Raw genomic sequence first — 57,816 nt, forward strand, 5'->3', positions numbered from 1 at the left:
CGATTTTGCCATATAGACCCATCTATTTAAAAAAAAAAAAAAAAAAACTTTATCATTAAATACAATCCCAATGTTGGCATTTTAGCTGGATACAAGTAATGTAAAACAGACACGCGTGGAAATTAGATGCATTGCTCCCGCAACGGAGTCGTTTTGAAAATTTTGAAAACGTGATTGCATTTAAATTCATATTGTTCCCAAAGGATACGTTACCTTCTTCCACAACTAGTGTAAGATATCGTTTTAAAACAACTCTAAACCACTGTTGTTCCTTTTTTGGGTACCGTTGGTGAGTCTCTCCGCATTCTCGTTCAAACTTAAGGCAATTAAAAACTTTCAAATATGGCTGCCTTTTTGTGCAGACGGCACTAGTCTACAAATTTGCAAACACTTTTCAATTTCGCGCATGCTCAAAAGGCGATTTTTTTCGCATCATTTTAATTGACAGGTAATATACATATCACGAAATGATCGTCAGTCTGTAGGCGATTCAACATCGTAAAATGTTAATTTTAAGTAATTCAGTCAGAAACCCCGATACCGTATAACAATTTAGAAGATCGGGTGATCATGAATGAAAAAAGGAAAAGTAAAATTACAACTGAATATTTCTTGTAATATTTTCATTTAATCGCCAGTTTTAGAAATGCAAGCAAGATGAAACAGAGGTCAAATGCATCATTAATACAAGTTTTTATTTTGTCTAGATCCCAGCTTCATAATGTAAGGAAAATGTCTTCCCTTATTTTACCATAGGAAAGCAATATTTGTTTTTTATGGTGAAAATTGTTAAGGAACTTTCCTACAGCTTCTCTGCGCCTCTGAAATCATATTTGGCAAAATAGAAAGAGCTGAAGTGAACGGAAATTACGAAGTTTTTGTTGTTGTTTTGTTTTTAAGGCAGCCCGTTCAAAGAAAAGAAAACAACAAATATCTCAAAACCGTCGCACCATAGTTTTCGTTGTTAATTTCAATTTACTGAAAAACGGAACTTAAGTGTCAATACTGAGAAAAACTGAAGTGCTTTATTTTTAGAAAGGGTGGTAAATTACGAGATTATAAAATGTTTGTGGACTAGAAACTGTGAGCGATTTCAATTAGTTTAGTGTTTTATTGAAATTTAAAGGTAATTCTTAACAGGGTTAAAAAACAACACATTTTTCCAGTAGCAAATGTATGTAAATAAAACCGCTATCTTTTAGATATATAATCTACGTTGCCAGAATTTTAAATTACGGATGTGAAGTGTGAGACTTTCATAAAAAAAACCACCAGGTATAGTGAAAATACATTTAGGTAAGCTTTTGTAAGAGATTATTAAGAGTTTAAAAAAAAAAAAAAAAAAAAGAGTTTAAAAAAAAAAAAAAAAAAAACAGAAAATAAACCCAAATAACAAAAACAACCAAACAAAAAACAAACACGAAAATCAGATGATTTATCAGAAACTAAGAAGATTTCCTGTGACTATCATGAGGAAAATAAGGATTTTAAAACAGATAACGGTTGACCACGAGCAACAATAAACGCAGTTAGTGACACACAAATGATGAAAAAGACATGAAAGAACGAAATTAATCATTTGCGCGCAAAGGCAACTTCGCTCATGAGTAGACAAATCCATCAACGTGTCTCATTGGTCACATACGTGTATACTTATATAAACTATCAACGGACCCTGTGTGATGTAGACGGAGATCTCAACACGAGGGTAAGACTGCAGATTGCTAAACTTTCTGTCTAAATACCAAGTGGTGATTGACAACCTCCCTATCTTACATTACTGACAATTTAAAAGACAAATCTAGCATTATTGCTATTTGACAAATTCATCAGCGTGACTCATTCGTTGTAGACAAATCCATCAATCTGACTCGATAATTGGTAAGAGAATCTATCAGTGAGACTAATTGGTTATAGATAATTCCATCAATATGACTCGATCATCGGTTAGACAAATCCATCGGTGCGACTAATTGGTTATAGATAATTCCATCAATATGACTCGATCATCGGTTAGACAAATCCATCGGTGCGACTAATTGGTTATAGATAATTCCATCAATAAGACTCGATCATCGGTTAGACAAATCCATCGGTGCGACTAATTGGTTATAGATAATTCCATCAATATGACTCGATCATCGGTTAGACAAATTCATCGGTGCGACTAATTGGTTATAGATAATTCCATCAATCTGACTCGATCATCGGTTAGACCAATTCATCGGTGAGACTAATTGGTTATAGATAATTCCATCAATTGTATATAACTCGATAATTGGTTAGAAAATCTATCAGTGTGACTTATTGGCAATAGACAAATCCATCAATCTGACTCGATAATTTGGAAAGGGAATCCATCAGTGTGACTAATTGGTTATAAACTAATCCATTAACCTGACTCGATCATTAATTTGACAAATTCATCAGTGTGACTCATTGGTTAAAACAAATCCATCAATCTGACTCGATAATTGGTAAGAGAATCCATGCGTGTGACTAATTGGTTATAGACTAATTCATCAATCTGACTCCATCATTAGTTAGACAAATTCATCAGCATGACTCATGATTATAAAGAATTCTATCAGCGTGACTAATTGGTTATTGGCAAATCCATCAATCTGACTCGATTATTGTTTGACAAATTAATCAGTGCGACCCTTTGTTCATTGGTTATAGACAAATCCATCCACCTGACTCGATCAGTGGTTAGACAATTTGATCAGGCGTGGCTCATTAGTCACAGACGAATCCGTCAACGTGATAAATCACAGGTACTTGTGGACATGAATATGATGTTTTTAATAAAAATATTACATTATAGACGAGTTAATTATTGTATTACAATCGAATGCTTAATTTGTAAAAAATATCGTTCCTTGGCCTTATAAATTATATAAGGCCAAGGAACGATATTTTTTAATTTATAAGGTCAAGGAGAGACATATAATATATGTCTCTGGGTCAAGGAACGATATTTTTTTTTATTACAAATTAAGCATGCGATTGTAATACAATAATTTACTCATCTATAACTTAAATTTTTTATTAGCAACATCATATTCTTGACCATAAGGTCCTGAGAGATAAATCCACCAACATGACTCATTGGTTATAGACAAATCCATCAAACTAACTGGTTATAGACCAATCCGCCAAGTTCGTGATTCGGTCATTGGTTACAGACAAATCAACAATGTGAAATAACCGTTACGGTTTGTCACTCGCAGGAATACATGTTAGTTTTTGCAGCTCATGCTATTATATTTAGTTTTTATCCAAAGTTGTCGTCGAAGTATGATAGACCATTTCTTGATACAATACCCACCTGCATTCCACTATTGCGACAAAATGTTGTGGTGAATAATATGGATTTACTTAGTGATGACGATCACTTTACAAAGTAACCGAAATGACACTAGTGCGCGGTTGCGCTTTTTATCATTATTCACTGTGGTGTTGTACGAGTAGCTTCCCCTTGTTTGATTTTCAAGATGGCAGCTTTCAGGAAGGTAAGTAAACTGATGCAGACAATTTTGCAATGTACATACTTATTTATCTATTTATAGTTTATGGGAACATTGCATGCACTCAGTTAGTAGCATATAGGCTGATTAGGTGGGGAACAACCGACATAGAAATGTATGTACATAGACTAAATACCAACTATCGTAATATTAATTTTGATTTGACCAACTGAGTGTTGTAAACGTGAAAAAAAATAATAACCAATACTAGTACTAGTCTAGATCTATATGTTCAGCTGATGTTAACTCATGATTAGTGTTAGATATCCACCAATATTCATGCTAGACCAGGCTGGTACCGGGCACTCACATTCATATCCAAGCAATGTTTATATCCAGGTTACTTGTGTTTGTGAACGATCTATGTTTTCTGGTATTGGTTTATCAGACTCAGTAGGGCCTATGGCACACCCCAGAAAAAAGGCCTAGCTGTCAATGTACATGTCGAATCATTCAAAAGTACACACTTATGACTGTTTATTATTAGTTACTTATTCAGTATTGCTTATTTTTTTCACCAAGTTTTAATTGAATAAAAGGGAACACATCATTCTTTTAAGTTTTAAGTTCCGTGATATTATGAGTTAAGTTAACCTAGATTACATCCATATTTGACTTCACAGCTTTTGCACAGTGAGAAGAAGCTTAAGGTATGGCTATAAACATACAATACAAACTAACAGACCTGTTGTTTCAAATCTAAAATGACTAACACACCATAGCTCTTTCCATTGTGTGGTGTGTAGCTATCGGTTGGTTCCATTCACAAAAATGAAGAAGGTTTGTGTGCGCTTTCACAGTTATTAGCTCACCTGCCCGAAGGGCAAGTGAGCTTATGCCGTGGCGCGGCGTCCGTCGTCCGTCCGTCCGGCCGTCCGGCCGTCCGTCCGGCGTCAACTTTCCATTCAAGCAACTTCTTCTCAATAACCAAAAGGCCTAGAGACCTAATATTGGGCCTGTAGCATGCTGGGGTGAAGGGCTACCAAGTTTGTTCAAATGAATGACCTTGACCTTCATTCAAGGTCACAGGAGTCAAAAAGGCTAAAATCTTCAAACGACTTCTTCTCAACAACCAACAGTCCCAGGGAGTTGATATTGGGTCTGTAGCATGCTGGGGTAAAGGGCTACCAAGTTTGTTCAAATGAATGACCTTGACTTTCATTCAAGGTCACAGGAGTCAAAAAGGCTAAAAAAAAATTAGACGACTTCTTCTAAATAGCCAAAAGACCCAGGGACTTGATATTGGGTCTGTAGCATGCTGGGGTGAAGGGCTCCCAAGTTTGTTCAAATGAATGACCTTGACTTTCATTCAAGGTCACAGGAGTCAAAAAGGCTAAAATCTTTAAACGACTTCTTCTCAATAACCAAGAGTCCCAGGGACTTGATATTGGGTCTGTAGCATGCTGGGGTGAAGGGCTACCAAGTTTGTTCAAATGAATGACCTTGACCTTCATTCAAGGTCACAGGAGTCAAAAAGGCTAAAATCTTCAAACGACTTCTTCTCAATAACCAACAGTCCCAGGGAGTTGATATTGGGTCTGTAGCATGCTCGGGTGAAGGGCTACCAAGTTTGTTCAAATGAATGACCTTGACTTTCATTCAAGGTCACAGGGGTCAAAAAGGCTAAAATCTTTAAACGACTTCTTCTCAATAACCAAGAGTCCCAGGGAGTTGATATTGGGTCTGTAGCATGCTGGGGTGAAGGGCTACCAAGTTTGTTCAAATGAATGACCTTGACCGTCATTCAAGGTCACAGGAGTCATAAAGGCTAAAATGTTTAAACGACTTCTTCTCAATAACCAAGAGTCCCAGAGGCCTAACATTTGGCCTGTAGCATGCTGGGGTGAAGGGCTCCCAAGTTTGTTCAAATGAATGACCTTGACTTTCATTCAAGGTCACAGGAGTCAAAAAGGCTAAAATCTTTAAACGACTTCTTCTCAATAACCAAGAGTCCCAGAGGCCTAATATTTGGCCTGTAGTATGCTGGGGTGAAGGGCTACCAAGTTTGTTCAAATGAATGACCTTGACTTTCATTCAAGGTCACAGGGGTCAAAAAGGCTAAAATCTTTAAACGACTTCTTCTCAATAACCAAGAGTCCCATGGAGTTGATATTGGGTCTGTAGCATGCTGGGGTGAAGGGCTACCAAGTTTGTTCAAATGAATGACCTTGACCTTCATTCAAGGTCACAGGAGTCAAAAAGGCTAAAATCTTTAAACGACTTCTTCTCAATAACCAAGAGTCCCAGAGGCCTAATATTTGGCCTGTAGCATGCTGGGGTGAAGGGCTTCCAAGTTTGTTCAAATGAATGACCTTGACTTTCATTCAAGGTCACAGGAGTCAAAAAGGCTAAAATCTTTAAACGACTTCTTCTCAATAACCAAGAGTCCCAGAGGCCTAATATTTGGCCTGTAGCATGCTGGGGTGAAGGGCTCCCAAGTTTGTTCAAATGAATGACCTTGACTTTCATTCAAGGTCACAGGAGTCAAAAAGGCTAAAATCTTTAAACGACTTCTTCTCAATAACCAAGAGTCCCAGGGAGTTGATATTGGGTCTGTAGCATGCTGGGGTGAAGGGCTACCAAGTTTGTTCAAATGAATGCCCTTGACTTTCATTCAAGGTCACAGGATTCAAAAAGGCTAAAATCTTTAAACGACTTCTTCTCAATAACCAAGAGTCCCAGGGAGTTGATATTGGGTCTGTAGCATGCTCGGGTGAAGGGCTACCAAGTTTGTTCAAATGAATGACCTTGACTTTTATTCAAGGTCACAGGGGTCAAAAAGGCTAAAATCTTTAAACGACTTCTTCTCAATAACCAAGAGTCCCAGGGAGTTGATATTGGGTCTGTAGCATGCTGGGGTGAAGGGCTCCCAAGTTTGTTCAAATGAATGACCTTGACTTTCATTCAAGGTCACAGGAGTCAAAAAGGCTAAAATCTTTTAAACGACTTCTTCTCAATAACCAAGAGTCTCAGGGAGTTGATATTGGGTCTGTAGCATGCTGCGGTAAAGGGCTACCAATTTTGTTCAAATGAATGACCTTGACCTTCATTCAAGGTCACAGGGGTCAAAAAGGCTAAAATCTTTAAACAACTTCTTCTCAATAACCAAGAGTCCCAGGGAGTTGATATTGGGTCTGTAGCATGCTGGGGTGAAGGGCTACCAAGTTTGTTCAAATGAATGACCTTGACTTTCATTCAAGGTCACAGGAGTCAAAAAGGCTAAAATCTTTAAACGACTTCTTCTCAATAACCAAGAGTCCCAGAGACCTAATATTTGGCCTGTAACATGCTGGGGTGAAGGGCTACCAAGTTTGTTCAAATGAATGACCTTGACCTTCATTCAAGGTCACAGGGGTCAAAAAGGCTAAAATCTTTAAACGACTTCTTCTCAATAACCAAGAGTCCCAGGGAGTTGATATTGGGTCTGTAGCATGCTGGGGTAAAGGGCTACCAAGTTTGTTCAAATGAATGACCTTGACCTTCATTCAAGGTCACAGGGGTCAAAAAGGCTAAAATCTTTAAACAACTTCTTCTCAATAACCAAGAGTCCCAGGGAGTTGATATTGGGTCTGTAGCATGCTGGGGTGAAGGGCTACCAAGTTTGTTCAAATGAATGACCTTGACCTTCATTCAAGGTCACGTTGATCAAGTATGCTTAAATCTTTAAATGACTTTTAGTGAAAAGCCAAAGTGCAGAGAGACATTATATTGGTCCTGTAGCATGCTTTCAAATAACTGCAGGATCCATATATGAAAAGATCACTGCATTGCAGGTGAGCGATTTGGGCCCATTGGGCCCTTGTTTTACCAGGTATACAGGTACATGTAGATTCTATATCAGCTTCAAAGAGAAAAAAAGGCGGTTTTAAGATCATTATAACCTGAATATAAAAGATCTATGAGGTATAACATTTTAATCTTCTTACCATTAAAAAGATGTTCTATAACTTAGGCTCTATAATCATGATAAATACAAAAAAGAAAAACACAGAATGGATCATTGTGAAGTGATTCGTAAGTACAATACCATAGTTTGTCCCATTGTAATTAATGATAATTGATGGAAAGGTCCTTTACTAAATTCTTCACTCTGATGATTTGTTGTGATTTACATATACACAAGTGTAAGGACAAGAAGATTTTTTTTCTGTCGAGTGCTAGAAGTGAAAGTTATTGTAATCCAAACATTCCTTTTATCTAAAGCTTAATATGTACATTTCAGGACACCAGTAACACTGTGAGAATGTTTAACATTGTCAACAAAGGATTATCTTTAATAAAAAATGATACTAGTGAAGATAATTATAAGAAGCAGAAAATTAGAAAATGTAAAACCCCTGACCTGTCCCACTTGAGCACTACTAGATCTGTGTTCAAACACTGGTACTCAGGTAGAGGGCATAGTGTAGTTTAAAATTGTATTCAAAATACATATAATGTCCAATTAGTTTGTATTTGTCTACCATTTTTTCTCTAACAGCACTGAAATTTTCAGGAAATATGAAAATGCATTTGTTTTTTCAGCTCTATAGTTAAAAATAAAACATTGCATATACATGTCTGTGTGAGTGATAATAATATGAGTGTACCAAATTATAATGCATCATTGCCAACAAGATTCCAGATAATCTCTATAAAGTGAAAGTTACAAAAAAGAACCATTACACGCTGATCTGTTGTAATTAAATATCACATCTTTTTATGGATAATCACTTATTCATTTGATATAATAATACTACTAGCAAGCGTGAATATCACATGCATTTATGTACACTCATGTACATTGTAGCTAGCTATTGGTCTTGTAAAAAAGAACCTTACTATATATATATACTGTAAGAGAAATGTACTATCAGCAAACTACATAGGTCAAGGTCTACCTTATATGGCCTTTGACAATTAATTTTGCTATAAAGCAGGTCTATTTAAAAAAAAAAATCACTATTTTTCACATTTTGTCACATAGAAATTCCAAATGCAATATATTTGACCCTGGACCCAGTTGAAAAATTGTAGGAATATCCCTGCTTAATATATAACACATTACATGCATGTAGATGTTTCAGTTGACATATATACATTTGTAATTTTGAATGATTTATAATAAATGTATATTTTTTTCTTACATAAGGACTCGCATGATGATGAAGATGATTATTGGTCAGGGAAGAGCAGGAAGAAAATCAACATTTTTTCTGATGATGTAATTATATTAATTGAGTAATTGAATTATTGATATTGTGTATGTGGATAACAGGTTAGCAAAACCCACTCTCCAAATCATAATGAAGCAATATTCTGTTTTATGAATTATTTTCCTGCACTCATACACTTACTCTTTTGAAATATAATTTGTCTGTTGAGATTATGTGATTAAATCAAAGAGAGAGAGGAAGTATAAAAAAAAAAAAAAAAAAAAATGCCAGACTTAGATTACTTACACATGTTATTTAATATATATATTTCATCCGTATTTTTATGATACTTTTTAAGGTCAGTGTGGAACAAGCTGATCAAATGGCCAAGACCAAAGTTTTGTTGAAAGCAAATGACTTTGATGAGGAAACGGATACCATCAATTGGGATGGTTCTAACACAGCAGTAACAAGCACAACAAGTATGATACTTTATAGTGTGTAACACTATTTATAAGTGTTTTTTTTTTTTTTTTTTTGGATAAAAACACATTTTATTCATATACAATGTATATATATTACACATAATATATACAATACAATAGGTGTCCTCTCGCAGGAGGGCTTTCACTCATTCATTCATATTTTTCTACTTTGTTTTTTCAATCTTTCACTTGTCATCTATATACTGTACAATTCTTTTTCCTTACAATCATCATATTTTCATTTTTTTCTCATGATTTTTTCCCCCCAATATTTCGCTCGTCATTCATACATTCTTTCTCATCGTATTATGGATATTTTCATTTTTTTTTTTATATAAAATTAATAATATAGATCTATATTTAAATTTATATACACAAATGTAGATAACAATAATAATCCAGATTTATTTATTTCCGTAAAGAAGGAAATGGGTAGATTATTAGTCACTACCTCGGCGTGCCCTCGGAACTCCTTGGATGTACATGTGTTGTCACACAATGACATCCGAGGTGTTCCGATTGCTCGGCGTGATGTATAAGTGTTACATATGAGGGAGAAGAGAGCAACAGAGAGGGAATAGATTTTCAATACCCATACATACAAGTGACACTGAAATTGTTGAATTCTTAAACTGAAACCAGATTTTGTTTTATTAAATTTCAGCAATTCATTAACCTTGTTTTGTGAGATAAATTGATTTGTCTTTACAAATTTAATTCAAAGAAAATGTAACTAGATTTTAGGAACATATATTTCATGTGATATTTCATACCTATGTATATTGTATATATCTGTGCACGCACTGTTATTATGATTGATCCCCATTTATGTTTAATCACTTTATGAACAGCTACGTATAATTGTTCACTATTAAAAGTTGTATCCATTTTCCTACACATCCAAACTCTGCACATACATCGATATCAGGCAACTGCTCCTATACATGACTGGTCTATTTTGGTAGTCTGAATTATTCAAATTATCCATCTCCCCGAGCAGTATATCAAAGTGGATGGACAGTCAGAATAATTCAGACTTGCTTTATATAGTATATTGGATACACATCCCCTACTTCAAATTTTCACTTTTAAAATCAATATTATTACAATGATTGCCAATAAAAACCATAGTGCAAAATGTATTCCTACAATTTCGTATGTAAAATTGTAATATTCTCTAATCTATTACTCCTAATAGATATTTGGAGATATTTTGGTGATGTGTCTCCATTTTTAGCAGTAGTACATTGCAGTATTGTTGAAGGCAATGGTTGTCTGATATATACAACTCTTGCTTGCTGCATCCATCCATGGCTTATTTCTACTTGTATGCTAGATATCTTTTTTAATATCATACATATATACATGTATGTCATAACTTATTAAGAAACCACAATTTGATATAATAGTTTTAAAGCATGTACATATCAGATAGATATACATAGTCATATGTTATTTTATATTGTAAATGATTGTAGAAATGCTAGATAAGCAAAATTTGTTTTCACATTGGTGTAACGTTTGTTTTGAGATTTTCATGTTGTAATAAATAGAATGTTGATGTACGCATGTTGATTGTGACCTTTGACCTTCCTTTGCCTTCAATTGCCTTCAAAGAACAAAGCCCAACAAATCAAGCACCAGATATTACCTCCACAAAAAAGAGTTCCCATGCTACCCAGCTAGTTCCTCCACAGTCTCCCAATATGTCCAAACTGCGGACTCCGACCCATTCAAGGTCACGAAGTGTTACTTATGGTAAGTTGTAAACAAAAACAAGATCATTGTTCATCAATGGTTATTTGTAAAGTCGAAAAAGTAACAATCTTTTGTTTGTAAGTGTACCATGGCCAATTGTGATAGAAAGTATGACAAAATACCAATGATTGCCTCTAGTTACCTATAGTGAATGTGGAGGTTGAACACATTTCATGATATGAAGGTCAAGGGGTATACATAAGTAGATACTAATAATTATGAAAGTTAAAATCTCGAGTGAACAATAATGATTCTGAAAATTAAATCTAGAGTGAACAAAATACCTATTGGGAAAACCAGAGAGCTGATTCAGCTTAAGTTTATGATACAAGACACTTAAAATAAAAATAGTTTATCAAATAAAGATTTGATGTGATTTTACGTTTATGAGATTATGTTTAATACTGTTTTATCAATATAGGATTTGAGACAGGTTTATATTTTCCAGCTTAAGTTTTAAATATGATATATATGAAGCTGTTTGTATGTTGGGTTGGCGCCTTGCTAGCTAGTCTGCGGTCATTAAGCATTAGGATAATTTGAACATTCTTGACAATCGTATTGAGGCTGATATCGTAATGCTGTGTCCCATTACAGAGCCTTCATTAATCCATGCACTCACTGCAGGTGAAGGTAACACAATTATTGAACTTAAAAAAGAAAAGAAAACCACTACATGTTTTGTATATACAATTATACTAACTTGAGCATTGTTTCTGGCAAAACTGCATAATGACAGACTAACAACACTAAATACTATGGGTATAACCAAGTGATTTCTCAGTCAGATTTCTCATTTTATTTTCAAAATGTTTTAATCCAAAGTAAAGAGAATCATTTGTTTTAGCCTTGAATGCCTTTATTGATGATCCTAGATTATACACCCAAGATGGGCATTTGCCTGGTACTGACCATAGGCCGGTGTTTTTTCTTTGGATACCCTTGCTTTCCTCCACCTCCAAAACCTGGCATGTTCTTAAATGACCCTGGCTGTTAAGAGGATGTTAAGAAAATAAACCTAGATTATAATTATTGTCAGTTTTAAAAAGAAATGGCTTAAAAAATTGAAGATATGTCTTTAAATAAAATTTGTCTGGGAATAACAAAGTCTGTCTGAAAATCAGTATAAAACTTTTGTCAGTACATGTATATAATATTATGTAGTGCATGCATTCATGTATTTGTATCCAGAAGTATCTGTCATGGCTGATGGGATGTAGCATGATTGCATATTTAAGTACTGGCTTTCAGTGAGCCGGCCTGCATGTACACTTTGTATATGGTTTTCATGAAATGAGTAAACGTTACTTGGTTATTAGCTCACCTGCCCGAAGGGCAAGTGAGCTTATGCCATGGTGCGGCGTCCGTCGTCCGTCCGTCCGTCCGTCCGTCCGTCCGGCCGTCCGGCGTCAACTTTTTCATTTAAACAACTTCTTCTCAATAATCAAGAGGCCCAGGAACTTCATATTGGGCCTGTAGCATACTGGGGTGAAGGGCTTCCAAGTTTGTTCAAACAATTGACCTTGACCTTCATTCAAGGTCACATGGGTCAAATAGGCTATAATCTTCAAACGACTTCTTCTCAATAACCAAGAGGCCCAGGGACTTGATATTGGGCCTGTAGCATGCTGGGATGAAGGGCTACCAAGTTTGTTCAAATAAATGACGTTGACCTTCATTCAAGGTCACATGGGTGAAATAGGCTATAATCTTCAAACGACTTCTTCTCAATAACCAAGAGGCCCAGGGACTTGATATTGGGCCTGTAGCATGCTGTGATGAAGGGCTACCATGTTTTTTCAAATAAATGACGTTGACCTTCATTCAAGGTCACATGGGTCAAATAGGCTATAATCTTCAAACGACTTCTTCTAAATAACCAAGAGGCCCAGGGACTTGATATTGGGGCTGTAGCATGCTGGGATGAAGGGCTACTAAGTTTGTTAAAATAAATGACTGTGACCTTCATTCAAGGTCACATGGGTCAAATAGGCTATAATCTTCAAACAACTTCTTCTCAATAACCAAGAGGCCAAGGGACTTGATATTGAGCCTGTAGCTTGCTGGGGTGAAGGACTACCAAGTTTGTTCAAATAAATGACCTTGACATTCATTCAAGGTCATATGGGTCAAATAGGCTATAATCTTCAAACGACTTCTTCTCAATAACCAAGAGACCCAGGGACTTGATATTGGACCTGTAGCATGCTTGGGTGAAGGGCTACAAAGTTTGTTCAAATAAATGACCTTGACCTTCATTCAAGGTCACATGGGTCAAATAGGCTATAATCTTCAAACGACTTCTTCTCAATAACCAAGAGACCCAGGGACTTGATATTGGGCCTGTAGCATGCTGGGGTGAAGGGCAACAAAGTTTGTTCAAATAAATGACCTTGACCTTCATTCAAGGTCGAATGGGTCAAATAGGCTATACTCTTCAAACAACTTCTTCTCAATAACCAAGAGGCCAAGGGACTTGATATTGGGCCTGTAGCATGCTAGGGTAAAGGGCTACAAAGTTTGTTCAAATAAATGACGTTGACCTTCATTCAAGGTCACATTGGTCAAATAGGCTATAATCTTCAAATGTCTTCTTCTCAATAACCAAGAGGCCCAGGGAAATGATATTGGACCTGTAGCATGCTTGGGTGAAGGGCTACAAAGTTTGTTCAAATAAATGACCTTGACCTTCATTCAAGGTCACATTGGTCAAATAGGCTATACTCTTCAAACAACTTCTTCTCAATAACCAAGAGGCCAAGGGACTTGATATTGGGCCTGTAGCATGCTAGGATGAAGGGCTACAAAGTTTGTTCAAATAAATGACCTTGACCTTCATTCAAGGTCGAATGGGTCAAATAGGCTATATTCTTCAAACAACTTCTTCTCAATAACCAAGAGGCCAAGGGACTTGATATTGGGCCTGTAGCATGCTAGGGTAAAGGGCTACAAAGTTTGTTCAAATAAATGACGTTGACCTTCATTCAAGGTCACATTGGTCAAATAGGCTATACTCTTCAAACAACTTCTTCTCAATAACCAAGAGGCCAAGGGACTTGATATTGGGCCTGTAGCAGGCTAGGATGAAGGGCTACAAAGTTTGTTCAAATAAATGACCTAGACCTTCATTCAAGGTCACATGGGTCAAATGGGCTATATTCTTCAAACAACTTCTTCTCAATAACCAAGAGGCCCAGGGACTTGATATTGGGCCTGTAGCAGGCTAGGATGAAGGGCTACAAAGTTTGTTCAAATAAATGACCTAGACCTTCATTCAAGGTCACATGGGTCAAATGGGCTATATTCTTCAAACAACTTCTTCTCAATAACCAAGAGGCCCAGGGACTTGGTATTGGGTCTGTAGCATGCTTGGGTGAAGGGCTACCAAGTTTGTTCAAATAAATGACCTTGACCTTCATTCAAGGTCACATGGGTCAAATGGGCTATATTCTTCAAACAACTTCTTCTCAATAACCAAGAGGCCCAGGGACTTGGTATTGGGTCTGTAGCATGCTTGGGTGAAGGGCTACCAAGTTTGTTCAAATTAATGACCCTTGACCTACATTTAAGGTCACAGGGGTGAAATCGGCTTAAATCTGTAAACAATAATTTTGCGATAGCCAAGAGCCTCCTAGACCAGATATTAGGCCAATAAAATGCTGAAATGAAGGACTAGAAAATTTATTAATATGAATAAACCTAGCTTACTATGATAATCAGCATAGTATCTGTAGAAATGACCTCAATCAACTTCAAAGTTGCTGTAGAGCCAGGTGAGCGATACAGGCCCATTGGGCCTCTTGTTATAATGAATCTAGGAAATTCTTGTTTTTGAAAGAAAAACACTTGTTAAAACTTCTTTCATGATAGCAAACATTTTTTCTACACATTAAGAAATAGAATTTAAGTTGATTTTGATAAAATGTACCTTAAAAATCTACACAAATGGAGAAAACAGTGCAGGAACACATATTGTTTATAAACAACTATAATTAGACTATGTACTTTGACAAAAATCCCTCAACGTTGTAGTACAAGTCAATTTTATATCTATATATCAGAAGCTTGGTAATTGTATTTTACTTTTTTTTTGGCTTAAGATAATACTTCAGTAAATATATGTGTAGGAACATTAACATTGTTTATAACATTATCTGTCAATGTTGTATAAAAGCTTGCATCATGAAAATAATTTAATTTCAATGCAGTTGCATGAAAACTAAAAGTTAACTTTTCCATAACTTTCATTTCAGCTTTTATGAATATGTTATACATTGCACTCAGTACATGTATACATAGGATATAGTGAGTTTCATTTCATACGAGTTTTTATGAAACAAGTCTTAATAAGAAGATTTTAGCTTTGTAAGACTTTGGGAGCAAAAAAATAAAACTTCAATACTATTGTCATAAAAGGTCATACAAAATAAAAACAAATCAGATACTGTTTATGGCATGACTGAGAAAGCTTATATTTTGACAGGTTTTAAAGTTTAAGTTTAAATGCAGAGGATTTGATCAGACAGAGACGGCCATTTTGTTGTACCATTCACAATTCATATCACATCATTTTCCATATCATGATGTCACAATCAGTTTGTGACTTAGCACTTTCACAGGGAATGAAAAACACTCCATAGTATATTACAGTGGCATGCAAAAATATTACACTGGCAAATCCACCAGATAATGGACCAATTATTTCTGTGTTAATTCTGGTAAAGAGTTGATCTGGAATAAAATACATATATGGCCATATTATTGTAAAGATGTTGGATATTAATAATAAACTTCTCTACTTGTGTGAAGGTATCAACCCGACTGTGTCTGTACAGCCAGCCTCAGTATCCAGTACATACAGCAGGTCAACAGAGCGTCTCCCTAACTCCTCCTCCAACCTCAGTCTACAGGATGGTAGGTCCTGGATGTTCTCACAGACATAGTTGAATTAGAAATAGCTGTTCATACAGTTGGATGTATTGATGACTTACACATAAAATAACTTTTTGGAATTTTATGTGCCCTTCAAATTTGACAGGAATATTAAAGTATGGTGTCGTCTGTCTGCCTTTTGTTTGTTCCATAGATCTCCTACATTTTTCGACTGATTTCTTTGAAACTTGGTAGGATTTATAATCATGGTATTTTTCTAATAATTTCTTTGAAACTAGATGGCTTTATAATCATGATATCAGTTGTGTTAATTTCTTTGAAACTAGATCATGATATCAGTTGTGTTAATTTCTTTGAAACTATGTGGCTTTATAATCATGATATCAAGTTGTGTTCAATGAGTTGGAGACCTTATCTCCTTATCACTTGTATTCCTCAAATAGTCAGTAAAAATAAATATTGATATTGAATATGTACTGAAATGTGAGGGATATAGCATGCAATCTAACCACTTATAAGGTGATCTATGCAAATCTTTATTTCAATGCAAGACAATATATGTGTATAACACTATTTGGCATTCGACGGGTGTATATTGTTCTGCCTTGAGGTACTCTGATTTTGTTTTTAGCTCACCTGCCCGAAGGGCAAGTGAGCTTATGCCGTGGCGCGGCGTCCGTCGTCCGTCCGTCGTCCGTCCGGCCGTCCGGCCGTCCGTCCGGCGTCAACTTTCCATTCAAGCAACTTCTTCTCAATAACCAAAAGGCCTAGAGACCTAATATTGGGCCTGTAGCATGCTGGGGTGAAGGGCTACCAAGTTTGTTCAAATGAATGACCTTGACCTTCATTCAAGGTCACAGGAGTCAAAAAGGCTAAAATCTTCAAACGACTTCTTCTCAACAACCAACAGTCCCAGGGAGTTGATATTGGGTCTGTAGCATGCTGGGGTAAAGGGCTACCAAGTTTGTTCAAATGAATGACCTTGACTTTCATTCAAGGTCACAGGAGTCAAAAAGGCTAAAAAAAAATTAGACGACTTCTTCTAAATAGCCAAAAGACCCAGGGAGTTGATATTGGGTCTGTAGCATGCTGGGGTGAAGGGCTACCAAGTTTGTTCAAATGAATGACCTTGACCGTCATTCAAGGTCACAGGAGTCAAAAAGGCTAAAATCTTTAAACGACTTCTTCTCAATAACCAAGAGTCCCAGAGGCCTAATATTTGGCCTGTAGCATGCTGGGGTGAAGGGCTACCAAGTTTGTTCAAATGAATGACCTTGACTTTCATTCAAGGTCACAGGAGTCAAAAAGGCTAAAATCTTTAAACGACTTCTTCTCAATAACCAAGAGTCCCAGAGACCTAATATTTGGCCTGTAGCATGCTGGGGTGAAGGGCTACCAAGTTTGTTCAAATGAATGACCTTGACTTTCATTCAAGGTCACAGGAGTCAAAAAGGCTAAAATCTTTAAACGACTTCTTCTCAATAACCAAGAGTCCCAGAGAGTTGATATTGGGTCTGTAACATGCTGGGGTAAAGGGCTACCAAGTTTGTTCAAATGAATGACCTTGACCTTCATTCAAGGTCACAGGGGTCAAAAAGGCTAAAATCTTTAAACAACTTCTTCTCAATAACCAAGAGTCCCAGGGAGTTGATATTGGGTCTGTAGCATGCTGGGGTGAAGGGCTACCAATTTTGTTCAAATGAATGACCTTGACTTTCATTCAAGGTCACAGGAGTCAAAAAGGCTAAAATCTTTAAACGACTTCTTCTCAATAACCAAGAGTCCCAGAGACCTAATATTTGGCCTGTAGCATGCTGGGGTGAAGGGCTACCAAGTTTGTTCAAATGAATGACCTTGACCTTCATTCAAGGTCACAGGAGTCAAAAAGGCTAAAATCTTCAAACGACTTCTTCTCAATAACCAACAGTCCCAGGGAGTTGATATTGGGTCTGTAGCATGCTGGGATGAAGGGCTACCTAGTTTGTTCAAATGAATGGCCTTGACCTTCATTCAAGGTCACAGGGGCCAAAAAGGCTAAAATCTTTAAACGACTTCTTCTCGATAACCAACAGTCCCAGAGACCTAATATTTGGCCTGTAGCATGCTGGGGTAAAGAGCTACCAAGTTTGTTCAAATGAATGACCTTGACTTTCATTCAAGGTCACAGGAGTCAAAAAGGCTAAAATCTTTAAACGACTTCTTCTCAATAACCAAGAGTCCCAGAGACCTAATATTTGGCCTGTAGCATGCTGGGGTAAAGGGCTACCAAGTTTGTTCAAATGAATGACCTTGACTTTCATCCAAGGTCACAGGAGTCAAAAAGGCTAAAATCTTTAAACGACTTCTTCTCAATTACCAAGAGTCCCAGAGAGTTGATATTGGGTCTGTAGCATGCTGGGGTAAAGGGCTACCAAGTTTGTTCAAATGAATGACCTTGACCTTCATTCAAGGTCACAGGGGTCAAAAAGGCTAAAATCTTTAAACAACTTCTTCTCAATAACCAAGAGTCCCAGGGAGTTGATATTGGGTCTGTAGCATGCTGGGGTGAAGGGCTACCAAGTTTGTTCAAATGAATGACCTTGACCTTCATTCAAGGTCACGTCGATCAAGTATGCTTAAATCTTTAAATGACTTTTAGTGAAAAGCCAAAGTGCAGAGAGACATTATATTGGTCCTGTAGCATGCTTTCAAATAACTGCAGGATCCATATATGAAAAGATCACTGCATTGCAGGTGAGCGATTTGGGCCCATTGGGCCCTTGTTAAGTAAGAAGGTGCAAACTGATGCAAAATCCTGCTGTTATTACAATTATTTAAAAGTGAAGAAATTGATATGAATCAATATCTTTGCAAAATAATTAATGACAATTGTTGCAACTATATTTTAAAAGGTAGCCTTTATACATTATGTGTATGTTCCGTTTCATTTGTGTAGGCTTAGTCTCATTGTTACAGCAGAATTTGTATTTCCATTATCTATCTGTTAATATAAATGTAAATGAAGACATGTTACATGAGAATGCCCTCATTGAAGTCATCTGTTTTACAGTGGTGTCCAACAGTGCACCTAAAGCCCAGTCTTCCAATGATAGAGCAAAGATGGCCGAGGAGATTCGTTTCCTGCAGCGATCACTGGAGGTAATCTGTATTTTCTATGACACATAGTTGCACATTTAGTATCATGTTAAAGATATTATCATCATGGAAAAAAAATAATAAAGTTGAATTTTTCTTGCTTTATCTTCTCTTTAAGTTTGGCATCCTTTGATAAATAGAGATTCATAACTAATTGATAAATGCTGTTCTTTAAAAATAATTTTAAAGTTGTCTACACATGTGTATACAATGTATTACCTGGTATGTAAGTACATTCCTGATGTTAGAACAAATACTAGATAGTTCACAACTTCCTAGAGTTATGTATCCATATTAATGGGCGTATTTGAAATGTTTATATTAACTAACATTGTAATGCTTTAATTTGTTCATTTTGTGTTACAGAGAGCCAAGGAGTCTGGTACCACTAAGCTCTCTGTGAACGACACTGTCAGATGTATTATAACAGGGGAGGTAACTCAGTTTTTCTGGACTCTTAATTAAAAATTAGTTACCATAATAATTGTAAGAATAATAGTAAGAGCACACTTAGTGTTAGTAAGGGAAGAAACCGTAATTCCTATAGAAATTCCACGGTGTCCGACAGGTGACCCCATACCTTTTCATTTCTGATAGAGAAGGACTACTTCAACTTATTGGAACCTTGATACATATTGAAATCTTATGTGTTGTTGTAGCCATTCAATTTGGAAGCATACCGATCAAGAGAGGAAAAGTTAGAGCTGTTGGATAGAGCAATTAAAACACATGATGGAAATGCCATCATCACTGTAAGTATTGCTAATGGACATCAAATGTCAGAAAATGTTTAATTGGGTAACATTGCTTTAGGATTATCATGGTACATATGGTATACATGTATATATATATTATTTGAAATTGAACAGAGCTGTCATGGACCATGAGTAATGCATATCAACTATAATTTTAGTAAATGAGGTTGCTGTCACTTCTTTTATTTGGTTGATTAGAATGAAGCATGTGTATCAATTCTGTACTGGGTTTAAAAAAAAAATTCAAAATACATAATGTATGACAATGCTAAAACTCATTTGTACTAGGTTAACAAAACACTTTTAATGAAAAATATTTCTCTGTGAATATTACGTTTAAAATGTTTGATAAAAATGACAATGCTGATACTATAATTGAAGTCATAATTGATGAAATAAAATATGTGTTCAGACATTTTATTTCTATCTTTCCAAGATCGTCCTTTTCCTGCAGAGAACCATAAAACCTTCTATATTTAACCTCGAGCTACAGAAGAGGCCTGTGGCAGTGAATCATTACATTAACTATCTCAAGTATCATTATGATTTTGAGGCCCTTGTAGATTTACTGGGGTAAGTAAAACTGTAACATATAAGCTCAATTATGTAATGATATATTTACTGGTAGAATTTAATTATTTCAAGACTTCCTTTGATCAATCTGGAAAGTCAAATTACTTACAAATCTCCATAGCAGTAATATGGTAGGCCAACTCACTAATATTCTTACACCCTCAGACCTACTGTAAATGATTATGGTAAATGATACAGTAATGCTAATTTCCAACATATTGGGAATTAATAAGCTATTAACTTCAAGCTGTTCCAAATTTTTCTAATGTGGGAGGGATGAGAAGCATTTTTTCAGAGACCCTGCCACCCATCAAATATTGAAACATGTTTAGTATCAGGAAAACTAGAAAAATGAGGCTATACCCCCAGTTTTTTCAATTCAAGTGCTACCCACCCCTCCCACACAGATAATTCTGGATTAGTTGTTATAGCCTCCTTACTTTTCTGGATATCTCTGTAGATACAATCCCTACTTATATTATGGCATGTTAATTATTTACCACCATGCATCATTTCTTAACCCTATAGAAAGGACCACAAACTCTACATACTTCACCTTTATGAGCTACTAAGTAACAAAACTGGACAGGTGTTGATATAGTAGACAATATGGTTCTCTACACATTACAGACATTACAGAAAACATGGCAGTTTCATGTCTCTCATTCATTTCTGACATGGATAATCCGATAAATATTTGGGAACTATCAATATAAATGATCAAATCAGAAATCTGGATATGTTTTCTTTTACTCCCAATCATGAAAATATGTTAAGTTATATTTGTGAATTAAGAAAATGTTTATGTTTTACAGATTTCTGGGGAGAAGTGAAGAAGCTGCAGTAAGTTTTTAAAAATGAAAGTAATCTTTTTGTTTGAAAATTGTTCGAAATTTGAAGAGAAAAAATAGATATCAGTATTTTTGCTAATGATGAATGATCATTTTTCTCTTTCAGATGTTCAAATACAAACAAGCTATTAACACAAGTGATCCTGGTGTTAAGATCAGGAATCTAAAAACCTGTCACAGGTGAGAGTCTGATGTTAGGGATTGTCTTTGCTTTTATAAATGTGTTATTTTAAATCTTGTAAAGTGATCAATAAATTGTCAAAGGTAGGTCACTGTGACCATTTTTTCCACTTCATTGATCCCTGTATACTTGTGTGTTTAGCTCCATTTCTTTGGTTAGACATTGTATTCAATCCTGATTTAATTGAAGTGCACATTGTGATGTATCTTTGATTGTATTCTTTTCATTGTTGTCTTGCAGAGCTCACTTTCTGTCTGAGCAGGGAATGTCCCACAACACTACCATGCTGGAGGAACACATCTCCTTACTGGAACGACAACGACCCATTGAGGTAGGCCCTATGACAGTCTGATACTGATTTAAGTAAGCTTTAGATCAAATCAATTATGTGTATTATTTCATAAAAACTAGTCTTACCATTGGAAGCAGTTTTTGGTATAGTTGAGGTATTTCAGAACAAGCTGACAACAGACATCTGGACAAACTAGCCTTACCAATCGAAAAAAGTCTTTGGTATAGATGAGGTAATTCAAAACAAGCTGACAACAGCTATCTTAATGGACATCAGACCAAAGGTTGGTCATTTTGATCTTGTATGTGTTGCTGTAAGACTTGTTGGTGTTACATTCATGATTCTTCAAGTTATCTCCCCTTGTTGCACAGGATGCTGATGCCAGAGATGAACAGGAGGGGAAGGTGATGATATTTAAGACCTATCCTCGGAAGTCTTCCATTATCAACATGTCTGTGATAACAACACTCTACTATTGCTGTTTCTATCACGCGGGACTCTCAGAGGTGTGTTATAACTAAATATAATCACTTTAACTGAAGAATATTTTCACAATTTATTCTGTATTTATGATAAAAAGTTTACCATTTACCTCAGATGCTTTGATCATTTTCTGAATAAAGTACAATTACAGTCAAATCTGTTTCAGACATTTCATTTGGGAAGTCAATAAAATTATCTTTTAACCCAGGATTAGTTAACAAGAAAGTATTACTGTAATGAGGAATTTTTAAAGGTGTGTTTGTATGTTACAGAATTCCTTAGCCAGCCCAGCTGCTATAAAAAGAGACTACAAGGTATAAAAATCAACAATATTAAAGTATTTACACTTCAGGTATTTATAGACCCTCAGCTATTATCCTCATGTGACAAAGTTGAGGAAGGGTTACAGCATTCTTTGTTTGTGTGATTTGTGAAGTATGAGAATACTTGTGTTGGCACGTGATGAGATCCGGATGGTTTGTGATGCCTTATTTATTGCAAAAGATACAAAACATTTAACTACGGTACTGAACTTAGGTCTGGAAATCAATTATTTTTAATGTTTATATGAAATCTATCAACCTGCATGTAGATACTTCGTAGTTATGATACATAAAGTTAGGTATATCTCTCTGTTAAGTCAAAAAGTTTGTCTTTTAATTTGTAATTGATGTTTTTTAAAAAATCATTTTTTTTCTGTCTCAATTCTATCACCAAAATATGTTAAATATTGTTTACTACTGTAGATGAATATTATTTTGGACAGCTGACAGACAAGCAGTTCATGTGGATTGCCCTGAGTGCCAGATCTAGACTAAAACAGTGGACTGGTATCGAAGAGTTGTTTATGACAAAGGTAATATGACTTGCAGTGAGGGTGTGAATGAATATTCAAAGGTAATTCAATAGAGGAGTGTGTATATACTCATACAGCTAAAGATTACATCACTTTTGTTTTGGAGTTACAGTTCACATCATAACACTCCATTGATGTTTGCTTGTTTGTTTGCTGAATTTATCACCCTTGAACAGCCAGGGTCATTTTGAGGTGGGGTCTCCTTGTAGTAGTTAGTGACAACTTCACTGAATAACATACGGGAGGCCCATCGCATTCCATCCAGAGCAATTAGGGTAAAAAGTCTTGCCCGAGGACACAACCACGACTTCACAGACTGGTCTGTTTCTCAGCTTCCCTAGAAACACAAACCAACATTGGTAGGGAGTGTCGAACCTAGCACCACAAATCTTCACCTGAGATTTCGTGGCCAGAGCTCTAACTGACTGAGCTATCGTGGTCCCCCTCCATTAAAAGTTTCAATGTAAATGACAAAAAAATTATGCATGTGATACTATACCATTGTATGACCCTGTTTTAATGGATTTCTTATTGAACAGGGTTGGTTTGGAGGGACAAAGGCAAAAGCAGCTATAGGATTTGACCGAGTATGTGAAGTGTTATATAAGACCAGCGCTCCGTTAGATGTAAGTGTCCTTTACTAAATGAGCCTTTATGGGTACAATATCACCTCTAATGACTTCTTGAATGATATCAAAATGTATATTCTGGTCAAATGCAAAGATAAACATTTTCTACTGGTACAGTAGTGTTTAAGGTATGTTACAGATATCTCTTGGGCTGATAATGCCCTGATATATACTTTTGAAATAAATGTAAATTGCCCAAATTTGAAAATTTAATTTAACCAAAAAATCAAATTCTGTGCAGTTGTTGGACTTACAAGCATATCTTGTTTATTGGTTTTAAGTGATGTTTAGATATTGTAATAATAAAATCATTACATGTGATAGATGTTGACCAGCCAAAGAAATTTAGTTGTTGATAATATCCAATCTACTTGTTTTTCTCTACAGATACTTTCAAAATACCTCAGGATGGTGGATAATACAGATAAAAGAATCACTCTTGCCAAAAAGTTTAAGTGCCATGATATAGTAGTTGATGTAAGTATAGTTAAATCACAACTGTTATTAACTGTGAGTATATAAGTAAAGCTAATATCACAGCTGTTAGTGGTTGTGAGTAAGTATAGCTCATATCACAGCTGTTAGTGGTTGTGAGTAAGTATGGCTCATATCACAGCTGTTAGTGTTTGTGAGTAAGTATGGTTCATATCACAGCTGTTAGTGTTTGTGAGTAAGTATGGCTCATATCACAGCTGTTAGTGGTTGTGAGTAAGTATGGCTCATATCACAGCTGTTAGTGTTTGTGAGTAAGTATGGTTCATATCACAGCTGTTAGTGGTTGTGAGTAAGTATGGCTCATATCACAGCTGTTAGTGATTGTGAGTAAGTATAGCTCATATCACAGCTGTTAGTGGTTGTGAGTAAGTATAGCTCATATCACAGCTGTTAGTGTTTGTGAGTAAGTATGGCTCATATCACAGCTGTTAGTGGTTGTGAGTAAGTATGGCTCATATCACAGCTGTTAGTGTTTGTGAGTAAGTATGGCTCATATCACAGCTGTTAGTGGTTGTGAGTAAGTATGGCTCATATCACAGCTGTTAGTGTTTGTGAGTAAGTATAGCTCATATCACAGCTGTTAGTGGTTGTGAGTAAGTATAGCTCATATCACAGCTGTTAGTGTTTGTGAGTAAGTATGGCTCATATCACAGCTGTTAGTGATTGTGAGTAAGTATAGCTCATATCACAGCTGTTAGTGGTTGTGAAACCTTATATTTAACAAGCCATATTGTCAGAAGTCAGTCACTTCAGAGTGAAACTTTATAAAGCTTATACTCAACAAGCTCCATCAATCAATTTCTATCCAATCAGTGGAACTTTTGTTTAGTTAATACTATAAGGCTAAGAGAGCACCAATGTCAAGAGTTAGGTTCTGTACCATGGAACCTTGTAAAGTTTATACTCAGTGAGCACCAATGTCAGGAGTAAGGTTCTGTAGAGTCAAACCTTGTAAAGTTTATACTCACCAAGCCCCAATGTCAGGAGTCAGTTTCTGAAAGTGGAACCTTGTAAAGTGGAAATTTGTAAAACTTGTACTCAGTCTTGTTAAGCTTGTATTCGGTGTTGGAGCCTAGTTGTCAGTAGTCTGCCTCATTAAAATGAGACCTTGTAATATTTGCTGTTCAGTAAATCTAAAGCCTAATCAGCTTGACAATTTGCTAGGCATAACAAAACTTTCATCTTGAATACAGTAAAAATGCCAAATAAATATTTTGAATTTTCCCACTGAACTAATTCTATTTGATTAAAAAAATTACCTGGTTGTACCATACAGCATCTACAAAACATTGGCCTTTATTTTTTGAGATAGTAGTAATAAATGTCTGAAATATTTCAGTATTTTGATGTTTCTTTAGGAAATGTATCATATGAAAAAAATGAATAGAGTAAATGTTTTTCTATCATTTTCCCCAATCCAGACATATGTTGCTATGAAAGATAGAGCGGAGCTGACTGATTATGCGAAGAAGTTGACTCCCCATTCCAGAGAGGCATACTATGCACAAGATGCATTGAAGAGCTCTGTAAGTTGTTATGTCATTTTTAAACTTTAAAAAATGTTGTCATTTTGGATCTTTAACCCAGAATATACTGATTAATTGACTTTAATTGGCTTTGAAAAATAAATCTTGATACAATTTTGCAGGTAAACAAATCATTTTTCACTAGAACACTTCATGATGTTTGCCTGCTAAATTAAGTTGTATACGTCAGCTTTGGTTAATTTCAGACCAGGAATAGGTTAATAAAAGGTTAAAAAATATCATAAAAAAACCCCAACTTTTTTATATGTATAATTATTGCAGTGTAAGTATTCATGAGATGTATTTGAGTATGCAACTAATTTTCCCTATGAGAAGACTATTCCAGTAAAATATCTACCCAATGGTAGTAATACAATCAAACAAAAGATTTAATTCAAACTGTATGATATAAGCCACAATCTCTCACCCACCATGTATAGAATTTCTTGGGTGGTCGGGTGGCACAGTGTTAAAACACTTACTACTTACTTAGGCAGCCGGGGTTCGATTCTCCGATCATACGTGAAAAAGTATGGGGGTCACCTGCCCAACCACATCGGTTTTCCCCGGGTACTCTGGTTTCCTCCCACGCTTCTATCCGGGCCAACAAGCGTGATTATTTTAAGTTTATATAACTTGTTTCGCAATTATTTTAAAATTTAAAAAAAGTTTAAATTACATATAGAATTTCTTTATTTCTGGGTACCAGGGGTATATATGTTACTGGAATAGTTGGAATGTTGACCATCAGTTTTTGTGTGACTGTAGTATGACTTGGCATGTGTTTCAGACCGTCAAGTGGAAGAACTAAGATCCTGGCTGCACGACAGTGTTGTGCAGTGAAAAGCAGACTGTGATATGAAAACCTCTGTTTAGGACACTATTTCTACTGTGATTCACGAGGACACATTCCTGATACCCATACATTTCTTCTGTTAATATGTGTAATTGGATGATTTGATTTGCAATATTTCCTCTGATTGGCCAAATAAATGTCTTGTTTCTGTTCTTGGTCAGCACTGTTACATGTTTATTGCTTTAATAATGATTTTTAATTCCAAGTTTAAAATTGGATCTGTATGTTCACAATGGTCATATCATAATGCCTGTAGCACTAAAGCCGATTAATTTCTGTGGACCAGCTTCACATGATAAATTAAACAATAGGTATTTACATTATACAATGTGTATTTTGACAACAAGTGCAAGATTGTATCTCATGAAATTATTGAAAGTGATTAGTAAATTGCATATAACCGTTTATCATGTTATCGGCCTGTTAAGCAGTGAAATCGCCATGTAATGATTGTGACATCATAATATGAACATTGAGGTTAAGTCATGAATATTGAACATGATGCAACAAAATGGCTGCCTCTGTTTGTTTTTGCCCTCCACATTTTGACTTTAAAACCTGTCAAAATGTAATTTTTCTGAGTTATGTGATAAAAAAGTTCATTTCATATGAGATTTAGTAAAACAAGCTTTAGATTTTTTTGTGAGCTTTTCATATTGTAAGATCTCATAGGAAGTGAAAACTCATTGAAGATCCTCTATACATTTCCCAGTATCAACTGAAATCATAATCCTATTGTTACAAAGAACAATAAACAGGAAGTGTTGGTGATGTACATTTACACAGTACTTAGTACAGCTAATGATTTCCAGCCTGTGGAGCTGGTTGAATTCAATCTCTATTTTACTTTATAGTACCTATTCACAACTACCGTTACTGTTTAACTTGACAAATTCAACTTTCTCTTTAAAAACGAAAAAGGGCAAAGTTCCTGTTTTGTGGGACATAGATTAGAATTTGATAACAGTTATTTTTGCTGCTCAAATCATTCCATTCACATACAAATCCAGCTTCCTGTGAAGTCGATTTTTATAGCTGTGTGCCATATACATTGGTGGGTTTTGGCAAAAAAGTGCATCATATTTGAAATACTCGTTTTATACTATTAATATGCTATTGTTAATTTCTTTATACTTTTTTACTTATTGATTCATTTGTTTATGTATTTTTACACCCATGGTGTTTGTTTATGCAATTAAGTAAGTTTGTGGCAATTGTTTTGTTACACAGAGATATATTTTAGTAGAAGGTAAGATTCTTATATACAGTGCATCCTAGTTTATCCTTGTACTGACTACAACAGAGGGAAGGTTTACTATCCTGACTTTTTTTATACAACAAGGGGAATTGTTCTTCTGGTTGATACACAGTTAAACTTAGGAACTTCCTCTTTGGTCATCATTATCTAGATTTACCTGTCAAGTGTCCAGTGTTTGCCTGGAGGCTCCATTTTGCTTTGATAAAATTGACTGTCCCAAGTACAAAATTTTGGACTGAAAGTGGACAATGAAACAGTGTGTTTTATCATTAAGAAAGAGTTGATTACAAATACACGGTGATGTATTAAGATGTTTAAGCAGCAAAATGATTCAATTTAGTAAGTAAACATGGCCAAAAATATTGGGTTTGTGAAAGCTTTCCAAACTTAGATGTCCATTTCTAGTTTTGCCCCTTTGACAGGTATATGGAGACCTTTTCCAATATTGGAGGATTACATTTTGACATAAATGTATTGTTTGCATAATTTTTTTTGAGTTTTGTCTTTGATCATGGTATAAATAACATTTTTTTGGTGGTTTCCATTGTATGGTGTGTGCAATTTCTACAGAAGAGCTAGCATAATTACTGTTCCATCATGGGCAGTGAGATTATCAGTGAAGTCCTAGGAATAAGCATTTTTTCATACAGATAATTAATGATTATTATAATGATAATTCATCATTACATTTTTGTAGCTCACCAAGTGAGCTTGTGCTGTGTTACAGCGTCCTTCGCCTGCCATCTGTGGTCCATTCTTCATCTATCATTGGGCCTGTACATGTAGCATGCTGGAGTGAAAGCTACCAAGTTTGTTCAAATGTTTGAACTTGACCTGCATTCAAGGCCACAGGGGTCAAATAGACTGAAATGTTTAAATGACTTCTCAGAACCAAGAGCCCCAGAGACCTGATATTGGACTTGTAGCATGTTTGGATGAAGGTCTACATAGTTTAGTGAAAGGAATGACCTTGACCTGCATTCAAGATCAGAGGAGCCAGTGATATGTTGGGGATGAATGGCTGCCAACCTGGGGCATTGATATTCAAATGAATGACCTTAATATATTTTTATTTCATTAAAGTCAAATATATTTAAAAAGATGCTTTACCTTAAACCCACTTATCGGATTAATGCCAGGTGAGCTATACAGGTCCATTGTGACTCTTGTTTGGAGATTGAGTCATAGTGGATTCAAAGTGTCCCAATGAATTTAATGGATGTTGAATATAATTGATGTTCATGTTGATGAATTGAAGTGTGTTTATGATTTTTGTATTATGCCTTTTTATTTGTAATGAGAATCTATACTCGTACGTATATTAATGCTGTTTATTTTTTATTTATTTTTTTTCTAATATGACGGCTATCTAATTACCAAACTAACGAAAATAAATTGCAGATTTTTGATAATTTATTTTCACTGAAATTATATGTAAATTTCCTTTCATCCCTTACCGTATAGATAAATTGTACTTTTAAATATATAAGAAAGAGATCATTCAATTCAATAAAATTTTGAATTTAATTTGACAATAAACATGTCGTTTATGTTAAGCGGGTTGACTTTGATGTGATACATATACCTACTGATGGTCGCTGTAAAAGGCTGCTTGTCATTATGTTGATGTACATGTTTCTTTACAATTGTGTCGTTTATCAGGGCATTAAATATTTATATGTCAATACAAATATTTTTTTGTAGTTTGAGGTTGTGACCTCAATGTTAGGTAACTACATACTGAACTACATTGTATGACGAGTTGCAGAATTCTGGGTTGTATATGGGTTTGTGTCTGAGAGTAAATATTAAGGGATGATAGAGTGTGACATCCAATGTGATAGGTTAACTTTTGTTGCACATTTTTTTTTGTGTGTGGTTGGCTTGGGATACTGAAACCTTTCATTGGAATATATTAAGAGGGTTTTTGAAACAGAATGATAATACAATAAAAGATATAACTTTAAAGTATTGATGTTGACATGCTACAGCTTCTACCCGGCCTATTTACTTTTCTACAATAGCTACTTATTAGCTACTTTCTGTTTGTTCTTATCAGTTCACCAAGACAATAAAACAAAAGCCATTAATAAATGGATATACCCATTGTGACAATGGTTTTATCTTGAAAAATATATCTGAAAATTTTCAACTGTTATCTATACATGACGGAGAAATGAGTTTTCCATAGAGCCATCATTTCAAGTTGTATTTATTGAATAGCTCACAAACACTGTGTAAATGTGAAAAAATAACTTTTGCATTTGTTTTTAAAAACAACAAGAATATGTATTTATATCCAGTCATTTATCTAAGATTATTATACTTTAAGCCACATGAAATAAAATGTTAAAATGGCCAAAAAGATTATTGAATTAGTTGTTTTTGCATTAGCAGAATTCTGAAGTTATGTGGACAAAATCATCACAAGTATGTTTCAATTGCTTACAAGGTTTGGTCATATCTATTTTGCAGTAAAATTCTGCTATTAATCGCAAATACAGTGGGTAAATGAAAATAGACATTATATAAATCTAGGGTTAATTTGAAAGCTGGATTGTATTGATTTTAGCATGCCAAAAAAAACAAGTAAAAAATTGTAGTTATACAGTCCAAATCACAACTGTTTTATGTCAGGATCACAACCGTTTAAGGGGCCTGAATTGGAGATATGGGTGCCCTGAAATACTCATTCTGTCTAGTTGTCCATCTGTCTGTCTCCCTGTTCATATTTAGTTCCAAGTTCATAAGTTGATCATTATTGACCCATTTACAAGAAATGAAGTCAAGATATTCAGTTCTCAAAAATATATACTAAGGTCAATAATCAATGTCGAACATCAAGGTCATTAGCTTCAAAGGTCAAGGTCAAGTTTTGTACATCCCTTCACAGGAATACTAGTTTTCTTCAATGTAGATTATGTTTTCATGATATGAAGCAAAGTTAGTTGGCTTTAAGCAAGGGTTTACTAATTAAAAGTCAAGGCCACTGAGTTATAGGTCAAGGTCAAATTATGTAGTTTTTCACTAATGAACATTATGAAACAAAATTGTTCAGAATTAAACAAAAATTCTATGGACCAAAGATCATGATCACTAGGTAAAAGGTCATGATCTTTGTGGAGAAGAGGATATAAACTAAATGTACTACCTTTTAGTGTTTTTAAAGCAATATTTAATAATCTATTTTATGTTTCAAAGGAGTACAGACTGTATTTGATTGACCTGATTAGATACCTAGCAGCTTTTTATTGAAAAGTACTGTTGATGCTAAAATGATATCATAACAAAAGAGACAACTACCTGGTATTAACCATTAGATATTACACTGTACCAGTGAAGATATCTTGGAAAAATTACATTAAATTTAAGTAAAATAATAAAAAGTAATATTCCAACTAGTTGCAAAGCAAAACTACTATATAGTGTTACTTTTCATCCGGCAGCATCAAACTTTTAGATCACCTAGTGGAAATCTCAAAGCACTCTTCATGTTTGTTATATCACTGTGGTCAGGTGACTCAGAACTTAAGGACGCTGGGAATCTGGACATGGTTAAGTTTTGTGTTACTCTCAGTTTCTCAAAAAGTATCAATGTTATTTCAACCTAAATTGGTTCATTGTAGTATGGACATCTCTACACACCCTACAGATTACCTTAGTTTTCATTTTTTTGCCATTAAAAACCACAAATTTTTAGAAATTGATATAAGATCTTTTTTGCTTCTCCAAGTGATATGCAAATTAGATTATGGGGAAAACTGTATAATAAATCAGATGCATTTTCTTCTCATTTTCTGAAAAAGTGTGTTTTTTAGGTAAAAATGACATGTTTAGCTGAATTTTGACAGCGACAGATATGCATCCCTGATTTTGAGAATTAGTGATTTTGCAAAATTTGGTACAGTATTTGTTTTGAAATGCATAAATATTTACACATGTCTACAATGTATACAGGATGTTTTAATACTATCAAATGGAGGGGTTTTTTGGTTGTTTTTGGAAAAACCATTGAAATTTTAGGATATTTTGGAGTTTTCTGAACACAAAGCTGAACAGGCAAGACATACATGTATATAATTAGTTGTAGATCTTTTTGTTTAAGAAAATTAGGTTGTTTAAATTGATTTGAATATCTAGTGAGTTCAACATTATCTTGTTAATCTTGTATATAACACTTGGATTCAAATTATAATGTTATTAACAAATAAAAAAAACCACATATTTTAAAACCCAAATTTTATCGTTCATCAGAATATTTATTCAGGTTTTCTTTTCAGACGTGATGTTTCGTAAAGACGTTTCGTATAGACGAAACTTGGAATTTTTCAGGACATCGACGAATATAAATGGTGAATAATTCCTTTTGTGGTGTGCAACCTAAAACTGGAGTACATAAACAACTTGGAGTTATCCCTCTTGTCGTCGTCCATAGTAACATACCTACACAGTCAATATGGCGGACGAGATGGAGAAACCGAAAAGTAAAAGAATCTTTGTAAACCATTTAGATCAATACCAAGGGAAAAATATAGGAAAGGTAAGAGCAGTTTGTTCATAAATATGTACTTGGCCTGTCATTTAGTTGTTGAATATAGTGTTTGCGGCAAAATTCAAATTGCATGTAACAAAGTCATCGTCGCTATTCTGTTTCTCTACTCACTGTACTTTAGTAACCCCAGTACTTCAGTAAACAAATTAATTGACACAAATTAATATAGAGCAGCAAAAAAATACGAAGAACGGTTACAACTCACAAATTAGTTTTCCTCGTAACAGACGACCGATGATTTGCAACAACCTGTTGACACGATAGCGATCATTGCTCGAGGTTTAAAACACAACTAAGTTGTGCCGTTTGGACAGTACAGTACAGTGACTGCCTACTTTACAATGTAGATCATTTTACAAACTGATTCATCGTAAATGCTATATTGAAATGTCATACATATAACCTGTCATATACATTACAACGCAACTGCACATTAGGCCTAAGTCTGTATGTAATTTTGATATAATCAAGAAAGAATATAATCTATTATGGTGTGGTGTGTATATATAATATAGTTTTTATCAGCTGTTTCTGCTGTAGTTTTATACAGTAAATTTTCATTGGCATTCACATTTTGTAATTAGTCAACTATGCTGTCATTCGATTTTTTTACTGATTAAATATACTAATTAGATATATGTGAGTCATTATCAAATGGAAAGAATTCACAATCCTTATCAATGAATATTTACAGTATTCAAGGGACTATATTGGTATTTACAATGTTCAACACTGTTGGTAGTGTTGAAAATTTATGTATTCTAATGGAAATTTATAAAAATGAAAATGATACAGAAATGGGTAAAGAAACAGCAATATTAAAAGTTTTACTGTGCAGCTAATTATTGATAATAACACTTACACTATCTTGCATGTAATTATTTGTACATTCCCTTAGATGTTGAAGTTACCGTGGATCCTCATAAATTATGAACTACAGTGTATATGGTGCATTCAATGTGCATACATATATGAACAAATCAACATACACACAAAGGCTGAAACAACATCATCATGAACAGGCAACATCAAATTACACAAATATGACATACAATTTGTTGTTATTCTTGTTTGACCTCAGAAGTGACTACTTAACTTTTTCAGTACCTGTCTCGGTGTGTAGTTGGATCATCTCTTGAAGAACCAGAAGAAGAAGATGATGCCAGATCAACAAGCAGTTCTCTTGCACTGTTCAATAAGGAGGGATGCTATGAGATTGTGGGGACACTCAAAGATAGGGAAGCCCCCAAACCAGATTTTGCCAAGGAAATAATTCAGGTAATACAATAAATATAATGAGGTATATAAAAAAATTTCTTCCATAATTGCAATTTATTTTTTTAATTCTCTCTTGATGAATTGGATATCAATAAGGCAGGAGTACAAATAAACTTTCACTTGTGAATTTTGACAATGCAGAATTGTAATTCTCTTTACTAGCAACCAAGTAAAGAAAAAAATGAACTAAGTACAGATCTTGTGTATAATATTCATGCATTTTGTTTCTTGAGAACAGCGAGGACATAATTCTATTAAAGAATTAACAATATCAAGGCATTTTATGATTATAACCATTGAAAATACATTGTATTACTATTAGTTTTGTGTGTGTTGAATTTCAGTTTGAGAACAAAGATCAGCTGTATGAACACCTAGTTGAGTGTGATGTACTGGTGTATGACATCACTGAAGATCCTGACCAGATTGATGAGGCGGTTTGGGCAGTGTCAGGTAATAGGCATCAAATATACCCAGTTATCAAACTGGAAGATCAGCTGTGGCATAATATGTTGGGTTTTCAGTTCTTGTTTGGTTAAAGAGGCTTACCCGCAGACGGACCGGTAAACGGCACATCTCCGATCACTAAATAAACTTCAGTACACGTTTCTATGTGACAAAATTAGAGGCTTGCCGACTTTATTTCTTGAAAACAAATACAGAATATGTATTTAAAAGACATTTTAAAACTCAACCTGAGAGGGAAATGTATGGAATATAACGGCAAATCTTCTTTGTAAATCGCCGCTGCCTTTCAAGTTATCACTGTGCGGCACTGTGCACGTGCTTGTTTCTTTGATGTGTCAATCAAATTAGACTCCACTTAATAGCGGGGACTTATTGCGGGTTGCGATTAAATAAATAATATTTAAAAAATGAGGTTTTAATATCACTTTTCAGCATTTTATAAGGAAAATAAAATGAAAAACTCAACAATTCCAACAATCTGTCATGTGTAAAAAATCTTTTTCTATTAGCCAATTTTTCTGATCTCTCTGCGGGCAAGCCTCTTTAAGGTATCAGGGCTGATTAGCCTATTGCCCAAAGAACTCTGATTTGCTTTTACATGACTTCAGCGCAGTATGCTATTTTGTTTTAATTTTGTTTATAATAATTATGTCTACAATCATATGGAATTGCTGCTGTTTCAATTTATTGTATAATTTTGCTGAAAGCATTAGTCTAACAATTATGTAAAAACTGAAGATGCATAATATATTTAACGTGTAATATATTTTCTTTGATTGTTTCAGAAATTCATTCGGATCTTGATAAAATTGAAAAGCCCAAAATGTTCATTTTGATCTCTTCTGTGATGACCTGGGCCAAAAGTAAACCACTTGATCCTGTAAGTATCTAACAGGTCTAATGGTATTGATACAGTAAGGGTATGAAAATAAACATCAGTGTCTAAGTCATATTGTAATGATACAAACAAGGAGACAACAATAGACCTCTATAGATCCAATAGGTAGAGTGTGTATTGAGGAAACATTTTTATAGTATACACTGTTACAAGGGTTTGCATCTGTACATGTATGCATTTTGTAAATGAAGTAAAAAAGATTTTATATTTGTATTTGTTATGATACATAATTTATATCAGTAATATCTTCTTGAATTTACATCCTTTTAAATTTGGTTTGTATTTGTAGTGAATTCTTATAGCTCAGGCACTGATATTACATTGTATCTGAAAGCATGCAGAACTGTTATTGGTTATTTTAAGTACCATTGATATTTTTCTGGTTCTCTACATCATCATTTGTAATTACATTCGATGGATGTGCTCAAATTTTCCATATTGTAAGTCTGCCTTCCCATCTTCACTATAGATCTCTCCCTATTTCAGATTGATGAAGAGGTACTATTTTGTATTATAGGAGGAGAGTTGATAGTATAATTGTACAGTATCTGTATGCTATTGCCAAATGTATTGTTCTGTATTCATTCATACATTTGGTATATCATATAAATATTAATCAGATTACAGTAGTTTTGTAATTGCATGTATCATGTTCCATAAGATTATAGTTGGCTATGTGTATTAAATTTTGTTAACCTGATATTTCAACTTGTATCTGCTTGAGTTTAGCTCCATATTGATACTCCACATAATACCAAAATGGTATGTTTTAAGTAAAAAGTAGTCAATCTAATTACCTGGAAACTTTTATTGAGGATGAAATCAGCTTTGATATTTTTATCAAAGAAATTTGAAAATACAGAAAAATAACATTATGTAAATAATCATAATGTGTTAGGAGCATCAACAGACTTACATGTGTATTCTTGAAATCTTACTAGAAATGAAATTGAAAACAATAGACATTGATATAAGCCTATTTACCGTGTATATTGCTAGTTTAGTGTATATAACCATATACAAGTATTCAATTCATCCTTGATATAACCCAAATATTCTTTCATAAGAAAATATTTTGATTGTATTATGTTCTTTTTTCTTTTCTCACTAAATTTGATAAACAATTGCCATTTCATTGATATAAATATTAATACATTTGTATGTTCACACTTAAAAATTTTGAAAAAAGGACAGCTATATATAATTCACCATCAACTTTAATCTATATTTGATATTGAATTCATAAAAATAATTATATACTTAAATTAGTTTGTCTTTTACATTTTTTCCCAACTTGTATTATTCATTGCTGGTTATAAACCAATATTGATTTTGTGGGCTTTCAGGATGATCCAGAAATCCCCTTCACAGAGGATGACTACAGACGAAGGAAGCCTCACCCAAACAACAAGGAACACATAAGCGCAGAGAAAACTGTCATCAAGATGGGAAAAACGGTAGGCACAAAGTGTTTCCCTTGTCTGCCAACAAAATCACTGTCCCCACAACTCTACATCAAATATACCCCCTCTCCACAACAAATAAATAATAAAATTAACAAATAAAATTCAACCAGTTATAATATTTTAATAAACAATTTCCACAATTATTTTCAGATGACTAAAAACCATGATGTGCAGTAATTTTCATTTGAAGAAGCATTTGTAATTTAATTCTTTTTTATTTAAGCATGTATTAAGTGATTCTGATATACATTGTATTCTTCATAATTAAACATGTTGGAACATTATTTTACAGAACAAAGCAAAGCTTGTCACCTATGTTGTGGCCTCGGGTCTGACATATGGAGCGGAGGAAAACATCTTCCATTACCTATTCAAGGTCAGTGATTGGTAGTTTCAGTTGAGACTTACAAATACCAGTAACAATCACCTTTATTCCTTTGAAAAAATAGATAGGATGACAGAATAGTGGTTTTCTTAAATGTAGTTACTTTATGTTCTAATGTCACAATGATCAGAAATCAAGCAGTTTTTTTTTAACATTTTTTTTTGCAATTGTAATCAAATTTGATCAAACTCCCATAATGAAATGAGGATGGTTCAGACTAAATATGGACCAAATCTTTTCATTCCTACAGAAGTATTTTAGCTAATTTTTTTTATAATTTTGAAAACTTTTATTTTTGAATTGTCTGTTGCAGTCTGCCTGGCACAACGCTCCACAACTTCTGTGTTTTGGAAATGGGCAGAATGTTATACCTACCATCCACATCAAAGACTTGGCAGGGTAAGGTCCTATAGTATTCAATCACAGAATGTATCTTCAAGTTTCATTATATCAGTTTGCCAATATCCATAAGAACTGTTAATATATATTACTATACTCATTTGGATCATATGTCAATTCTTTCTGTAAATTAAAAAGCTTAGTGTTTTCCTAATACACTATAGGTCTCCATCACTGATTTCCTTATTTTCTTATCTTTGATCTGTATCCTAATGTATACAAATGTTACAGAGTTATACAGAACATAGCTGACAGCAGACCAAAGGTGCGCTACCTCATCGCCAAGGATGATGCACAGAATACGCTGGAGGAGATAGTCAAGGTAAATCATTGACATAGTTTTTCTGCATATAATGTTTATTTCTTCTCTATATGCTTTAAAATAGCCTCATGAGCAGATCCATTACATCATTTTTAACAAATTCATGAGTTGGTGAGAAAAACATCTGAGGTCAGTTATTTATTTATCCCCTAATATATATATTATATTGGCTCCTAATATTTCTGTTTGGTAGCCATTAATCTGTTTGTCCTGATCTTCAACATCTTGTCTTGTTTTATAAGGATAGCAAGGATTGTCTGCCTGTTGAAGTCATTAAATGAATAAACAATTGAGTGTAGTTTTCATTGAGCAAGCTATCGGTGGTTTCACATGAAGGAGATCATGATATATTTTGTGATCTTTTTGTTTACCAGGCTGTGAGCCAGAATTTGGGAACTGGAAAAGTCAAGATGATCACAAAGGAAGAAGCATTGCTGAGCAAAGACATTGAGGTAAGATTACAGGTTACAAAAGTCAGATCATTACTTTTCATCTGTTAAATATTAATTTGTTTCCATAGGGAAATTCCTTTGATGAAATATGATATCCTTGTTATTTGAATCTTGGATTAAGAGGTATTTGTGATGTGTTACAGCAATCCGACTTTGACCAGCTGCTGGTGAACCTGAGAATGGACGCAGTCAATGTGAAGGAGAACATGAGGGTGAACTGGGCAGCAGAGACTGGCCTTGTGGAGAACATTCAACAGATTATCAAGGAATACAAAGACTCTCGTAGACTACAGGTAATTTAAGGTCAAAAGAAAATGGTAATAGCATTCTTTATAAATATTCATAAAGCGATAATTTAAAAGTATTGTTATCAGTATGTAAAGATCATGCAAACATGAGCAGCAAAAATGTTTTCATGACAGCTTGAAGGAAACCTACAGACAAAGTTTGGTCTAATTACATTTGGGCTCCTTCATATGCAAGTGTTTCTACTAATGTCAAGGACAAGGTACTCTGTAATATTTTCAGCACAGCTTCAAAAAAACTTGGTCCTTTATAAACTTCCATCTTTATGGGTGGAATGATGCTAATATTAAGTAGATTACAATACAACAATTAAGATTGTACAGAGTAATGTCATAAGATTTATACTATTACAAGTGAAATAACATTACCTAGTAGAAAAAGAATACATCAGTGTTTGATGTTTTATTTCAGCCTTTGCGAGTGTGTGTACTCGGGCCTCCAGCTTCTGGAAAGTCTACAGTGGTTCAGCAGCTTTGTGAATTTTACAAACTTCATCACATCAAGATCAAGGATGTTGTGGACGAGGCCATGGATAATTTGGTAGGTATTATATACTGTAGAAATAACTGGTCTCATGATTGTCAGCAATATCACTTTGCTATATATATTCTCTACAGGAACTACCATGTTAGACATTTATTTCCCTAATTCAGAATTGTGGATAAGAATTTAGTTTTATCATTGAGGCCACAATTTATAAGTTGCTTTATATAACACAGATAATCATGTAGAAATGCTTTAGAAAATGTTGGATCAACATTTTCTTTGCAATTGTCGAATTGAATCAAAGTGCATTTAGGTTGCAGTCTATATTGATCTATAGACAAATTTACTATCAAGATTAGTTTAAAAAATGTTCCATTCAAGATATAATGGCAGTCAGTCTGTTTCTGAGGAACAAATTATTACCTGAGGTTAGAAATGTTGGCGTGTATTGTAAAGATATTCTTTATTACTGTCAGACTGCCACTGCACGGCGGGCAGATTCTGAGGACCAGGAAGACGATGATGGTAAGGCTCAAGATGCCCAGGACCTGATCGACCGCATCAATGAGGGCAAGGACCAGGCAACAGGCAGACTCGAGGACCAGCATGTCATCCAATTCTTCAAGGACAAACTCCTCTCCATGTCCTGTCAGAACCAAGGCTTCATCATCGATGGCTTCCCAAAGACCATCGAACAGGCCAAGGACCTGTTTGCTTGTAAGTACCATGGTCCAGCTGTCTTTTATCCCAGGCAGTTTTTAGTAGAATAGTACTGTTATATGAAGAAAAACATCTGTTCTAGATATTTTCTTTATCCATGAATTTTTTGATACTGATATATCATTGATGAGGTCTAAAGTTTGTTGGTTCAAAGGGTAAAATATCCTTATACTTTCTTCCCATCAATTTCTGGAATACAAAAATACAGCCTTCATTTCTTAGAATTTGAATACATGTACCTATGAAATAAAACATACATGTACCCCTTTATATACTCTGTTCTAAGTAATTTTAATAAAGGTTACACTGGTTTTTTATCTGTTGTAAGTACATTACTTTTTGGATAAAGCAACATTGAAAATGCTTAAGTGTGTGTATGTGAAAGAAAATATTTATAATATGGAGAAGATATTTGATGAAACCGGTATTCTAATATTTGTGTGCATTCTTTTATATAGCTGAGGATGATGAAGAACCAGAAGAAGCGGCCAAGGCCGGAAGCTATAACAAATTGTTGATGCCAGAGTTTGTGTTTAACCTTGAGGCAACTGACGACTTCCTGCATAATCGTGTAATGAACCTACCGGAGAGTGTAGTTCATGGAACACACAACACGGAGGAGGGCCTGATACGGAGGCTTGACCAGTACCGTTCCATCAATAATGAGGATGAGACTGTCCTTAACTATTTTGATGAAATTGAGTTCCATCCGGAGAAAATTGATGTCAACAAAGATGAATCGCATATGATGAAAGACACTGTTGAGAAACTTAAAAAGATCATTGGAGCTCCAAGAAATTATGGTAAATATGATGAAATTTAAGACTTCATACAAGACATGAAAATATCAAGTAAATGCTAGTGATTTTCCTGAAGTTATTTCAGTAAATATTATTGATTTTCTGAAGACATAACTTCTTATACAGTGTATAAATATATAATTTGAAAGTAACAATGTTGAGATATTTTATTAGTATAAATAACTGTTACTGGCACAAGATCTTTAGTGAGGAAAAAAAAAAAATTCTATTGCAGTTTATAAGACAAAGAAAAAAAAATTGCAAATCTTAATTGTTAGAAGTAGAAGTATCTTGGTAGCGACGGTAAATATAACTTGGGATAATACTAGTGAAAACTCAAAATCTATTTCAAGTCTAGAAAGTGCTTAATCAAAACTTACTTTTACATGTGTGATATTGACTTCGATTCATTGGTACAAGTTGACAAAAGATAATAATACAAAATTTGTTCTACCATTCAGGTCCCACAGCAGAGGAGTTGGAAGAGATGAAGCGAGTGGAAGAGGAAGCTCGACTGAAGCGGGAGACAGAGGAAAGACAGGAGCGAGAAAGACGGGAGGCAGAAGAGAGCGCTCTGCGTAAACAGAGGCAAGAAGAATGGGTAAGTATCATTGTGGTAAAATTCCAGTTTCTATTAGTATCTCATTAATTATGATCATTTCAATGATTTTTTTACTTTTTTTCATTTCTAAAAATGAATAAAGTGCGGTTGAGTTTGAGAACCTTACTTTTCATCCTGCGTTTCTCTGTAGACTCAGCGATTGAACGAGGTGAAGCGTGAAGAGTATGAACTTCTGGAGGCTCAGTCGATCCCACTGAGGAACTACCTTATGAAACATGTGATGCCTACCCTAACACAAGGTCTCATTGACTGCTGCAAGACTCGACCTGATGACCCCATCGATGCCTTGGTAAGTGATAGGGATTTGATTCAGGGCAGAACAAGTCATCCATGATACTTAGTCTGGTACAGTAGTGTAGTAGCTCTCCATGCCAATTCTGTTTCCATAGTTAATCAGCATTCCAATTCTATGACTTTTTTATAAGAACCAGCTAAGTGTGTCCTGCAGCAGTGAGCATACACATGTTAAAACTTTGAAGACATGACAGATGTTTAAATATTAGCCATTTTAATGATCTGCTATTTTGGCTCATTTATTTGTTCCGTATCCGTTGTGACATAGTCATGATGTAGGTGTAAATATACTTTACCCTGTTTCTATTTTCAGGCTGAGTATCTATTCCAGAACAACCCACAGGTTGACTAACAGCTGATCATGGAGAACAATAAGACTTTTAAACTGTGAACTTTAAAATACTATCATCATTAACATCAGCGATGAAATATGTGACTGTTGTTTAAAGTCATTCAGTGCCTGTAGAGGTGTTTCCTCTGAACAAGACTGTTGATGGAAAATTCAGAGCAGATTTATCTTAAAAAAATTCATTGTGCTTTGATTGTATAGGATACAGCATTTTCACATACTTCAGAGCATTCCAACTGTTATGTATGGCTGGACTTCACCAACAGATTTAGAATGTGATATTGTGATATTTACATAAATTTTAATGTGTACATAAATCAATGAAAACTTACCATTAAATTATTATATTGTATGTAACTCTGCTTAGTTATTGTTCTTAGCCATTGGTCAAAACATGAGAGAGAAAATCTGGGTAAGATCAAAATGTTGAGAAAAAAAGCAGTAAAACTTTTAAAAAGCCATTTTACTTACAACATAGCTCTAGATTTTGTAGGCTTTGTCAAGTGACCGATACTGTTCTGTATTCATCCACTCAAGGATTTGTCTGATGACAGATACTGTCCTATATTCAGCAACTCTAGGATTTGTCTGATGACAGATACTGTCCTATAAACAGCAGCTCTAGGCTTTGTCTGATGACAGCTGCTGTCCTATATTCAGCAGCTCTAGGATTTGTCTGGTGACAGATACTGTCCTATAACCAGCAGCTCTAGGATTTGTCTAGTGACATACTGTCCTATAACCAGCAGCTCTAGGATTTGTCTGGTGACAGCTGCTGTCCTATATTCAGCAACTCTAGGATTTGTCTGGTGACAGATACTGTCCTATAACCAGCAGCTCTAGGATTTGTCTGGTGACATACTGTCCTATAACCCGCAGCTCTAGGATTTGTCTGATGACAGCTGCTGTCCTATATTCAGCAACTCTAGGATTTGTCTGATGACAGCTGCTGTCCTATATTCAGCAACTCTAGGATTTGTCTGGTGACAGATACTGTCCTATAACAAGCAACGCTAGGATTTGTCTAGTGGCAACTTCTGTCCTATAACCAACAGCTCTTTGGCTTTTGTCTAGTGACATACTGTCCTACTTTCAGCATGTCTAGGCTTTTGTCTATTGACAGTACGGTAACCGCATAACATGCATAGTAATTGTTAATGAACAGTCTAGTAACCGTACTCTATATAACACAGCTCTGACTTTGTGTGGGAACAGTCTAGTAATCGTACTCTATACAACACAGCTCTGACTTTGTCTGGGGACAGTCTAGTAATCGTACTCTATACAACACAGCTCTGACTTTGTCTGGGAACAGTCTAGTAATCGTACTCTATACAACACAGCTCTGACTTTGTCTGGGGACAGTCTAGTAATCGTATTCTATATAACACAGCTCTGACTTTGTCTGGTAACAGTCTAGTAATCGTACTCTATACATCACAGTTCTAGGCTTTGTCTGGGGACAGTCTAGTTATCGTACTCTATACAACACAGCTCTGACTTTGTCTGGGGACAGTCTAGTAATCGTACTCTATACAACACAACTCTGACTTTGTCTGGGGACATTCTAGTAATCGTACTCTATACAACACAGCTCTGACTTTGTCTGGGGACATTCTAGTAATCGTACTCTATACAACACAGCTCTGACTTTGTCTGGGAACAGTCTAGTAATCGTACTCTATACAACACAGCTCTGACTTTGTCTGGTAACAGTCTAGTAATCGTACTCTATACAACACAGCTCTGACTTTGTCTGGGGACAGTCTAGTAATCGTACTCTATACAACACAGCTCTGACTTTGTCTGGTAACAGTCTAGTAATCGTACTCTATACGACACAGCTCTGACTTTGTCTGGGAACAGTCTAGTAATCATACTCTATACAACAGAGCTCTAGGATTTGTCTGGGGACAGTGTAGTAATGGTACTCTATACAACACAGTAAAGATCCAAGGTGTGTGGTTCGACGCTCCCTACCCGTGTCAACGGGCCAGTCTGTGTTGTTGTAGTTGTGTCCCTTTTCGAGTAACCGTCTTGTAGTCGTTCTACCTACATGAGTAGGGACTATTATTTTCTATAAATGCTAACCAGATGCCTATGCTACAACGCAGTTCTTGGTTATTTTGAGGGACAGTCTAGTCTGCAAATCGGTATATGAGCGAGTTGTCTGTATGTAGTGATGTTTTCACCTTGTCTGTTGAAGTGCACGGTTTGATGATCGTGTCTCCTTATCGGCGTGTATTGAAAAGAATTGAACCTGAATCTGTGGGACTCCTTTACAGACTTTATGAAACTTTGAGGTCGTTTGACAATAGATATGTGGCCGAATTTGGTCGTCCATATTTGTTAAGAGGATTTGAGGCAAGCATTCAAAGGCATTTGTATGGGACGGCAAATTAACATATATTCAATTAATTCAACCTATCTTCAAAAAATTGAAGATAGGTTCAATTCAATTAAAGATAGGTTCAATTCAATTAGAGATAGGTTCAATTCAATTAATTCAATTAGAGATAGGTTCAATTCAATTAGAGATAGGTACAATTCAATTAAAGGTAGGTTCAATTCAATTGAAGAAAAGTACAATTCTATTAAAGATAGGTTTAAATAAGACTAATTGAACCTATCTTCAATTCATTTGAACCTATCTCCAATTGAATTGTACCTATCTCTAATTGAATTGGAACTTTCTTCAATTACGAACAAATAGGGAAAAGGGACCGCTCCCCTTGTTCTGCCAATGCATTAAAGACAGGTTTACTTGAATTAAAGGTAGGTGCAATTGATTTAAAGATAGGTCCAATTGAATTGAAGATAGGTTTAATTTAATTAAGGATATGTTGTATATGAAGATTGGTTTAATTCAATTAGAGATAGGTTCAATTAAATCAGGGATAGGTTCAATTTAATTAAAGATAGGTTCAATTCAATTGTACCTATCGTTAAATAATTAAAGATAGGTACAAATAATTGGACATATCTTCAATTGAATTGAACCTATCTTCAATTGAATTGAACCTATCTTCAATTGAATTGAACCTATCTTCAATTGAATTGAACCTATCTTCAATTAATTGAATATATGTTAATTTGGCGTTCCATACATTTGAGCGATCCCCGAGTATGCAGTCTATATACAATGTATGTTTTGATAAAGTGCCATTTTCCAATCCTCAATGACTCCAGTGATGCCGTCTGGCACTCATATCCAGGTATAAAAGCAGAGGGTTGTAGGGTATGACTGAGTTAGGGAGTGTATGGATCTCTCAAAGATCGATATAGGAAGGTGCCGGGAGTATACAATGTACTTACTTGTATGTGCACGGGTTCTGGCCTCGTCTGTCAATACACCCAGTATATATACCGGGTGTGTATTAGAGGCTAGGACCTGTGGTCTGCGCTTCCTTTGTCTATAGATACAGTGCTGTTCTTCTTGTGTATTGGTTTGACTTGTGCAGTTTTAGTGTCTGGAAATATTGAGGTAGTGAGAGAGGTTTACAAGCTAAGTGTACTGACTGGTTTGATGATGCAGAGTTGTCGCTAGTCGTAGTATTGGGAGAGAGAAACAGTGACAAGATGCAGACGCTTGTGGCTAGGGTGTTTGACCCAATATTCTATTCTGTATCTCGAGACCAATCCGTGGTGGGACAAACATGGATTGAATTATTAGGGTTGAAATTTTGTTTCCTGAAGTCAGGGTAACAAACTATTCTGGACAGATACCATTTTGTCACTTAAACAGGATCACGAGGATGTCCCCTCCGTTTATGGTCTATCCCGATATGTACATGTATGATTGGTGTCATTTGGTCGAATGTTGGTCGAACTCTCCAAAATGTTATCGGGATATAGGTACCAATACACATCCGTAAATGGATACAAATTCTTTCGTCTATGTGAATAAAATATGATATTACTAGAACAAATTCTCGGGTATACATATAACACACGGCTACAGCACAAGCAATAACACCTCGGTAAACCTGAACATTTATGACCATTTAATAAAGAATATTATGCATCCATCAAATGCTGTAAGTTAATGGCACTCGGAACAAAACTTATCACATAAACACATGATGAATATTCAACACATAATGATATTCGTCGAACAGTATCTACATCTGTTTATTTCACATACAGAGGTACAAGCTGTACCTATGACGTATCACAGTATCCTCCGTGCTTCACGACGTGAATCACGATGATGGTAGCTATATCCCGTGTACATAAGTCACTGTCTACTTCACGTTTCTACACACGTACACACGGATGTACGTATTGTTAACACATGTATCCATAGGTCCGTTCAATGTTTTAAACAGCACCAAACAACAATCGTTAATCCTTCCTTGGCCAAAATCCTACTGAAATGCTAGCTGCAAGTAGTGTTACGTGAGTATTTTGTCTACAAGTAATAAGAAAAAGAGACTGGTCTACATACATGTGCATCGCAGAGTAAGTCTTTACAAGTCTATTTATCCTTTAGTTTCTTGACGATTTTACCACCTTTGTCTCTCACTTTAAAGCCGAGAACTCCCCCGACAACAAGTCCGGTCAGGAATGATAGAGTTACGATCCAGAACAGACCCTTTCCTTTTGCCTCCATCTCAAAACCATGTTTCCCGAACTCGATATCAATGACAGACATGGTCAAGTGGTCAGTTGTCCAGTCTTGGGTGTGTAAATGGTCAATTCGACAGGAAGGGCCTTACACCAGTACGTAGTGTTATGTAGACCTACACGTACTGTACAGATATATATACACATACATATCCGGTTATACTTGACCTTTGCTGAACGTGCGCACTTTGTCACTGTTTACCTGTGACGTCCTGAAAAGGCTAGGTCCTACTGGCTATTAATAGCAATTTATTTATATCAAGGAACATGGGCTTAGCATTATAATATTTTTTTTTTAAATTTTACTGAAATCGTAGATATATTTATATATTTTTTGAGAGTCAGGTATCCTAACAACAGGTAGCTAATGAGACTTTATATTAGAGTTATTCCTCTTTGTACGACTCGTATTTGACGCTCTATCGTCAGTAGTTAGGGGCCCTTCGCGGATAGAAATGAAATTAAAGAATTTTAGAAATAAGTAATTTTAGAGAATTATCGTAATAATTATTTCTCGGATATTTACACCTAAGTATCTTCTGAAGGCCAATTCTGTTTCACTATATGAATAACTCATCTGTTCCAATTCTGTTAATCCCCCTTCCTGTTTTTTCCCTTTCCACTCTCATATTTTGTTAGGTCATTTCGTGCGAGTACTCTAGAAGTTTCTCAGATAATGAATGTTCCTCAATAATGTTTGCTTTGTTTCTAGTGAGTTCAAAGTGACAATAAATTAATGGACCTATCTTTCTCCTCTCCATTTCCTTCCAATCTTTTTAATAGTTTTATCAACTTCATGATAATGCGTTTCACTCTTTTTGATTCCCCCAGTAACATAAAATTAAGAACTCTAATTCAAGAAAGTGAATGCAACTGCAAAATCGAAACTAAGTACGCATGCAATGGCGTTTAAAACACCAATCTACTGAGTCTTTGAATGCAAATAATGATATTTCATGTAAATGAACGTTTTGGTCAAATGAAGAAGTTAGTTAGGAATCAGATGGTACTAGTATAAGGAAATTTACGAAAGAATTGCAAGATATATACAATATTGTATAACAGATTTTGTGAAACACACTCCGTCCGACATCTATATTCTCTTTAATCAGCGTATAGACGACCAAGCAAACCAAAGCTTATTTAACTCTTTGAGTGTTTCCTGTAAATGCAATCCTTTGTCCTGCTAAAGTTTAAGACTAGAAAACAGTATAAACTATTACATCTGCATCTACAACACAAACTGGTCCATTCTTTGAGCTCTTTTTGCTCCAAAATTGTGTAAAAGTTCCACGTTGTATTGGGGCCTTAAAACGAGTTATTAAATCGCAATTGCATTCACAGCATCAAAAACAATCGAATGACATATCAATTGTGTGTTTTTTCCTCCTTAAAAGTCATAAACAAAGTTACTTAGTAGCAATATTGGTATCTAAAGCAGAAACAAATCAGATAGATTAAAGCAGGCCAAGGAAACCCAAAAATGCCAAGAAAAAATATCAATTGAGTAAGGAAAATTACAGACCTGTGGATATTTTATCTATTTTATTTGAAGTTTTCAAAGAATCCTTCATGATCAATTATATTCATTCTTTGATCCAATTTTCAATCCTTCCTTGGCAGCATTCAGAAACAACTTTAGGTGTCGGACTACTCTACTGCGACTTCTGGTATCAGGCCGTGGACGACAAGATATGTTTGAGGTCCAAAGCTTTCGATTGCCTTCACCATGAATTGTTGGTGGATTCATCAATAGATTCCAGTTGTTAGTCTAGAGCCCAATGGCAGTGATTGGCAATGGTAGTCGCTGACAAGGGGGAGGGGGAAGGGGTGTATTTATTGATATCACTGAGCTAGAAGGACAAAACAGTTATATGCTGTCTCTAGCATCACTGTACCCTATATAGCTAGTATCGCTGTCATCGAAAACAGCTGTATGATGTCCCTGGTATCGCTGTCATCGAAAACAGCTGTATGATGTCCCTGGTATCACTGTCATCGAAAACAGCTGTATGATGTCCCTGGTATCACTGTCATCGAAAACAGGTGTATGATGTCCCTAGTATCACTGTCCTCAAAAACAGGTGTATGATGTCCCTGGTATCACTGTCCTCGAATACAGCTGTATGATGCCCCTAGTATCGCTGTCCTAGTAGGACAAAACAGCTGTATGATGTTCTGACGGATATTTATTCATAACTTCTTTATTGATTAATACCCCTAGCATAATGTCATAGAATGACGAACCAACTGTATGATGTGTCTAGCATCACTATCCTAGTAGGACGAAACAGCTCTATGATGTCTCTAGCATCACTATCCTAGTAGAACGAAACAGCTGTATGATGTTCTGACGGAGTATTAGTACCAACGACAATAAAGAGCCAATTCTGGAGAAGAAAAACGTTCTTGCGTTTGCGATCAAAGTTTTGGTCTGCATCCTTTGGAAACACGAACTAGACGGCCCTTTATAATCTAGAAATTGAATATGATGTTGAGAGTGATATGAGGCTGTGTTTAGAAATCAAAGAATGTGGGTTCTATTACAACATATTGTTTGTTAGTTGGTGTTCTACGCCACTCTCAGCTATATCGTGAAGGTCAGTTTTACTGGTGTTAGAAACAGGTGCACAAGAGGGAAATATGGACATGTTACTGATATCATTTTGAAAGTGCGGGGGAAAATTCTCATTCTTGAATATTTAAAGTTACAAGAGGTCAAAGTTTTCGTAAAAATGACATGGCAGTTTCGAATTACGATATTTTCAACGCTAGGTCACAGCAAGGACACAGGGAATAGCAAAAGAATTTGCTCAAAACTGTATTGTAGGATTAGTTGCTATCTCCAGAACATAAAAACAGATGTAGTCACAAAGGACAGAAGTTTTCATAGAGCTAGATCCGGTAACTCCATTTTATGATATGCAACTCAGGTAATACCGATGTAATATGTAATTGTAAGACCAGTTAAGTTATTGCTAATAGGCGGGTAGACGACGTCCAGCGCCATAATAGAATGTTCTCCGCTATTACCAGATCATCAAATAAAAATGATTTCGTTTGTGTATTAAAAAATATCAATAAAGTGAAACCAAGTTACTATATTTCCTATTTAATTAAAAAGAATATAAGAATGTATTGATAGCTCGTCAGAGGTTGATACCTACATTCGCCATTGCCGACACATTCATTAGTTGCAGCTGATGTTGAAAAGTAGAAAACAAATGTCTATTCATACACATATTTTTGTACAATAAAGCTTAAGCTTCACACATAAATTGGTTAGTATGAATATGTAATTATAATATGCTAATTATTGTCTCCCCATCGGTCAAGGGTCATTATTGCAACTGTGGGGCCTAAGTGACCTCCATGCAAAATCCATAGCTTTTGATTGGTCAAGGGCTCAGCCCAGCCCCTGCACCACCAAGGTTATCCCCACTATAGAGTTATTCCCTGTAAGTTTATGACGCCATCCTGGAAAGTTTCTAAATAGGTGAAATCAATTTTGTTTTGATTGAGAAGAATTCAGTTTTAGAATTATTTTAAAAAGGACACCCCTCCAACCACCCCTGCATTTCCCCTTTTATGTGTGGATCTTAGTTTTCAAACTATTCTTTTGTGCTCTTCTTTAGTATTTTAGTATTGTTAATTTTATTCATTCTGGCTTAGTTATTTATATTTTGTTAGTTATTTATATTTTGTTGTCTGATATTTTGATTTATTTGTATGAATTTTCAAACTCTTCTTTTGTGTTCTTCTTTAGTATATTAGTATTGTTTAATTTTATTCATTCTGACTTATAGTTATTTATATTTTGTTGTCTGATACAAGTTTTATTTATTTGTATAACACTTGTAAGCGGAGTCCCGGTGCTTCTCTTCTGGTCATTTTGCAACACTGCCGGGCGCAGGTTTCCTTTTTAAAGGTTTTTCCTGAAGTGCTTGATGATCCATAAATAGAGGGTTTAGTTTTCACTATCGTAGTTTTAAAGGCGTAGTTCTCGCTCACCTTTGCTAAAAATTATGTTTTAATTCAAAATATATGAAATATTATTGCTAATAATAAACGGCTGCCCCTTTCATCAAGTGGTATGCCAAGATTTTACAGCCATTTATATTGTTTGGTATTTTATATTTTATAATTTTGGCGCAAACAGAGCTCGAGGTATGGACCAGATTGTGTAGATGCAGATGTGATAGGTTGATATTGTTTTATAATCTTTAACTTTAGCAGGACAAAAAAGTCCTTGCGTTTCGCATTCGTTCCATGTCATCCAATAAGGGGTGGCAAATCCAACAGCTTGGAGAATAAAGGATGCAAGACACGTACAAGAGAAGTAACAGCAGGCTATATAATAGTTTTCCTCTTTTCCCATTGTACGTTCTAGTTAACACCTTAATTAGAAAACAGCTTATATATACCTCTCTCTGTCTAGTTTTGATTGGACAAGCAAGCACATAATCAGGATTTACAGAATTCTGTACGATTATGTCATCATATCAACTAATGATATCAACGATTAGGATATTTTTACATGTTTTGTATGTTATCTTTATAGATAATCACTTCTATGTACATTATGATTCACCCAAAACATTCATCTAAATACGCCATATTAATTTTCTATTCCTTAATTCCTGAAACGATAAACTGAACACCATAAGCAAACATAATATTGAACCTGCGTTACCATGGTGCATACGTTTATTTAAAATTTCTTTTTGAATTGCTCGTACTGCACTTTGAAGCTGTTCATGTTATACGTACTAAACATACAGCTCAGTAAAAAAAGTCGTACATCTAATATTGTGAAAACGCAATTTTAACCAATTTCAACTTATAGACAAAAAATATTAACAATCAGGGCATGGGGAAGGGGAGGGGGATCCTGTCGATAAAAAGTCAAATCAATGGCAAATATCAATATGCCAAACGTGTCTGTAGCATAGAAGTTATATCAATTACAAAGTAATAAATTCTATTGATAGTTTTTTTTCTCGTGCACACTAAGTAACACTCTTTATGTCAATATATAAATCAGCGTAGTTAACTTTTGTGTACTACGTTTGACTCTGAGTCATGGATTATACACGTATCTGTCATCAGTGACGTATATATTTAGACCGTGTACATGTCAGACTAGAACGGCCTGTCATTTAATTTAATACCATATTGATTACAAGTAAGTCGATATTCATACAGGGAAGATAGATATATGTAAGAGTGAGATATGTAAATGATATGCAATTTGTTGTGCTAGTAATATCATACCAAGCCGGAAATCCCAATTCTACGCGAGGTTGCACTAGGAACTTTTGTATACTTCGATACAGGACATACAAGAACGTTCGCATGCACGCCCAATCCATCCCCACAGATACCTATAATGTCTTTTTTGTAATTTTGTTTATATATTCCTGTATGTTTTCGGTATTTATTTAATGGAAGCGGTGTATAAACAACTATTGAATGATATCGGTTGGTCTTGATAGGGTCTTGACAGGGCCCGTCACACATGTTGAAAATTGTTTGAAGCAGTTCCATCAATTGAATTTAAAAAAAAATCTATTTTCCTACAATTACAAAATTGCACTATTCTCATTCAGTGTTTGTTTCAGTAGGGGAAGCATGCATTTATGATTTGTTTGTTCACAAACAAAAAATGTAAAAACAATAAAGATACACTAGGAGTCGTTATTCTTGAATATCACATGAAAAATAACAACTGTATACCAATACCCACAGATTCTTCCTTCCTGTAATCCTGCGTGACGATGGCCAAGTTGTCTCACAAAGCATGCACATGAAACATCAATGAAAAGGTTGACCTACGCACGCAAAAATGGGATCACCTACTTTGCTTGTTCCATAAATAGTTCAACGAGTTAGGTCATTCTTATCATACATATGACATAGATGTTCATAGAACCTTGTGCGCGATACCTCTTTAAAATAAGACAGTAACGACTGGTGGAAAAATCTAGATCCCTACGGTGAACCAAGATATCTACGAGGGCTGATTGATATGTTGTTAGCCTCACATTGAAGGCTTTGAAATTTCCCGGGCATATTGTATTATTTTACAACATTATCCCCTTCAGCATCTATACACTATTGCCAGCGGTGTTTAAGTGTTTCAATGCCACTTTTATAGAACTCCTTTTCTTTGCTATTCAGAAAGTCGTCTACTGCATGTATGACGTCGCACTGAAAGTGGGTGCTTGAAATAGCTGTTTTCAGTTTTGGAAATAGATGAAAGTCTGATGGGGCGAGATCAGGTGAATAAGGCGGATGCTCAGTCAATTTAAAGCCACAATCGTGAGTGGCAGCCATGACAATGACAGACTTGTGAACCCACCTTTATTGAACTTTCCGAGGCGCTTAGGTTTAATATTTTCCCCGTAACTGCCTCAGAACTGAAGCATAGTATGTGCCATAGGTTGTGTTTCCCTTTTGGAAATTTTCTATCAGCAGAATACCATCTGCATACCAGAAAACCGAAGCCATAACCTTCCCAGCTGATGGAACAGACTTTGCCTTCTTTGGCGGGGAGAGCCATGGTACTTTCATTGTTTTAATTGTTGTTTGACCTCTGGGGTAAAATGATGGACCTATGTTTCATCTATAGTGACAAATCTCTGAAGAAAGTTAGCAGAATCTTCCACAAAAAGGTGAAGATAAGCACGCGATAATGTGCGCCTAGTGTGTTTCTGATCAACTGTCAGAAGCATTGGTACCCATCGGGCCGAAAGCTTTCTAATTGCAAGATCCTCCATCAGAATGGGATGTACTCTTTACTGTGAAATGCCAATTCTACTGGCTATATATCTTTCTGTGACTCGTCTGTCAGTCATAACAATATGATAAACTTTATTGGCCATTTCTTGAGTTGCAACATTGACAGGGTTACAGGGCTTCCAGGACGGGGGTCATCCTCAAGGCTCTGTCGGCCGCTCGTAAATTCCGCCACCCACCTTTCCAATAAAGCTCATGAAGGAGCATATTTCCCTAGTGTTACTACCATATCATTATGGATATACGTAGGTATTAAATCTTTTTTTATGCAAATATTGGATCACTGCTCTTTCACCAATTTTGTCCATTTTGCAACAGCCACTTGTCTTGTTTACTTTAGAGTGCTACCTCGTCGATATAAACTAATCAAATGAGACCAGTCCTTGGGTACACGGCCCTATAGAATCAGAGAATAGTAGGATTTAAACAGAACATCCTTCAGTACCTCCTTCAATACGAGATCCATATGCTGGAGGTTGGAATCTTAATAAAAAGTCAGTAGTTGACCTCTGGAATATTGTACACAAACATTAAAAACAATTTGAAAGGCAATCTTTACCATGCACGGAGTTTGTCCTAAATTATTTCAAACCCTAATTTTCCGCATTTATGAAAGAAAAACAATAAACTTTCTCATTCGGCGAATGCTCAGCATAAAGGCCAGATCGAGGTAAGAAAGAAAGAATGCAAGAAAGCAGAAAAAACATATTGTTGTTTTGATTACTTTTTAATACACTATGCGAAGGCGAAAGACAAATCTACTTGTTTGTTTGTTTGTTTGTTTATGTTTTACGGCCCATCGACAACTAGGGTCATTTAGGGCCAAACAATATACTATCAATTTTTATTTTTCAAGTTAAAATCAGATAAAATTTGTCATTTTAAAAGCATTCGTATTGTATATTTAGATTATGATAAAAGAAATTGGTTAAAAATGGTAAAATATATATATGTACGAATAGATTATGTGAACCTTGTGATATAAATAGAACGTCAAAGGGAGTAACGTTAAAGACATCAGAGTCTATAGAATAGATCGATTTCTTTCAGGTAGCTAAATATTGTTTTCGAATCCACGGAACTGAAAAGGGTTTTCATATCCGGGACTCGAAAGTATTTATTACGAATGTGCTTGAAATCGTAACATTCTATTAAAAAATGCTCCACTGTGAATTGAGCATCACATGCATAACACACCGGTGGATCCTCTCGTTTCAAAAGGAATGAATGAGTAGGATATGTGTGCCCGGTACGGAGCCGAGAGAGGACTATTTCCTCTCTACGATCCTTCCGACTTGGTATTGATGTTTTAAGATTCGGTTGTACTTTAAAAAGTTTGTTGCTCGTCTCGAGAGACCAGCGTTGCTGCCATTTACTCTGGATGGCAGAACTAATTACAGGTTTGAAATCAGTGTATGGTATTTTGATATTTGCTTGTTGCAGATTTAGAGCATGTTTTGCTTGGCGGTCAACAAGTTCGTTGCCTTTAATTCCGACATGGCTCGGAATCCAAAGTAATGTTATTTTGCATTTTTTTAAGATACGAGATATTCGTAAAACAAGGTTTGTATGAGTATATTCTTTGGATCTCGTAATTGTAAATTCTGAAGGACAGATAGGGAGTCGGAACAAATGATTGCCTTTCTAATGCGTTGTTCATCCATATGGTCGAGGGACCAAATCGATGGCACATGCTTCCGCAGAGAAAATAGAGGCACCATCTGGTAAGCGGATCGACAATTCTACATGAGGTTTCCTAATTATATACTTGTTTTGGTACTATATGCATATAGCATAAACAAGTTTTTTTTCTTTTAAAGCATTAGTAGGCATGATAAGTAATTGTGCTTATGATGGTAAGCACAGACAATAGAAAACTGATGTATCTTTCTCATTGTTTTTTTTTCTTATGCAAAAAAAAAAAAAAAAAAAAAAAAAAAAAAAAAAAAAAAAAAAAAACAAAAAAAAAAAACAAAAAAACAAAAAAAAAAAAAAAAAAACAAAAAAAAAAAAAAAAAACAAAAAAAAAAAAAAAACAAAACAAAACAAAACAATACACACCTTTTAAGCGATACAAATATATAATTGCATCAAATTGAATTTATTTCGGAAACTAAGTATCACAGTATGAGTGCATATCGGTAGGTTACCAAGACACTGAAAATATGTCTAGATAAGCACACTACTTATCTAGCTATGTCTAAGCCAAAAGAGACGTTAGAGATGTTTACCTGTAGACTTTATATATGCATATTGCTCAAGCTATTTTATTTATATCATTCTCGTTTCAGGTATCATGATAATGTTATTTTTTTTATAATATACTGAAACGAAAAAGAAACGCAACATGGAAAATTGTGATTAATTTTGTATTAAATATACATATCTGTATAAAAATCGCGGAAATAAACATGCACCCTGCCTAACACCCATACCAATCTTCAAAATCACCCAAGTGTGACTAGAGACCTATGCACTTCCGGCGCGGTAAAAACATCAAAAACCGTGCCTGTACAAACATATGCGTTCTTTTTTCATTCAAACCAGTATCAATTCATCACTAACATTGAGCCACATCATCGCCAATACTTTTGCAAACAATAATTCCTTTTACAATTATGCCACGGTTATCAAAGGTTGATAGAGGACGTGCTATAGCGATGCTTCTGGCAGGGAACACGCAACTTCACGTCGCTCGACAATTCAGAGTTCACAAATCGACTATTAGTCGATTAGTTTCACGTCTTAACGCAACACAAAGAGTCGATGACCAGCCGAGATCAGGACGTCCACGCGTAACGTCGCGACGTCAAGACCGGGTTCTTAGGTTGGCACACCTGCGTAACAGGAGATTAACGGCCGCTGAAACGGCAAGGAATACGATTGGTAATCATAACCGTCGAATTCATCCCCAAACAGTGATCAACAGACTGCGTGAGGCTAATTTGCGTGCAAGGCGACAGTACGTTGGTTTACCACTAACACCGCAACGTCGAGCACGTCGTATGCAATGGGCAACGGCACATATGCCCAGACGTTTTCCTATGAGACGTTGGAGGTCTATGCTCTTCACCGATGAATCTCGATTCACGTTATTTCGAGCAGATGGCCGTCAACGTGTGTACCGGCGTCGAGGCGAACGTTTTGCTGACGCCTGTGTTTTGGAACACGACCGATTTGGGGGTGGATCAGTTATGGTTTGGGCGGGAATCTCCCATGGTTTGAAGACGCCTTTGGTGATAGTCAATGGGAATTTAACGGCCGTACGCTATCGGGATGAGATCCTTAGGCCCCATGTTGTGCCGTTTGTTAGGCAGCATCATCTAACCTTTCAGCAAGATAACGCGAGACCACACGTTGCAAGAGTCTGTAGAGACTTTCTTGCGACACAGAACATTGTTCCTATAGATTGGCCTCCATATAGCCCCGACCTGTCCCCAATCGAGCATTTGTGGGATGAATTAGACAGAAGAATTCGAAATCGCCGTAACCCCCCAAATACCCTCCCTCAGTTAGCAAATGCACTCGTCCAAGAATGGAATAACATTCCAATACGGAAAGTCAATGCCCTGATGAACTCAATGCAACAAAGAATTAGAGATGTGATAACTGTTCGAGGAGGACACACACGATATTAGGGCACGGTTTCAAAACTGCTGCCATTTCAACTTGGATTCACGTAGGGTACTACCAATCATGACCTTCTAGCAAAGTGACCTGTTCTTAAAAATCTCTAAACATTTAAAGGATGTTACATCAATATTCAATATTAACTATTACATATGAAATTTAAACATAATGCTCACAAGTATTATTTTATTAAACCTACAATTTGAAGTTGCGTTTCTTTTTCGTTTCAGTATATAATCATTATACATATACCTGTTAAAAGCATTTACTTTATTAATCAAACTTAAAACATTATTGTGATCTCGGATGAATTTGAAATACTTGTATCAAATACATAAGCAATTTCGGGTTGCCACTGGTATTCACCGTCAACTTTTGATGAATAACGGTATCAATTCTTTAATTTCATTAATTCTTTAAGTAATGAAATACTTCCGTGTGCATAATAATCATAATAATTATATAACATTGTGACATCAATTGCAATACATCCTGGAAATAGCCATCAAAATATATACTTGAGAAGTTTAGTATAATTCCGATTGGACAAACCCAGAGAATAAAAAAGACAACGTGCACGGACATATATCCCATTTCAGTCCATTCAGACAGCCAACTAATTGAAAAAAAAGTAAATATAATTTGTTGGTTTATTAGCTGAAGGGTTGGAGAAAATATGTTTTCCTCCATGATATGTATGGAAACGTACGTTTAATGAAAAAGACGTTGTTCTATCGAAATGAATTATAGGTCGAACCAGCTCTAATCTGATAATGATATCATGGTAATGCGGTAAACGTACATTTTAAAATTATTTTTTCAACGCAGTTAGTCTTTTTATATTATTGGATATATAATGAAAGTATTGAAGACAAGGTATCAATGATTTGTTGGTGTCTTATCATCTTATTCCGAGGTAATCATATTTTTACTGATACATTATAGGCTCGCCAAATCATCCATACGATAAATCATTTCATTTCATTAGGATAATGAAAGTTTGATTGTACAGATGATTAATCTTATTGATCATCATATGCTATTCAATATTGACATCGAAGTACTGTACTAATCTTTGTTTAGCGAACAACTCCAACGATCATCATGATCCTTGTCCTTAGTACAATCATGACCCCATTTGATATTGCTACTTCTTCCCTCTCCGCCATGGCAACTGCCACATGCTGTTTTTGGTGATCATATTCATGTTTAAGCTCACTGCTTGGCCCAGTAGTGGCGACTTTGTTCTGTTGCGGGGGACTTGCTCTAGCTTT

The 57,816-nt window shown here is 35.4% G+C and overlaps 2 protein-coding genes across 3 annotated transcripts; both read left to right on the forward strand.

Moving 5' to 3' along the window:
* The first annotated feature begins 3,485 nt into the window (after positions 1 to 3,485).
* LOC117323674 (spermatogenesis-defective protein 39 homolog) lies at positions 3,486 to 30,058 on the forward strand. Of its 2 annotated transcripts, XM_033879034.1 has the most exons (19): positions 3,486 to 3,515; positions 8,662 to 8,733; positions 9,024 to 9,147; positions 10,768 to 10,908; positions 15,718 to 15,822; positions 18,851 to 18,939; positions 19,303 to 19,371; positions 19,596 to 19,688; positions 20,128 to 20,264; positions 21,080 to 21,107; positions 21,222 to 21,295; positions 21,537 to 21,627; positions 21,960 to 22,094; positions 22,344 to 22,385; positions 22,838 to 22,927; positions 23,467 to 23,553; positions 23,944 to 24,033; positions 25,473 to 25,577; positions 26,368 to 30,058. In XM_033879034.1, the coding sequence occupies exons 1-19, from the start codon at positions 3,498 to 3,500 to the stop codon at positions 26,386 to 26,388; spliced, it is 1,611 nt and encodes a 536-aa protein (XP_033734925.1). In that variant the 5' UTR covers positions 3,486 to 3,497; the 3' UTR covers positions 26,389 to 30,058. The 2 variants fall into 2 exon arrangements, with proteins under 2 accessions (XP_033734925.1, XP_033734926.1); XM_033879035.1 differs by lacking the exon at positions 10,768 to 10,908.
* A 2,046-nt stretch (positions 30,059 to 32,104) lies between these two features.
* On the forward strand, positions 32,105 to 41,840 carry LOC117323673 (adenylate kinase 7-like). The gene is made up of 16 exons (XM_033879032.1): positions 32,105 to 32,231; positions 33,348 to 33,521; positions 33,866 to 33,974; positions 34,775 to 34,869; positions 36,234 to 36,344; positions 36,646 to 36,729; positions 37,052 to 37,137; positions 37,369 to 37,459; positions 37,834 to 37,911; positions 38,055 to 38,204; positions 38,629 to 38,757; positions 39,180 to 39,420; positions 39,882 to 40,226; positions 40,685 to 40,824; positions 40,976 to 41,134; positions 41,453 to 41,840. The coding sequence occupies exons 1-16, from the start codon at positions 32,148 to 32,150 to the stop codon at positions 41,489 to 41,491; spliced, it is 2,115 nt and encodes a 704-aa protein (XP_033734923.1). The 5' UTR covers positions 32,105 to 32,147; the 3' UTR covers positions 41,492 to 41,840.
* Positions 41,841 to 57,816: the final 15,976 nt, after the last annotated feature.

The sequence above is a fragment of the Pecten maximus genome, chromosome 3, assembly GCF_902652985.1.
Source record: "Pecten maximus chromosome 3, xPecMax1.1, whole genome shotgun sequence".
Classification (NCBI taxonomy): domain Eukaryota; kingdom Metazoa; phylum Mollusca; class Bivalvia; order Pectinida; family Pectinidae; genus Pecten; species Pecten maximus.

Excerpts from the sequence above, each read along its gene's own strand:
- LOC117323674 (XM_033879034.1), top strand. Across the intron at positions 15,823-18,850 it reads CAACCTCAGTCTACAGGATG|TGGTGTCCAACAGTGCACCT; the intron begins GTAGGTCCTGGA and ends TCTGTTTTACAG. Across the intron at positions 25,578-26,367 it reads AAGATGCATTGAAGAGCTCT|ACCGTCAAGTGGAAGAACTA; the intron begins GTAAGTTGTTAT and ends CATGTGTTTCAG.
- LOC117323673 (XM_033879032.1), top strand. The coding sequence starts at position 32,148 with ATGGCGGACGAGATGGAGAAACCGAAAAGTAAAAGAATCTTTGTAAAC. Across the intron at positions 34,870-36,233 it reads AAAGTAAACCACTTGATCCT|GATGATCCAGAAATCCCCTT; the intron begins GTAAGTATCTAA and ends GTGGGCTTTCAG. Across the intron at positions 39,421-39,881 it reads GGCCAAGGACCTGTTTGCTT|CTGAGGATGATGAAGAACCA; the intron begins GTAAGTACCATG and ends TCTTTTATATAG.